The sequence below is a fragment of the Acinonyx jubatus genome, chromosome D3 (assembly GCF_027475565.1).
Source record: "Acinonyx jubatus isolate Ajub_Pintada_27869175 chromosome D3, VMU_Ajub_asm_v1.0, whole genome shotgun sequence".
Classification (NCBI taxonomy): Eukaryota; Metazoa; Chordata; class Mammalia; order Carnivora; family Felidae; genus Acinonyx; species Acinonyx jubatus.
The window spans coordinates 79,147,003-79,218,799 of NC_069392.1; the positions used below are offsets into that span (position 1 = coordinate 79,147,003).

At 41.4% G+C, this 71,797-nt stretch overlaps 1 protein-coding gene across 1 annotated transcript; it reads right to left on the reverse strand.

The window, feature by feature from the left end:
• Positions 1–2,049: 2,049 nt before the first annotated feature.
• Positions 2,050–33,690, reverse strand: VPS4B (vacuolar protein sorting 4 homolog B). Its single transcript, XM_015083249.3, has 11 exons — positions 33,395–33,690; positions 22,103–22,214; positions 20,779–20,935; positions 18,569–18,636; positions 14,677–14,796; positions 11,372–11,528; positions 10,786–10,934; positions 10,212–10,293; positions 7,995–8,214; positions 4,999–5,139; positions 2,050–3,547 (listed from the first exon to the last, which is right to left on the reverse strand). Exons 1-11 carry the CDS (start codon positions 33,419–33,421, stop codon positions 3,446–3,448), a joined length of 1,335 nt encoding a protein of 444 aa, XP_014938735.1. The 5' UTR covers positions 33,422–33,690; the 3' UTR covers positions 2,050–3,445.
• Between the last annotated feature and the right edge of the window lie 38,107 nt (positions 33,691–71,797).

The window sequence follows — 71,797 nt, forward strand, 5'->3', positions numbered from 1 at the left end:
ATTCAAATTCGGAGTTTATATTAATTTGGATGTGCTACATATACGATGTTCCCTGCAAAGGACAATTTTGTTTCTTTGTTTTTAATCCCTAAACTTAGACTCTCCTGTCCAAAGTTGAAAAGAAGTGGTGATAGCAGGCTCCAGTATCTTTTTCCTGATCTCTGGGGGGTAAAGTTTTCAAAAATTCACAATTAAGTATGGTGCCTGCTATGGCGCTTTTTTCTTCTTGGTAGATGCCCTTTCTTAAACTAAGAAGCTCCCTTCTGTTCCTAGTGTGTGACGTTTTTAAAACAAATCATACATGGGTACTGGATTTTATCACATGCTTTTTAGGACTCTACACATGTAACTTCTGTATTTTGTTTTTACAAATGCAATAAATTAGTTTTTCCGTTTAAATTACGGACATGCTGTGTTTTGTGTGGCGTCACGTGAACGGAAACTTGACCTCTGACACCTCTTGCCACAGCAGATTTCAAGCTCCCGGCATGAGCTCCCGGACCTGCCAGGTGGGGAGACATGTGCACTGGTCCTCGTAAGCTGACACGAGCCAGCGCTGGCGTACCTCGGCCTTCAGTCCCTGGTAACCAAGACTGAAATTTATCATTTCACTAGACCAGCAAGAACAAAGTCACTTCAAATTCTCTATTTTATAAAAAGTCTCACAGATAATCCAGGAAGTAGATAAGGACTTGACGCCCTGATTTCTCGAGCCTTCAGCAAGTACCTAATAAGAGAGGTCACACACTGTGCCAGCCGCAGGAGAAAATGTAGTATTGCTTTGAAGAGCTTACAGTGTAAATGATCTAAACAAGATTAACAGAATGTGCTTGCAATTTGGATAAAGATTTTAAGATAGGAGTAGCAATTTATTACTAACGGAATCCAAAGGTAGGATGGGGAGAGTTTAGGAACGCTCCTTCAAGAGATTATACACATCATGAGCTAGGTCTTAACAGAGATAACGGGATTTGGACCAGCAAAGAAGAAAGGACTCTATGTGCGAGGAACAAAATTGACATAAAGAAGGTACAGAGGTAGGAAATGACGTGACATCTAAGAGAGCTCCTAAAGTTGAGATAAATTCGGTGTCCATGCTGGGCATTCACTATCGCTTCATTTGCAACAGCGTCGAGCAACATTTATGGCTACAAGGTTAAGGAGCTGTGTCTCAATTTCTCAACCATGCCAGTAGGTAAATGGGACTTCATATTAATAATCAAATATACATACTCATTGTTTTTCTGCATGTAGATGACAGTGAACTCAAAAGTGACTTTTCTACTGAAACTCTTTTTACTAAGACCCCTGTAATTTTCAGGCTGCGAAAAAGAATGTTCTTTAACATCTAGGGTGTGGCTCATAGAGGTACTCAAGTAGCCTCAGAAACCATCTACCCAAAATTTCATAATGGTCAAGGTTCAGACACAGCCTGAGTAATCTGTCCACAAGGAACTCAGGGGAAATGGCCTATGTGCTACCATTCTAGAATAAGTCTAAAATTACTTGACTCCAGAAATAGGTTTAGAACCAGAAATGTTAAAAATGTAGAAGATGCAATGCAGAAAATGGAGCTATGGCCAGAAGTGATATGGGTACTGAGATATAGTTCTCAAAGCCCATGTGGGAATCAAGTGTGATAAAGTACCCATTTATCATCAACACTATACTTCTATACCATTGGGTCATGTATTTTATCAAATTATTTAAAATAGTTCCTCAAAACAAATTCTAGAATTACAAAAAATTTTCATTTCAACTATTAATTATAATAACATAGTTATGTGAATTCTCCTAATATAATTAATAGCAACACTATATAATTCCAAGGCTGATAAAGAATATAAATTATCTTACAAGGCAGCCACAAAGAATTACGTTACTCTGCCAAATTAATTCCAAACTCCCACATAAAAGTTGCTGAAGAATGGAGTTTTCAGGGATACATTCTTACTTAATAATTTCTAATGATTTCTTTGTACTTAATCCATTCAGATACTATTTTCTTCCATACAGGAGATCCCAAAATAAAGAAGCATACACAGAATATAGCCAATAGTAGGTTATATCAATTTACTTCACATAAGAACAGCTTATTTCAGGCCTATGATTTCCATTTAGTATCAACAAAAACAATCTGTACAGAAAACCCAAAGGCAACCAGAAAGCATTATATGTAAAATGTGCAAATATACTTTAAAATGCGAGTTACTCTATAGCATTTGCAAGGTAGAACTTTACAGTAATTAAGGAACCTATCTCATTCCAGCTAATGTAATAATCCTTTTGCATATATAGCCAATGCAAATGCACAAGGCACAACTTAGTGTTGATGCTAAAGTGTCTAACATACACCCTCAGATTATTTATTTGAAGATATTAAAATAACGTATCATGTTTGTATTTTATTATTTAATGAGACATTAGTTCATTTCTAAAGCTTCACAAGCATTATACTGATAACATATGTGTGGCCAAGACAAACTATTCCCTGAACTTAAAAGGTAAAAGATAAAACCCTTGGTAGCCTATATTAAAAAAAAAAAATTATATATATATGTACACACACACCCACAAGAAACTTGCCACAATTCAAAGGGAGGCCATTCCTTTTAGCAAAGGTTCCCGTTATAGCATTTCATGACAGAGTTATTTAAAAAGTATGTATTTATTTGCCATCTGTTTTGGTCAATCTTGCTACAAAAAGACACTGAAATAGACAATTTTCTTCTTCCAGATAAAGACAATGCCTAATTTAGAAAGTCTTTCTTTTGAGACTGCACAGTGAAAGGTATTATTTAATTAAATATAGAAGCCCATTGTTTTTAAAGAAATTACTGAAATCTACACAAAGAAAAATATCAGCCTATCAAAACTTAATGAGACCCGGCTAGAACACAATTCAAAATCTTTCAAGCCCAATCACAGTGCTCTTTGCTAGTATTGCCCATCCCTGAGAATAAAGATTCTATCATTTAATAAAGTAAATAAATTTTACATTGAAGCAAATGATGCTTAGGAATTTTTTTTTTCAAAATATAAAATAAGCCCTATTACATTCTGGTTAAAAAAAAAAAAAAAGAGAGAGAGAGAGAGAGAGAGAGAGAAAATAAAGAATACATGCTCTTTGTAAAGACCACCCATCCTAAATATTGGTATCTCAATCAATTTTAATCCTCTTCTTAACTGGGCAATTCCTATTTTTTGCCATTCATATATCACCGATCTCCTTATAATCCATTATTTTATCATTTTTGTTAACAGGAGCATTTAACTGGTAATGGAGCAAAGGTACATATAAAATTAAAGGGACTCTGGAGTGAGATCTGTATTTTCCTGTGGTAAAAGAGTTTTACTGGAAATAATCTGAATGCCATTAAGAAAGGCAAAAGTACCTACGAAGGAAAGAACACACATGGTAAACGTCCTCCTTGTTATCTTTGGTTTAGCCTTCTTGGCCAAAATCTTCTGTAAACTTCTTCAATTTCAATAAGTCATGTTCATTGACTGTGGGCTTTGTGTTAGACAGTGACCGTAACATATCCGACTGTCAGGGAAAAAGAAGGGAGGTGTTAGTAATAGGTTTAATCAACTAAAAACCATTGTGTCATCATTATTACTACTGACTTTCCATCTAAGGTTAAATCTAAGTATTTGCAGTGCGCCATAAGTTATTCACAACAAACTCTTATTCTTCTAGAGAAAATCTTTGATCATGTTATTCTTTTGCACAGCAGCTTTCAACTGGTTGCCTTGTTCTGACCACAACTTTCAATGGCTCCCCACTACCCATCAGAAGTACAATCCTGTTAAGCCTGAGACTCTCCAGAATAAGGCCCTCCAGAATATGTCCCTGATCTCTTTCCTAGTCTTACCTGTTTTTCTTTCTTAAACAAGAGAGTTCACCAAGTGCAATTCAAAAGGAACATAATCATTCACTTACAGAAATCATTCACTTACACTTATGTGAAACACAATACCATTTAATTAAAACCAACTATCAGAATTTTTTAGCTATTAGTCAAAATTATGATCAAATGGTAAGAAAATATGCTAATATCAGGGATTCATTAAAAAATTAAGTTCTAGGCTATGTCTCTTATATGAAAAATGATCTAAAGAACAAAATCTTTAAAAAATAATATAGCAAGGACTGCAACAACTGAGTAACTTTTCAGAGAAGCAGTATGGTTAACACATAAATATATCTATAGACATACTTATGTACTTATAGAGGTACATGTACATCTATAGATATAGAGTATATACCATGTAAGTAAGTTTTTTTTCTGGAAGTTACTGTTAATTCTGACACAAAGCTCTTTGCAAATATGTAACTGAAGTAGAAGATTTAAAAAAAACTGAACATTCACCAATAAGAAAACATAAAAACAGTAAATGTAGCTTTTCCATCACAGTAAGCTTCCTATACGTTACAAAATAACAGTCTTACAAATTATTTTAATTCCTCCAATATAAACTACAGAAATTTAATTTTTTATCATAAAAACTTGGTTTCAGGATTTTTTTTTCAAGCACTATAATATTTAAACTTTCTATGAAGCCTGAAGAAGTAAAACAAAAATACCATCACGAATACTATGATACATGCATTAGGGTTTCCAGATATTTTACAAAATCTTAGAATCCCCAGAAAAGAAATTTTCAACAATTCCACTTTTTATTAAGTCTTGACAATAATTTATAGATAAGTCTTTTGGTGATCGTATCCCAGCTGTAAGACCTATAAACTTAGAAGCCTGTTTTTGAAAAATAGCTTTTTCACTTAAAATTAAATTTTCCTTAAAGCCCAAGAAAATATTTTAAAGATAACTATTTGTTACATTTTAAGTTTAATTATCTTTACAACTTTTTAACTGAATAGTTAGTATTACACAAACAATTTCCTAGCTAATTTTACGTAAAATGTTTATCTTTGTCTCACAAATTACAAATTATGTTTTAAGTTTTTTGTTAAAAGCAAACAAAATGTCAAACCATGCAAACAACTGGCTCCAGAAGTTTATCCCCAGGGACGTCCATCCATGTCATTTCAATGGCACCAGGGTCACCTGGAGAACATGGTGTTAGCAGATCATCTACTATTTTGTTAGGATCAGCTCGTGAAGGTCCGCGAACCTGGAATAAATAGTAATCTGAAATATTTACTTGAACAAATTAACAAAATTAAGGTTTAGAGGCCATTATCAGGAAATGTGAAAATGTACCATTCTATACTTTGTTAAAATGTTGACTTCCACAATAAAATTTAGAATATACAACAAAATGTAGCTAGCTGTCTTTGGGTGATGGGATAGGTTTTGCTTAGTTTTAATTTTTTTCTTGATGCTTTCCTATAGTCTGAAATTTCCTACCATAAATTACTTACATGATCACAAGGAGAAAATGAATTAAAATTAAAAAAAAAAAAGTTACCTGTGATTAAGAGTTTTCTTTTCTTCTCTAATACTTATTAAATGCTCTTAGAGACCAAAAAAAAGTAATCCTCAATAATTCTAAGTTTCTCTATTTTCTAAAGCTGAGAAAGTTTCTGTGATATTTAGATTAGTGTGAAATCACCGAATCTTTGTGTTTTTTAACAAACATTTCTTCTTTAAATATAAGCACAAAAATAAATGCTAAGTATAATTTCAGCGCTATTTTGTGATTCATAACTAATTTAAAATAAAATTTTAATAACACCCAGAGAGAGAACCTTTGTGACAGAGTCACACACAAGTATTTTTTAGATGGCAACAAATCTATACCAGTTGGGAGCTGCTTTCATATTTAATATTTATTTGATGATCAGTCTTAAGTATTATCCCAGGATTAGGGTAGGTGCAGAAAAATAAACATTCTAACTTCACTTATTATGTCTATTTTATTGTCTGTCTTTCCCCACAAGCCTTTCAGCTGTGGGGATTTTTGTTTGTAGGAAATGTGGTGCCAAAGAGAGCACAAGGGATTTTTGTTTTGTTTTGAATTTTTTTTTTCTCAATGTTTTTATTTATTTTTGAGACAGAGAGAGACAGAGCATGAGTGAGGAAGGGGCAGAGAGAGAGGGAGACGCAGAATCGGAAGCAGGCTCCAGGCTCTGAGCCATCAGCACAGAGCCCGATGTGGGGCTCGAACTCACAGACTGTGAGATCATGACCTGAGCCGAAGTCGGATACTCAACCGACTGAGCCACCCAGGTGCCCCAGGACTTTTGTTTTTGACTGTGGTGCTTCCTGACTCACCAGTACTTTAGACATTTGACAAAATAAACAGGCAATCTTGTTTTTGATTGAAATAATCATCCTTCAAAATGGGAGTAAAGCATGGAGCCACTGAGAGCTCTACCATAGCTGGTGATGCAGAGAAGACCTGGTGTTAACCCTGATTTGGCTGCTTTGCCTTTGTCCTCCTAGTAAGGACCTGGCTTCCGGGTCGTGTAGCCTGTCCCTGTAGTAATACGGAGAACTGAATGAAAACTTCTGGGTAAGAAAGGACTGGATTCCTAAAAATCTATAGTTTCTAAATGGCAAAGAGAATTTAAAAGAAAATAACAGTGGCTGAGACTAAACTTGACCCTGAGCCTCCTGTATTTCCCTCAGTAATGAAATGGCTGAAGAAGTGGAAAGAGCCGTTTCCTGGGCTGCTCAGGTACCAGGACAGAGATGCTTCACGAGAGCTGCTTCATTCCTCTCGCACAGAGCACTCGAGGCAGTGTTGTCATCTCTACTTTGGAGAAGATACAAATGAGCTTGGAACGGGTAACAAAATGTGCTCAAGGAGATGTGACAAGCAAACTGTGGACTCGGGCTTTAAATTCAGGTTTTAATTCAGGTTCATCCTTTTCTTAAAATCTTATTTTATTGTGGGGTTAACAGACATACGTATGTAACTTACTCATGATATAGTAGTCTTGTCATAGATTGCTGGATTAGGTTTACTAATAGTTTTTCAGGATTCTCACATCCATGTTCATGAGTAACATGGGACACTGTAGCCCTTAGGAACAGGGTTAGTCCATATTACCTACTCCACTGTTACTTACAATGGACGTCCCAAGACCATGGTCGTTTGACAAAACACTATATGCTCAACTCATTCATGCAGACAGAATGGTGTATGGGAAGCAAGGCTTCACATTCCGAAGTACACGTGACCTAGAGAAAAATCATACCTCTGCACCCCTCCAGTTGTACCCCAGCAAACCGGGTCAGGGTCCAAGCCCCAGTTTTATCATGTTAACATCTATGTCTCAGATTAATGATCAACAGGTGGCGAAAGGCACCTCCTGCAGAGTTTTTGTGAGGACCAAGTGCAACAGTAAGATAAAGAATAGAACACAGTGCCAGGCATGGGGATATTTAGTATCAGCCATTATTATTTTTACCTTTTTTTTTTTTTTTTTTAACGAGAGAGAGCGAGCACAGTGGGGGGAGAAAGGGAGAGGAGTGGGGGAAAGGGGAGGGAGAGGAGAAGGGAGAGAGGGAGGGAGAGAGGAGGAGAGAGAAGGCGGGGAGAAGAGAGCGAGAGCGGGAGAGCGAGAGAATGAATCTCAAGCAGGCTCCACACTCAGCGCAGAGCCCATCGCAGGGCTGGATGCCACGACCCCTGGGACCACAGCCTGAGCAGAAGTCAAGATTGAACACTCAACTGACAGAGCCACCCAGGCGGCCGTTTTTGCTAATGAAGTGTAAATGCACCAGGTTCTGCTCAAAGATATTCCTTCTAGTTACATCATAGGTAACTATATACTTAAAAGTTTCTATACTTACATCAAAATAATAAGTACTTAAAAAAATCATTGCACGTAACGTTTTAAAATACTTTAAGGCTGTTAATAAACTTTGTGGGAGAACTTATTTGCAATGAAATGGAAATGTCTATTCTATAAACGCACTTTAGTGTACAGAACTGAAACCTTCCTGAAATTCTCTGAAGACAAATTAATGATGGCCTGACTCTGAAAACCTATGAAAGGGTGGATCAAAGCTCCTTACCTTTTTAAAATGAGTAGCTGACTGTACTTTTCTAACAGGTTGCATGAGCGCATCACGCACAATGATACTTATGTCTGCTCCCGAATAACCATCGGTTTTCTTCCCAAGTTCTCGGAAGTCTGTTTCCGTTAGACTGTTCTGAGTGGTCCCCAAGTGCAATTTAAACATTGCTGCTCGGGCATGGGCCTCAGGCAAAGGAATATAAATTCGTTTCTCAAATCTTGAAAGAAAAATTATACCAAGAATATTACTACATATATTTAATTTCAGTTGAAAATTCAGATTTTTCAAGAAGAAACAAGATACTCAGATGGTCTCATTTATACAAAGCTAAGCTGGTTGATTTCTATGTGTCAGAGTTAAAGATATATATTTTGGTTAAACAGTGGGAAAATATCCAGAACATGTTAACAACTAACAAGTAAAACCAACATAGTGAGAGAACCAGTTTGGAGTGACTTAATCTTTCTCACATGATTTTTGGGTTATTTTGGTCATAGTCTTTGTATGTCTAGAGGTCGCAACCTGGTATGTCTCACAAGATTAGCTCCCCAAAGATTTATATTCTGAACTCCTGATCAAGGGATTATGGTTCATCATATGAAATAAGAGAGGACAAAATAATTCTCCAAATCCAAAACAGTAAAATTACTCAAAATCTTACATAATAAGCATATGTCGACACAAAATGTCCACTTTATCATAATAGGTACATTCAGAATAAATAGTTATACTCTCTCATAAACACTGTTTTATTAAGAATAATTTTGCTTGCCTTCTTAGACAGCATTTGGAGATAGGAAGTAACAAAGGCCAATTTAAGTGGCTGTGAAGATTGTTTTCCCTTTAGGTAACTCTGTGGCAGTAAGAAGTTTAAGTTTCCATTATCTACAGACTGGGGTTTAGAACTAGACAAGTTTGCAAAAGTAACGGGCAGATTTCCTCTCTTGATACTGGACAGTAGCCTAGCATCTTGGCAAAGCATCAAGTGAATGGGGTAAAAGCGGCAGGAACTGATGCTAATTTTTACCATGCAAAATTCAGTGACTGAAATAGGGAACTATGTGTGTGAAAACTAACGAGACTAGGGGCACCCGGGTGGCTCAGTCGGTTAAGCGTCCAACTTCGGCTCAGGTCATGATCTTGTGGTTTGTGAGTTCGAGCCCCGTGTCGGGCTCTGTGCTGACAGCTGAGCCTGGAGCCTGCTTCAGATTCTACGTCTCCTCCTCTCTGTGCCCCTCCAATGCTCATGCTGTCTCTCAGTAAACAGAAAAAAATAAATAAAGTAACAAGACTATATACCTTCCCTGTAGCTCAAGTTTCGTATGCAACTTAAAAATTATAGACAAATTTATTTTAATTACTTCCTTTTTAATATTTGTTTATTTTTGGGAGAGAGACAGAGCATGAGCAGGGGAGGGGCAGAGAGAGAGAGGGAGACACAGAATCCAAAGCAGGCTCCGGGCTCTGAGCTGTCAGCACAGAGCCTGACACAGGGCTCGAGAACCCACACACCACGAGCTCATGACCTGAGCCGAAGTCGGACACTCAACCAACTAAACCACCCAGGTGCCCCATAAATGTAAATTTTTTAATGAAAATATATCTTGGTTATCTATCATACTTTAACCTATGTAACTGTCATTTTGCTAAAATTTTATGTGGAAGTTTTCCATTGAAATATCAAGCTATATTTGTAAATTTTAGAAGCATCAGTGCCCACTAAGCATAGTCTGAATTACAAGTTAAGCATTAGATAATATATGTTCCAATGTGAAAGATTTGTAAGTGGATATCTTGTAACTTTAATATAGCAAACAAACAAATGCCTGCCTCTCTTCCTCCGACACTGGGGGCCAGCAGGATTAGGGCACATCAAAAAAATTCTAGGGGCGCCTGGGTGGCTCAGTCGGTTAAGCGTCCGACTTGGGCTCAGGTCATGATCTCGCGGTTCGTGAGTTTGAGCCCCGCATTTGGCTCTGTGCTGACAGCTCAGAGCCTGGAGCCTGTTTCAGATTCTGTGTCTCCCTCTCTCTCTCTGACTCTCCCCCGTTCATGCTCTGTCTCTCTCTGTCTCAAAAATAAATAAACGTGAAAAAAAATTAAAAAAAAAATTCTGAAAAGTTTTCAGAATGCCTCTTCACTAGACAAAAAGGGAATTGCTACTGACTTGTTACATCTGTAGTTAGCAATAAGATCTTTACTATATTTTCATACCTTCTTCTAATGGCAGAATCCAGAACCCAGGGGATATTTGTAGCTCCCAGAACCAAAATTCCATCATTGTCTACACCAACGCCTGCACCAAAATAAGTAATATTTTAAATAATTTTTCGTTTCAGTGGTCTTTAAACATTGCCTGTACGTTCTGTTAAGAATGTGGGGTTTTAATGTTATAGTGCCCCATCTTGAGAGAGTCTCTTTGAAAAATCAAATATCACATTATTAAACTACAATGCAAATATTCCCAAGAATCAAATCTGCTAGACTGTGGGCAAATACTATTAATATTCTTTTCAAAATATTTCTTGAAAGATTTCATTTGAAGTCTACAAATTCCTTTTGCTGGTACTGTTCCTGGTATGATGTAAGTGAATATGCAAATCTTCCTGTTTCTGCCAGAGTACTGCAAGATGATTACACCATGGAGGACGACCGGAATGGAGCTTGGCATAATCAAACACGCGGTCCGCTAAAACGAAGAAACTCAGCTTGAACTTCACTGTTTCATTATTGTGACGATATTGGTGATACAATAAACAGAAACTATGTGAAAAGCCAGTCCCCCTACCTTGCATTTGAACTAAGAACTCCGTCTTAATTCTACGGGCAGCTTCACTTTCGTTTTCGCTTCTTGAGCCACACAGAGAATCAATTTCATCGATGAAGATAATGGAAGGTTTACTCTCTCTGGCAAGCTGAAATAAGTTCTTAACTAGCCTAAAAATAAGTAAAAGCTTTCAGCTTCTTAAAAGAATAGTAAATGACAAAGGACTTAATGAAAAAAAAAACCAACAACAACACATATACAGTATTATAAGAACTCTACAGATTAAAAGGTCCGACTGTTTCGGTCTAGAAAATAAGAATACTACAACTGGATGATTCACTTTACGATTTACTACACTATGCTATATATAACTATACATATGCTATCTTTTCCCTATGAAATAAATGTCAAACTAGGGACTGATCTGACAGCGAAATGAATACTTATTTCATATTCAGACACTTCTCTGAATGTCTATTCATGATGTAGGAAGACTCTTCCTTTATATACTGATATAGTGACTACCTGGCAAAGAAAAACTAAAAAGCCAAAAAAACCAAAAAACCAAAAAAAAAAAAAAAAACCCAAACAACAACTTACTACTTACTTTTCACTTTCTCCTAGCCACTTAGAGACAAGGTCAGAGGAAGATATTGAAAAAAACGTTGAGTTGTTTGCTTCTGTTGCCACAGCTTTGGCTAAATAGGACTTTCCTGTTCCCGGTGGGCCAAATAACAGAATTCCCCTCCAAGGTGTTCTCTTGCCTAAAATTCGCATGAGAAAAATAACATGAGAACCTAAGACTGTTAATTTCAGTTACTAGAGACATCACCCATACTGAAGAATGCTGTGGAGAAGTTTTCACTCTGCAGCTAACAGAGTAATTTTTTTTTCAAATAAATCAATCTAAGGTAAGTATGTCTTAGAAATATTGTATTTGCTTTTTCTAGAGACCACTTTGTCCCATGGGTTTACATAGATATATAATCCTTCTAACAGGAAGCTCAACTGCTTGCTCACTCGTTCATTCAACCACTATGCACTGAAACCACAACGTACAGACAGAGAACTGTGACTACAAGAGGGTCTTGCAATCTAGTAAAGGCAGACTCATTCAGCTAAAACGTACTACCTGATGGTCTACTGTGTATGTTCCTCAATACCAGAACACTGTAGGACAAACTATATCCATAGGGCAAGGGCAGCTGGAAACATTTTCTTTTAAACATGTGACGCTTGGGGGAATGAAACTAATACAGTTTGGGTGATCCCTCACAAAGTTCTGTTCAGTTCCTGATTCCACAAGGAGGCAAAGGTTACTATTACAGAGAGCCTATTCTTGTTTTCTTGTTCAAGTGGTTGGGTAACGATAAGCGGACTCTACCTGAAATCCTAGTTTTGCCAAAATATAACAAGTGAGCAAATCAACTCTGTATTTCAATTTTCCTAATGAGAAATCATAACACTGCCTAAAATAAAACAGGCTGAGTTACATCTGGCAAAAAAATATTAACTATACACTTAAAAAACTTCTAGGTGCAAACTGGATGGGTACATGGTATCCATAGGAGAATGACACGTGGGGCGCCTCGGGTGGCTCAGTGGGTTAGGCATTGTGGAGACTTGATTTCTGCTCAGGTCATGATCTCACGGTTCATGAGGTCCAGCTCTGTGTGTGGCTCTGTATGTGGAGCCTGCTGAGGACTCTCTCTCCCTCTCTCTCTGACCCTCACCTGCTTGTATGCACTCTGTCTCTCAAAATAAACATACAAACTTAAGAAAATAAAAAAAGAATAAAAATAAAAGAATGACATGCAGATTACTAATGGCAAATCTGAGAATTGTTACATAAGCCTCATCTTTGACTTGAATTCTATCTTCCTATTTTAAATGTCTACAATTGTAAGTCAGTGTTCCCTTAAATGTGGCACATATAATTAGTGGCATATGAAGTGCTTTCTACGCAGCACACAAATACTTTGTATTTAAATAATTTTTAAATATTAGAAAATTATTAATTTTTTTCCATTTATAGCAGGCACAAAGCAATCTTTTAAAATGAAGTTAATACAGGGGCGCCCGGGGTGGCTCAGTCAGTTACGTTGCAGACTTTGGCTCAGGTCATGATCTCACGGTTCATGGGTTCGAGCCCCATGTCAAGCTCTGTGCTGACAGCTCGGGGCCTGGAACCTGCTTCGGATTCTGTGTCTCCCTCTCTCTCTCTGTGACCCTTCCCCATTCATGTTCTGTCTCTCTCTCTCTCAAAGGTGAATAAATGTTAAAAAAATTTTTTTAAATGAAGTTAGTACATAAAAATAAGATGACTTAAAAGTTCAAATACAGACAAAACAATCTACGGTGTTAGAGGAGTCAAGAGAGTGATTACCTTTGCAGAGGAAAGATTTGGCAGAGGGAGACTTCTGGGTTATTGGTATTATTTTTTGATCTGTGTGATGATGATTACATAGATATACTTACTTTCTGATAACTTATGAAGCTGAACACTTACAGGTTCCTGCTGGTCTCTGTATATTTAGGCTATACAAATTTGCTCTATAAATGAGTGATTTAAGGAAAAATTAAAAAAAAATAATAATGGTACACATATATGGAAACAATCATAAAGAAGATACATAAATGACGTGTTTGCAAAACAGTGATGTAAGTAATATAAAATGATCTCAATCATACTTTTGTGCCTTTATAGAATCATGATGTCAACTTTTAATTAAAAAAAATTTTTTTTAATGTTTATTTTTGAGAGAGGGAGACAGAGTGCGAGAGGGGGAGGGGCAGAGAGAGAGGGAGACACAGAATCCGAAGCAGGCTCCAGGCTCCGAGCTGTCAGCACAGAGCCCGCCGCGGGGCTCAAACCCACAAACCGTGAGATCATGACCTGAGCCGAAGTCTTACACTTAACAGACTGAGTCACCCAGGCGCCCCCACGATGTCACTTTGACACTGTTAATTTCCTTTATTTCTAAAGTTAGGTTGTAAGTCATACCTTGCTAGGTGGACCACTGGGGGCCCATGGGTTCTCTGCTCATCACTACTCTATACGACAGTACCTCCTGGAAGTGTTCAGCTTGAGGCCAACATCACAGATCCGCTCTCTACATAAACCAGCTTGTTTCTAAAAGGGAAGCCCCGTTTCACTGTGACACTGTGGGTACAGCCACAGCACAAACACAGGCAGGCTCTCGGTCACACACAGGACGAAATGAAGGAAAGGTGCAGCACAAATCACCTACTGCTGGAGCTGTAACTTCAACGACACCCAGACGGCTGGCTTAGCAATATTCTGTCACAGTGAGAAGCAGCTGTCCCTAGAGATAGGTACTTCATCTGAAAATGGTAAATAATTCCTATTCCTCTTTTCAAGAAATGGAAGAACTCTCATAAAACTAGTGCATGGCCATTGCAAAAACTTCAGATGAAAGTTCAAAGAAGTAAAAATCACCCCTAATCTTATCACCCAGGCATAGCCGTAACATTTTGGTCGGTCTACTTTTATTTCCCAGCACACACATTTATTTAACAAATATAGAGACATACCACACACGTTTATAACGTGGGATTTGACCTTTATCATACACGTGGGCATGCCTTCATGTTAATAATGTAGATCTGTAAATGTGCCCTATATTTTAGCGAGCACACAGCACTCCACTGCATGTCGGTGATCACCCTACTGGTTGACATTTACATTGTGTGGCTATATATCTATATATGTACATATTACAAATATGTGTATGAAATAAATACCTCTGTGTAAAGGTGTATCGCCACCTCATAACAGAACTGATGTAAGCTGTTACCTTATAATACGGTGACAAAAATTCACAACACTCTACTTCAGTCATCAATGACTCTTTAAACAATGACCAAAAAAATATTTAACATTCATCTCACCTGTAAAAAGATGAGGAAATTTAATAGGCAATATCACAGCCTCTTTCAGTGCCTCTTTGGCTCCTTCAAGACCAGCAACGTCGCTCCATTTCACGTTTGGTCGCTCTATAACAATGGCACCTACAAAAACATGATGTCACCTTTAAATTAAGGAAGACTATTCTATCAAATGTAGAATACAACACGAAATAATGACGTTCAAGAAACACGTTATAAAACTGTCTGGAAAAGTTTTATCTATTAAGAACCTTTTAGAACTCGTGTGACAAGGAAGTAGTTATTAGGGCGGAGTCAACAGGAGTCTGGAAGCTGGGGTGGGCGACTAGATCACCTCGGGGAGGTCACTTAGCTTTTCTATTTCCTCTTCCTCACTGTAAAATGAAAATAACACTATCTGCCCAAACTACTTAAGATGGGTTAGTGTAAGGATCAAATGACGTAATGAATACTGGAGTGTCTGGAAAATCGCCAGACATTACAGCAAGTGGCCGTCATGTTTGAAGGCACTAAAGTGTCGTAAGTACTTGTTCAAGGGGGGGCTGATCTACTAGTTCTTTTTTTTTTTTAACAAAAACACCCAGTGATCTAATGCTCTCCTTAACCACAAAAAGGAAAATGTCCTCAAAAGTTTTAACTGATGACAGACAGATGGATGCACAGATAAATAGTAGGGAGAAGGGAAGGGAGGGGATGATGGAAGAGAGAGAAGTGTGCTCTTGTAGATTTGCAATATTTTCCTAAGATTTGCCAAATTTTCTTTTTGGCTTCTAAATAGACCTACTTAAAATTTTTGTACGTTAAAAAAGCTATCTAAATGATTTAGTTTTTCTGTATATTATATTCAAAGGCGACACTAATTGTTGCAGTAAGAATCCACAAAAGATTTCTTCTAATACAGCTTATTGGCAAAAGTTTTTAGTTATTCTTTTATCAAAAGCTTTTCAAAGGCACCTTTGTGGCTCAGTCGGTTAAGTGTCCGACTTCGGCTCAGAGCCTGGAGCCTGCTTCTGATTCTGTGTCTCCCTGTCTCTCTGCCCCTCCCCTGCTTGCATTCATTCTCTCTCTCTCTCTCAAAAATAAACATTAAAAAAAAAATTAACAACAAAAAAGCATTTCCAAAAGCCAGTTCTAAGGTAATATATAACTGTTTTAAGTATAACAAAATATTACCACTTACACAGTCTCCTGATTACCAATAAATTTAGTTTTATGGGTATTTCTTCTTGTTAGGAAAGATCATCTATTACTCAAAGAGTAATTATATTACACAACCTACTTAAATTATGAAAATCTTTAGCTATAGACCTAAATTAAATGAAACTGGGGTGCCTGGCTGGCTCAGTCAGTGGAGCATGTGACTCTTGATCTCAGGGTTTTAAGTTTGAGCCCCACGTTGGGTGCAGAGATAACTTAAAAAAATAAAATCTTGAAAAAAAAAAATTGAAATGAAACCTTAAACACTTTCTACATTCTAAAAGTTTACAGTAAGTATAAAGTAAAGCCAATTCACTTTTTCTTTTCTATGTTCCACTCAGATTAGTAAGGAAACATTTACAACACCCCATAGGATTTTGTGATAGGTAAACAAAAGTAAATTTACTTTAAATTATGTAAATATCATCTGGCCAATTAAAGTTTTTCCTAAGTATGAATTTTCTAAATATGCCATAATTTATCTTTATACTTAATACTTTTCAAAGTTGAAAAGTGACTTTGGAATATTTAGTGATAAAAAATTCAGATAAAAGTAACACTGACAAAAGTAGTAACTAAAAAGGAGGAGAAGGATTATTGGGAATACAAGCCAAATGATGTGTTTTCCAATTATATAAATTCATCCAGTCTTTGACTCTACTCTTTATTATACTAATGTTATTTAACCTCAAAAAAAAAGTCCGTGAGCATCAAAACAGCTAACAGAAAACTCAAATCATAAATTCTTTAATTTTAATAATCAAATATTACATTTAAAATCATAACTTAAAACAGAAGTAAAAGATTTAAAATACTCTTTCAGGGAAAAGAGGCAAGATTCAAGAAAGGCTATTTTACAGTGAAATCCATGAGCAACTCTTAAATGAAAAGACAGAAAAAATGACTTAGATATGAAAGGATAGGATTTCATACTACTCTTCATCCTGAAATTCCAAATAAATGTTCTCATTTATGTGTTTTCAGCATTCGTATTTTTGTACATCTCTGGTCCTTATCATTACTGATTTTTTTTTTAACGTTTGTTTACTTTTGAGAGAGACAGAGACAGAATGCGAGTGGGTTAGGGGCAGAGAGAGAGGGAGACACAGAATGGGAAGCAGGCTCCAGGCTCCGAGCTGTCAGCACAGAGCCCGACACGGGGCTCGAACTCAGGAGCTGTGAGATCATGACCTGAGCTGAAGTTGGACGCTCAACCGACTGAGCCACCCAGGGGCCCCTATCATTACTGATTTTTAAAGAAAAATTCCCTATTAAAAACTGGCTTGTATCTTTTCCAAAACTAAAGATACAATCCAGTTTTTACTTTGTGGGGGAGACAGGGGAAACAACAGCAGGACAGAAAAAAATGCCTTTTGCCTTCCAACAGTAAGGCCACCAGGCACAGACCACGGGGTTGTCCAGCAGAGCTCACTGAGTAGCAAGCGTGTGCTCGCACCGCTCCAGGCAGTGCTGCTGTGGCAGCAGAAACTCGGCCTTTGCTTTTTGATTTTATCCACCACTCAAGCTCTCAGACTTACGTAAAAGTATCCTCACTAACGGTAGCATTTCCAAGGTGTTACCCTTAGAGTGTTCTCCTAGATGTCCCAGTGCGGTTAGTAAGACAGGTAACAGAATAAAAATGAAGAGACCAGTTAGTGCAGTAAGATTAAAAGACTGGCCAAGCAGGGTGCAGTCACCATTCACTCACCAAGGCTGTGCCTATATAATGGAAATCCTTCCCAGCTATGCATCTATTCGGTAAGATCCAAATTAACAAAATACATAAAACTCAATCCAAAAAGTCATCAGCTAACATATCAAATGATGATCGAATCTCAGTATATATAGTCAGCAATTGAATAGATGCCATTTTAGATACACAGAATGACTACCATTTACTGAGGCCCTAAAATTTGTCAGATATAACATTGTCAGGTTTTACACTGTCATAATCTTTTAATTGCCCAGAAAAGAAGGTATTGTTAATTTCCATCTTAGAGCTGGGATCTTCTACTCTGAGAGGCTACGGAACCTGCCCAAGATTAGACAGCTTTTCAGCAGGAGGCCCTGGAGGGGAATCCAGATCTGAATGGAACTAAAAATCCATACCCTCCCCATCACACCGCTATACTACGAGCACAGGAGAACGAACAGGCTTTTTACAGGTGTGGAAGGTAAAAACAGAAAGCTGGAAGAGATTAATGTAAATGGCAACACTGAAACAGAGTAAGAAGCCGATGCGAAAGGTCTGGAAACATGAAATAAACCATCGATGAATACGCTACGGCAACAGCAATAAAAGCCAAGCGTGAGTCCAAACTCCTTCTGTTCCTCTGACAGTTTGAGAATTTTAATACCATTAAATGTTGCAGCATGCTACTAGTATAAATGCTACCTTCTCTAGAAGGGGGCAAATAAGACAAAATGAAAACGAGTAAGTTGACGGACAGGTTTCTAAGGCACATATAAAACCAAACAATATTTGACTACATAGAAAAAACAACCTAGCTGAGATCCTACAGAGCAAATCCTGTGAAAATGGCCTACACAGAGTCAGCATGGGGCCACTGGGAACCAAAGCCAGTTCTTGAACCTCATTTGAATACAGGTGGAAAAAGCAATTCAGATAGACAATTCACTATGAGGTTTTTTTAAAAAAAAATAAGATAGTAAATTTAAAAATGAAATCTAAAGCAACCTTGAAGTTGATTCTGTAGTTTCTTTTTTTCAGGATCATCAGATTCTCCTTCCCCATCACTGTCATTCCTAATAAAAAGAATTTAATATATTCAAATGATCACTCATTGCTATCAAAATAAGGCAAAAATGAAGGAAAAATTAATCTGAAATATTTGTACTTTAAGTGGCAAAATAAGACATTCGTATTAAAAGTTATCCTTATTTTATTACTTTTAATAAGAATATATTAAATAAAATAGTAAGCAGGCATGTTATCTGTCAATATGGAATCATGAACAGGAAAGGGGCAAAAAGACCAGAATGAAGTCAGGAACCAGCTCCAAATTCCCATGACATACCTATGTATGTGCACATTTATAAACGCATGCCCCACACCTCATTCCACAAAAGACTTTAGATGAGTTACAGGAGAGTTGTAAACAACATAAAAACACCAAACCAGGCAAACTATGTATCAGAACAAGAAGCCATAACCAGGAGAGAAAACCCCCGAATATTAATAATTTAAAGTATCAAGGTCTGTAATCCTTAGGTTGGGGGTTCCAAAGAATAGATGAAGCTTTTGATGAAAATGAACTGAGACCAAAAGACAAGTAAATCAACCCAGATATTTCATATCTAAGAATTTATTCTGAAAAAATAATTTAAAGTAAGTTCAAAGAGTTGACGACAAGGATAATCACGCCCACACTGTTCCCAAAGGGGAAAAAATTAGAAATAGAGTATGCTTAATTATAGGGATTAGTATATGATAGAACACATTGTAGTATTTGAAAATGATGTAGAAATAGTTTATTGGAAAGATATTTACGACACGATGTTGAATGAAAAAGTGGTAAAGCAAAAAATATGGCATTACATCATTTTTTACATATCAAATATAAAGGGGGATTAAAAAGCTAGACATCTTTTCCCCCAAATGGGACTGGCTTGGTTATCCTAGGATGGTGGGGTTACAGGTGGGGTGGAGACCGCCAAACGATTCACCTGACGCCCACTCCAGCCTCGTCCCACCGTGCTTTCTTGCACAATGAAGACGGTGCTTTCGCACAACTGCCCTGCCCGGGCTTCCTTGCAGCTGGGGCCCCTCAGGAGACTGAAGCTCCTCCGAGAAGGCGGAGGCAAGCAGCTGAGGTGGCCGCTGCGTGCAAGGAGACCATGCCTGAGAGGAAACACCCTGGCTTTGCGGAGGGAGCTGGGCGGAGGTCCTCCTGCCTGGCACCAGGAGGCCTCGGATCCTTACCAGAACCACCCTGGGGGAGGCGGGCATTTCTCCTAATGCTACGGAATCCAAGCTGGATTCCCTGCCCGCCCTCCCCCAGATCTATAAGGTTAAGACCTGTAATAAATCCGTTTTTGCTTAAATTGGCCAAGATGGGTCCTGCTATTCAATACAGAATTGGTATCCCCCTGCTAGGGAGCCATCTCAGGAGTGGACCCCACAGGGTCCTCAACTCGCAGGGAGGAGAGGACATTTCTCCCAGCAAAGGAGTCTCAGGAAGAGTCAGGGGGTCATTCGAGGTTAACTAAAATTTTTCCAATGGTTTCATTAGTCCGCCAGTAAATGGCCCAACTTTCATGTAAGAAACCCTAAAGTTGATTCCATGTTGAAATGCAGTAATCCGCAAGATCAGGTGGGGTCTGATTTTTGTTATGTCAGTGCTGTAGGTACAGAAGAGAAAATATTCTCAGGTGTCACAGGAACCGCCGATTCCCTGACCATGTCTTGAACAGAGGATATAAAACGCTGAACTTGCGGTTTTCCTCAAACCCTTCCGTGCAGTCTGAAGCAGCCGGTCACCTCTAGTTCTTCCATTCCTTATGTCCTTTGAAATGGCCTTCGGAAGCTGCCCCAAAGCCTTGCCTGCAAGGCACTCCCTTCCCGGCGACCACAGGGATTACCCAAGTAACTTGCGCCACTGCACACCACGAACAGTGAGCGTCACAGTCCCCGTACAGCTGACCAGAACCTCCTGCCTGCAAACCCAACCAGGCCAGACAGCAAGGTCCCACAATCTCATTTTCTTAGACGTAAGAGACTATGTTCTGGTAAGACTTTGCTTACAAAAACTGGCAGTGGGTCAGATTTGGCCTCTGAGTCCTGGGTTGCCAACAGCTGGTTTAAACAAAAGAAATGGATTTCACAAGTTAAATGTAGTTTTCTCTTTTAAGTAGATATAATAAAGTCTAACACTCTAAAATACATACCCTTTCTCCTCCGCTGGATTCGGCTGTCCCTCTTTCACTGGCTTCTGTGGAGTTTTCTCTTTCTTTTTCAGGTACTCCTTTAGTTTTTCTGCTCTATCAAGATACTCTGTACACTTTGCCCTGATACTCTGCTTGGCTTTATCACCCTGGGCTTCATCTATTAAAGGGAAGTGAGAGAGATTTTTCCATTAGTCTTCTACATGGACAGGTTTAAACTCTTAGACACACTTTTGAGACACGGACAATCTAGTTGGGGGGGGGGGGAGGGAGGAAGGGTATCTCTAAGCCTCGTAACCAACCATCACCAACTCTTGTCCACTTCCCTCCAGTAGGGCTGGAAGCCAACAGCGGGTCTGAGGCAGAAAGAAATCTGAGCAAGACACTAGGATATATTAAATTAATGCTAAATAATAAGAAGAAATTATGTAATATTCTGTGGGTTTTCTATTCTTCCTTTAACATTTTGTGCGGACAGCTGAAAGTGGCTGCTCTCGCATAAAACCAATTCTAAGACCAACAAAAGTAATATCAACCGTTTCCATTAATGTCTACGTAAGTTTCATCTCATGGTAGAAGAATGCCGGAAATTCCGTATGTTACAGGTGCTCCCAATACAGTAATTTTACTCCACAAAGGCCTCTGCGGGAGCTATTTCAAAAGCCGACTTGGGCAGTCCATGCAGGGCAAGGACCGGCCCCAATTATCTTAGGATTCATTTTTAGTTTCACTTTTATTTGACAGAAAAACCTCAACATGAAATGAAGAAGCTCAAAAGAAAATCCTAAATTATCCAACCGCTGAAGTTTTCAGTAACAAATAACTTTCAGTTTGCCAGAGAGACACTTTTGTCGTATGCTCAGCCTACGCTGAAGATCCACGGAGGCAGGGTTTTTACCCACTTTCCCCTCACCGTCGCATCCTGGTGCCTAAAACAGTACCTGGTGCGTGGGAAACATGCAGTACGTATTTGGAAAACATACGAACAAAATGGCTCCCAACCTTTTTTTAAAGTACTTAAGAGAGTATTTTCAGAGACGCTTCGAAAATGTGGTTCGTATATAATGTGGGTATATCGCCAGTAAAATAAAAACTATTTACATCGATTATATGGCATTTTAATATTTTTAGGTAGACAAAGTAACAATAACTAGGATAGCTATGCACATTTGTTTGCCGACCACTTAAAAATTATTAACAAGCTACCGGGAATATTTTGCAAATGGATGGTTTAGAATTTTCTGGCATTATATTTCAACTTTTATAAAAGAAACAGAACAATCTTTTCCTTTAACGTTTTAAAACAGAAAACAAACTATGGCCTTACATTTAACTACATGGAGAAAATACTGAACCGCGTGTTGGTAGAGTTGAAGAGCTTCCTCATAGTTCCCAGCTTTGTCTTCCTGGGCTGCTTTGCTAGCAAGATCTATTGCTTTCTGTTTGAAGGGAGGCAAAATCATATCATCAAAATCAAATAAGCAACAACACTGTGATGTAAATGGTCATATTGAACGTGTTTTTTTCCTTCTCTCTTTTTTTTTTTTTAAACTAAAAGCAACCTCAGGGACACCTGGGTGGCTCAGTCGGTTGGCTGAGTGTCTGACTTCGGCTCAGGTCATGATCTCGCCGTTCATGAGTTCGAGCCCCACACGGGGCTCGCTGCTGTCGGTCTGTTAGCGCAGAGCCTGCTTCAGATCCTCTGTCCCCTTCTCTGCCCGTCCCTCCCCCCCGCCCCGTGTTCTCCCCAAAATAAATATTTTTAAATAAATAAGTAAAAGCAATCTTAAAACAAGTCCACCTGTTTTCCCTAAATCTCAATTGCATGTTACTATACATCATAATGATTTACAAAACGTGAACGACATTTGTTAAATGGGTAAATGCTGACTACTACTTTTACCTAGTACCAATCACTAAGATTCTCATTAATTTTCATTCAACATAAGTCAAGCTTAAAGCTAGTAAGGAATAATCAAATAATATGAAAATTCAAGTTAAAAGTATTCAGGGGAATTCTCAGAAATTCAATGCTGTTATAGATAAATATATAACAATAGTAAAATGTAAATGGTGTAAAACCCCCTCAGAAGCAATGGGGCAATGAAATTGCAAGAATCTGAAAATGCCCAAATCTTTTAATCCAGTAAGACAGTAACCAGAGGGGTCTTTTTAAAAAACAAAAACAAAGCTTGGAAACATTAATTTTAAACAGCCAACAGATGCCACACAATGGTATATTATAGGATCATTAAAATAATATTAAAACATTCACAATATGGAAAAATGTCTATAATGGGATTTTTTTAAAAGCACAATACAATTTTTACATATAGCAGGAGTTCAACTATTTGAAACAATAGCAAAAACAAGCAAAACCCAGGAAAAAGATGTAGAGAAATTTAACACAGCTCATTTTTGATAAGACTCAATTTCTTCTTTTTCTGCTTTTTCTCATCTTCTAAAAGTGTCCATAATGAACATGGACTTTTGTGGTATTTAAAAAAAACCCAAAAAACACAAAACCCCTAGAAACAGACCCATACAAATATGTTAACGGACTTTTGACAAATTTGCAAAAGCAAGTTAATGGCGGAAGAAACAGTGCTGGAGCAATCAGACATCTTTAGCAAAAAAAAATAAAGAAATAAAAAAAGACAGAGAGAATCTTGACCTAAACCACAAAAATTAACTCACTACACTGTACACCTGTAACTAATGTTACACTGCATTTAACTAACTAGAAATTAAATAAAACCTTAAAAAAAATCCCGAAGTTCTTAAAAGCAGAGAATTTTCTCTAGCTGGAAGTAGGAGATAGGAGGCAGGAGAGGTCAGAAAGAATAGAAGCCTGATGAAAATCCACCCGACCACACTGGCATCCAAGCAAAAGAACCTGGCTGACAACCACATGAAACTGAAATCTGCCAACAACACACATGTGTTTAGAAGCAGACACATCCCCAGAGACTTCATGAACAACCACCAAACAGACAAAAACGCAGCCCTGCTGACACCTCGGTCAGCCTGGTGAGACTCTGAGCTAGAGCCCCACTGAGCGATGCTCGACCTGGACTTCTAACCCACAGAAACGGAGATAATAAGTTAAGGTTGTTGTAGGTTGAAAAAAAATTAAATCACAATGGATCATGGACTTTAATATAAAATATGAAACCATAAAATCCTTAGAAAAAACTGAAAATCTCCAGCATCTAGGGCTAGGCAAAGTTCTTAGACTATATGTGCCAAAAAACACAATATATAAAATGAAAACAATATGGGACTGGCATAAAGACAGACACATATATCAATGGGACAGAATAGAGAGCCCAGAAATAAACCTATGTATGTACAGTGAATTAACTCACCACAAACGAGTCAAGAATACCCAAAGAGGAAAGGACAGTCTCTTCAATAAATAGTGTTGGGAAAACTGGACAGCAAAATGCAAAAGAACGAAACTGGACCACTACCTTACACCATCCACAAAAATTAACTCAAAAGATCTGAACAGAACACCTGACACCATAAAACTCCTTGAAGGAAATACAGGCAAGTTAAGCTCCAACTCCAGTCTTGGTGATGATTTTTTGGATTTGACACCAAAAGCAAAGGCAACAAAAACAAAGATGAACAAGTGGGACTCCATCAAACTAAAAAGCTTCTGCACAGCAAAGGAAACCATCAACAAAATGAAAAAGCAACCTACCACATGGGAGAAAATATTTACAAATCGTGTCCTGCTAAAGGGTTAATATCCAGTGTGTAGAGAGAAGAACTCATAAAACTCAACGGCAAAAAAACCAAGCAACCCAATTAAAAAATGACTCGAGGCTCTGAACAGATATTTTCCCAAAGACATACAAACGCCCAACAGGTATTTGAAACAGCACTCAAGATCACCAATCATCAGGGAAATGCAAATTGAAACTACAATGAGCTGTGACCTCACATCTGTTAGAATGGCTATGATCAATAAAACAAGAAATAGCAAGTATTGGTGAGGATGTGGACAAAAGGGAACCCTTGTACACTGTTGGTGGGACTGTAACTGGTGCAGCCGCTGTGGAAAACACTATGGAGGTTCCTCAAAAAATTAAAAATAGAACCACCATATGATTCAGCAATTTCACTATTTATCCAGAGAAAACAAAAACATGAACTTTGTCGAAAGATACATGCACCTCAATGTTCAATGCAGCATTATTTAAAATAGCCAACTTACGGAAACAACCTAAGTGTCCACAGACAGACGAATGGATAGAGAATGTGGTTACGTACACAATGGAATATTATTTAGCCATAAAAAGAAGGAAATCTTGACATGTGTGACAACATGAATAGAATTAAGGGCATTACGCTAAATGAAAGAAGTCAAAGAAAGACAAATACCACATGATCTCATTTATGTGTGAAATTGAAAGAGAAAACATCCACAAATAAATCCAAGCTAATAGATACAGAGAACATCCAGGTAGTTACCAGAGGTGGGGAAAGGTGAAACAGGTGAAGGGAGTCCAAAGATCCAAACCTCTAGTTATAAAATAAATGTCATAGGGATGTAATATACAGTACGGTGACTACAGTTAGTAACACTGTGTTGCATATTTGAAAGTTGCTAAGAGAGTGTCTTAAAATTCTCATCACAGGAAAACCATTTTTGTAACAATGAAAGGTGACAGGTGTTAGCTAGACTTACTGTGGTGTCATCTCACACCGCATACAAAAAAAAAAAAATGAATCCTGTTGTACACCTGAAATGAATATATGTCAATTATACCTCAAAAAAAAAAAAAAAAGAAAAGAAAGAAAAGAAAAATGATAAATTGGACCTTATCAAATTATAAAAGTTTTAGTCTGTAAAAAATCCTATTAAAAGGATGAAAAGACAAGCTACAGACTGGGAGAAATATTTGCAAACTACATATTTATAACAGGACTAGTATTTTAGAATAGAAAGAACTCCCAAAACTCAACAATTTAAAAACAATCCAAGTAGAAAATGGGCTGAAGACATAAACAGACATTTCACCAAAGAGGATATACACACGGTAAAGGAGCACACAAAAAGATGTTTAACATCACTAGCCATTAGAGAAATGCAAATTAAAACCACCATGAGATATCTTGAAACATGTATCAGAATGGCTTTAAAAAAAAAAAAAAAAAAGGTGACAATAATACCAAACGCTCCAGAGAACTGGATCACTTACACATTGCGGGTAGGATGTAAAATGGTAGAGTCACTCTGGGAAACGGTTTTGTTTTTGTTTTGTTTTGCTTTTTTTCACAAATCTAAACGTGCAGCTACCATATGAACCAGTGACTGCACTCCTGGGTATTTACCCCAGAGAAATGAAGACTTCTGTTCACACAAAAATTTATACATGAACATTCCGGATGTCCTTCAACCATACAGCATGGTTAAACAAACTGTGCTACACCCATACCAAGGAGTACCGTTCAGTTACAAAAAGAAACTACTTTGATACACACAACATGAATGGATCTTGAGGAAGAACAGATTCCAGAAAGTTACATATCCCAGAAAGTTACGTATCGTACGATTCCATTTATATAACTTTCTGGAAATGACAAAACCAGAGATGGAGAGCATATTAGTATTGTCAGGAAACAGGGATGGTGGGGGGGGGGGTGGCGAGAAAGAGAGGTGATTGTGGTTCTAAAAGGGCAACAGGGGGCTCCTTGGTGGCTCAGTTAGTTAAGCATCTGACTCTTGAGGGCGCCTGGGTGGCTCAGTTGGTTGAGCGTCCGACTTCGGCTCAGGTCATGATCTCACGGTTCGTGAGTTCAAGTCCTGCGTCGGGCTCTGTGCTGACAGCTCAGAGCCTGGATCCTGCTTCAGATTCAGTGTCTCCCTCTCTCTCTGCCCCTAACCCATTCGCATTCTGTCTCTCTCAAAAATAAATAAAAATTAAAAAAAAAAAAAAAGGTCTGTGTAAGCATCTGACTCTTGATTTCAGCCCAGGTGAGGATTTCATGGTGGTGAGACTGTGCTGGGTGGGGAGCCTGCTTAAGATTCTCTCCCTCCCTATTCCTCTGCCCTGCCCCCACATGCTGTTTCTTTCTCTATCTCTCAAAAAATAAAAATACACTAAAAAAATTTATAAAAGGGCCACAGGAGGGGTCCCTGTGGGTAGAACTATTCTGTATCACGACTTTGATGGAGGATCCAGGAACTTACCACAGCTCTACACACACACACACACACACACACACACACACACACACACACACACACACTGTACATGAATACAAGTAAAACTGGAAAATCTGAGTAAGACTGGTGGAATGTATCAATGTCAACATCCGGGTTATACTGTACTATAGTTTTATAAAATGCTACCACTGGGAGCAAATGGGTGAAGGGTCCACAGAACCCCTCTATATGATTTCTCACCATCGCATGTGAACCCATGGTTATAGCAAAATAAAACCTTCATTAAAAAACCATCTTTAATATTTAAACACACACACACACACACACACACACTTGTAAATAACAAGCATGGTTTATTAAAACATTCCACCTGGATGAATCTAAGTAGTAAAACTGTATTCAACAAAAGAGCCAGTAGAAAAAAAGGATCATGGTTATGCTATATTAAAAATCAGCACATAAGAAAAAAACCACTCAAACAATCCCAAACCAACCATACGTGAGAATATTATATTTTGAAGCAGTTGCTAATGGAATGCATAGATGGAATGAAAGCTGTAAATAGGAGGAACAGACCTTCCCTCTGTTGTTGCAGGAGGCAAAAAAAATGGTAGAATTGATAAGATGTTGCACAGTTCAAATAGCTGAATTTGATGCTAAATTTTCAAAAGTCTGGTAAGCTAGGTGGGATATCAAGGGTGAACTCATAGCACTCATACGTGTGGGCAACCGGTGGACTGGGGCACCTTGTCACATAAAAATGCACCTAGAAGACTCCATGGCTAAGCCATGCGGGAGAAATAAGTTCTTTCTTATTCTAGATACAATTTTCTTCTATTATTTTGAATTGCTGTGCCGCTCACCTCTCTAGCTATATGTTCTCCTCATTAGCAGTCAGTCCTATTTTCAGCACCACAGTGATGGTTAAGGAAAACTCTTACAGTTGGTATTTAATTACCTAGCTCCAAATACGGTAACAATGACTTTAAACCAGCCCTTCTTTGATGACGGACAGGCCTGTATTTGCACTGTCCAACTGTGAGCCACTAGCTACAATCGGCTTCTGAGCACCCATGGCTAGTGTGACTGACGAGTTCTAAATTTTGAGTAAAATTTAAATTTAAATAGAGGCGCCTGGGTGGCTCAGTCAGTTAAGTGTCCGACTTCCAGCTCAAGTCATGATCTCACAGTTCTTGAGTTCGAGCCCCTCAACAAGCTCTGTGCTGACAGCTCAGAGCCTGGGGCCTGCTTCAGATTCTGTGTCTCCCTCTCTTTCTCTCTCTGCCCCTACCCTGCTTGTGCTCTGTCTCTCAAAAATAAATAAACATAAAAAAATTAAAATAAATACATAAATTTAAATAGTCACACGTAGCTACTACTGGACGGTGCATGTTAAACCTTTAATCAAAAATGATTTGAGGGTATGTATCTCTTTTTCCCTTGCTGAACACCCCACTTCAACCTTGGTTCTATCAGCATTTTTCATCTGAAATGAAGTGATTGTTTCTGGTGTGGTTTGGGAGTGCCAGTTATTCCTAACCCTGACCACTTCCATCGCACGTGATTCAAAACTACCACCGAGCCTCCCGAGTGGTCAGCCTGCTTCCACACTCAACACCCCGGAGTCCACCTGGCAGCCAACGATGGGCCCTCTTCGGTGGGTTCGCACGGTAGTTAATAAAACCCAGATGCTGGCTCACGGTCGACAGGGCCTTAAATGACCTGTGTGTGCCCTGGCTCCTTCCAGATCTCACCCCAAACCTGTTAGTTCGCCTTTACTCAGGAAGCCTGCGCACGGCTGATCCCTCGGCCTAGAATGTTCTTCCCCAACAGGCGCAGGACAGTCTCTTTTTCACAGTTCAAATGCCAAGTCCTCAGAGAGGCCCTCCCTAATCTACTGCAGAGGCTGCACTCTGCCCCTGCTCTGGTTCTCCCCCCACCCCAGAGCCGGTGCCTGGCACACACTGGGCACTTAATAACATTGCCGAACGAAGGGAAAAAAATCCCCTACTGCTTTCTCAGAATCTTCTTCCTTTTGGTTATTCCACCCCGATCATCTCTAACAACTTTCCTCCACTGGATGTTTTCCTGCCTGTCCATGCTATTTCTCTCCCCTGGGCTCGGGAGACCACCCCCATCTTCCTTCTCTGACATCCACTCTATCAATCACATGCCCATTCTGCTGCTCTCCCCAACGTAACCTTTTTTTTTTTTTAATTGGGGCCTTCCTCAGCATTAAAACATACGTAAAGTCCTACGTCAGACTCATACCTCCAAAACACAAACGAAAACCCGCTGGCTCTCCCCAGTTTCTAGGTTCCTCCCTGGTTAACATCTTACGTATCTCTTCACCTCCGGAGCAAAATCCCAAAGAGAACCCCGAGTGCGTCATGCTTTCTTGACTCCTCCAATGCTTCCTGCTGCCTGCCAGGTCTCGCAATGACCTAACTCTGTCCGCAGCCTTCAACCCTCAAAGCAGACATCTGGACTCGGCCTCCTCCTCCGGCCTCCATGGCACCCTTCTCTCTCAGTTCTACTCTTGACTGTGCGGCGACTCTTTTGCAGGCTCCCTGTTTTCTCTCCTTCTATGCCAAGATTCCACAGCCTTCTTGTTCCTCCTCATGCTATGAACTCTCCAAGATACCCTCAACCTCTGCTACCATCTGTATGCTAATAACTCTCCAGTGCTTGTTTCCAGCTCTCTCCCTCTAGTTCCACACATATGTCTCCAACTGCTCATGGAACATTTCCACTTGGTTGCCTGTACATGCATTTCAAACCCAAAAAGTTCAAGATCACCTGCGCCCAAATATGTGCCTCTTCTTGTAATCCCAGACCCAATTCTTCCCCACTGAGATATCCAACCCAGGAAGAGGGGCGAAAACTCAGCCTCCTCCGCACCCCTCTTTCTAAATGCAGAGCCAAGCCTGACTTCTTCCTCTCCAATCTGTCTTTGATTAATCCTTTCTTCTTTAAGAGGTACTACACTACTTTGGACCTCCCCATCTCCCATCACACAGAACCCTGCCTCCTAACTGGTCTCCCATGTGCCCAGGGTGGCTACCGGTCTGGCTGTCCCCCATGCACGCATGGTAGTTTCCTTCTAAAACAAAACCCTGAGCATATTACCTTCGCAGACTCCTGACTATAGCAGGATGAGGACCAATCATCTCCGTGTTAGCACACACCCTTCCATGGCCTAACTAGGCTTGTCCACTCACCTTATGCACACAGTTCCAGTCATGCCAAACTAATGGGGCAACTGAGACTTCATGCCTTTGTTTATAGTGTACTCCTCACCTGGAATATCCTATCCAGTTATCTCCCCACATAACTCCAGCTTCTCTAAGACTCGGCACAGTCACGGTCCTCCTGCTGCAAAGTGTCCCTGATACCCCCAAGTCGCCTATCCTATGCTTCCTCTAAATTTCCACTGCCTCTGTTACACATTTCCAAAGATCACACAGTATCCCTGTTAGCCACTTAAAAATTTTTTTAACGTTTATTCATTTTTTGAGAGAGAGAGAGAAAGAGTGGGGGAGGAACAGAGAGAGAGGGAGACACAGAATTTGAAGCAGGCTCCAAGCTCTGAGCTGTCACCACAGAGCCTGACACGGGGTTCGGACCCATGAACTGTGAGATCATGACCTGAGCTGATGTCGGGCACTTAACCGACTGAGCCATCAAGGCGCCCCAGCCACTTTATATGTCTTTTCACATCAGAATGTAAGCCCTTGCATTTCAAGGATGATATATTTCTTTTATGATTCCCTAAGACTTAGCAAAATGTATGGCACATTTACGACTGAGTAAACCTGGAGTTCTATGTATACTGCATTACTCGCAATTTCTGCCAACCCTCTCTAAGGTTTATTGCACTTCTAGACTGAGGCATATATTCTTTTTCTTTACCTGGAATGCATCCCATTTTCTGGTCCAAGAAGGCATAACTTCATAGTGAAAAAAGTACAAATGTCTAACACATAAACCTGGATTCGAAACTGTCTTCTATACTAACTGCATGTCTTGGGTTAAATCATAACCTTAATAAACTTTGGATTCTTATACCATGAAACTGAAGTAATATTCGCCTTGAAGAGTTGCTTTGAGGATTAAGATCACACCAAACACCCGGCGGACAGTTAGTGTCGGCACCTTACACATTATCTAAGCTCACATCATCTCCTCTGTGGAACATTTCTCAGTTACTTTTGAAGAGTTAGATAAGCCCTTCCTTTCTGCCCTCCTATACTAACCTTTAATTCTATCATAGCACTATTGTGTTATTTTATAATTTTGAGTTTTAGTTATCTGCATTCCTCCATTAGTTATGAGCTCCTGGTTATGGGGAGTTTTGCCTTGTTTGGTGGGAAAGTTATTTGCTGTTTAAGAATATTCTTCATCCAAATTTTCTAGGTTAGAAGGTTAAAAAGGTTTGAATGAGAAAGTGCACCTATGACCCAACCACCATAAAATTAAACATCTCTCCCCGTTTAAAACTAGCAACGTGCCTTTCATTTGTGTCAACCTCTAGCCGATTCATTAAGGAACATCCAACAACCCAATTCAAATATGACGCAAACTGACCATAAAACCAAAGTGCAATTCTTGCAAAAGAAAAAACAGGGGCGCCTGGGTGGCTCAGTGGGTTGAGCACCCGACTTCGGCTCAGGTCATGATCTTGCAGTTCTCGAGTTGAGTTGGAGCCCAGCATCATCGGGCTTGCTGCTGTCAGCCTGTCAGCGCAGAGCCTGCTTCGGATCCCCTGTCCCCCTCTCTCTTTGCCCCTCCCCCACTCATGCTGGCTCTCAAAAAATAAAAGCCTTAAAAAAAAAAAAAAGGAAAAAGGTACCAGTAAATGGATGAAAATTATGTTGCAGAATGTCCAAATTACATGCAGTTTTGACAAGCGAAAAGCTGATGAAATAAAGAGTTAACTAAAAAACCAACAAATATGAAGACAAGACACTTCAAAAGAAATCACTGTTGATATTAAAGAAACAATACTTTTATCAAAGAAACAATACTTTTTCCAAAAACATTTACCGAAAAGACCCTTTCTGAATGGGCTACAAAAAAAGTCAACGCTAAGTGGAGATTGTTATATCTTAGTCTAATGCAACCCTGTTGGAAAAGATACACACAAAAATCAACACATGACTTATTCTTCATTCTAAGGAATAAGCCATAGTTGCAATTATAACATTCTGAGACATATAAAACATTTATTTTCATAATCTTTTGGGTTGATTTTCAAGGTAAAAATCCCAAGAAAGGGACGCCTGGGTGGCTCAGTTGGTTAAGCGACCCACTTCTGCTCAGGTCATGACCTCGCGGTTGGTAAGTTCCAGACCCACGTCGGGCTCTGTGCTGACAGCTCAGAGCCTGGAGCCTGCTTTGGATTCTGTGTCTCCCTCTCTCTCTGCCCCTCCCCCACGCACATTCTGTCTCTCTCTCTCTCTCTCTTTCTCAAAATAAACGTTAAAAAAAAAATCCCCCAAAGCTCCTTCCTATCCTACCTCTTTCTGTGTGTGAAATTCTGAGTTCTACTTTAATGTATCTACTTTCAGTGGTCTTTCCTGTCAATTACCCAGGTTCGAGCAGGTCCTCCATTATCCTTAGTGCTTGTACTGGACACTCAATGAATGTCTCATCAACGACTGCAAGACGAAGACAAGGGTTCAATATTTTATGCTGATCTTTTGTCCCAAAATGACCCGGTGGACTGGGAGTCCTCGAGGCTAAGTCACATTCTAAATCCCTCTGAAACCTCAGATCCATTCTGGGCATCGGAGGCACTATTTCACAAATTTCTCAATGAATCTCACAGATGTCCAACAATCATGTCTAAAAGTTTAAGGTTCTACGATTTATGTACAAAACACTGTACTCACTGCGGTAAGGGTGGGGAGGTGGAGCCACAAAGCTTAAGAACACACCCTGTTTCTAGATACATTTTGGGAGCCATGGCAGAGTGCACATGAATGCACAGCTCAATGAACTGACGGATTCCTCAAATTCCAAGACTGTCCTCACGTTTCTATTCACCTGACAGCTAAAAGAGAAGGGCTTTGCTACACCAGCTTGAGACGGAGAACTAAGATCACCAGTGCTTTGCAAACATTACGTTCTTTCCTCTCTGTCTTACAGTGACTGGAGCGTCTGTGCCTCCGGTTCAAAGCTCTGCCCAGTTCTGTTCAAAAGAGGAAGAAAACCCACCTCAACAAAAGTGAAGCGTCTCGCACAGCGGGTGGGCTTGGGAGATCCCGGAGCGGGCGGAAAGCGCCCGACCCTCCCACCTGCGGCTGGGCGGGGGCGCCGCCCTCCTCCGTCCGGCACCAGGGGCGCGGCCGCTTCCTCCCTCCTCCCCTGTCTCCAATCCTAACCCCGCGCCGCCCCTCGGCTCCGGCTCTCCAGGGCGCGGGAGAACAGTGATACCTGGAGATTGGACGAGGTGGATGCCATGGCGGAGATCCGAGGCGGCTCCCTGGGGAAGAACTAGGGCAGAGGAAGCCAACAGCGGCAACGTCGAACCGCGCCCGGTGTTGCCTCAAACGTGCGCAGGCTGGTAGCCCTCGGACCCGGAGCGACGCCTCCCCTTCGCGAACTGGTTCCAAAACCGCAAGCCGCTCCGAGCGCCGCCGACCCTTCTCAGAAAACTTCCGCAATTCTGAGCCCCCCCCCCTCCGGGCTCTCGTCCCGCCTCTGGCCTCAGCACTTCCGCTTTCGTCATCAGCACGCGCGCTACCCAGTCTCCAGCCATTCGGGTCTCGCCTCGGCCCCGGGGTCTCGCGATGCCGGGAGGCCGGAAGCGCTCCCGGGCCTTGTGGAAGTCAGGCTGGGCGCAAGCGCACTGCGGCTCTTACGTAGGGGCGGGGATGCGGCCTAGAGCCAAGATCTGTTACGTTTTCTTCTTTTTCCAGATGTTTTACACTTGAGGTGAATTATTGGCTCTGGCTCCTTTCAGTCCACATCATGGAGCGTGCCCTGTAGTTCTGTGGCTTTTGAGTGAAAAAGTCATCCCGTCTCCAAGACCCACCATTTGGGGACTTGGGGCTCGTTTACTGTGTCTCATGCATTCCGTTTTCTCCTCTGTAAGATGGGGTTAATTGTATATAGTACCCACCCCAGGATTGTGAAGAATGCTAGTAGCATGCGCTGGCATAGTGTTGGGTGAACAGTAAGATCTCAGTAAGCCTCAGCGTTTATTACTCAACACTGTACACTTTATTCAATAAGTTGTCATGGCTCCGTGAGGTCCTGAGAATGTTAGTAAAAGACAGGTGTGGTTACTGTCCTCTAGGAGCTCACGGTTTGGTGGGGAAGCAGGCTCCTGAACACAAGTCTTATGAAACTGGCAGATCAGATTATCTTTTACACCATTTATAAGGAAGGTTAATGACGAGAGGTTAAGTGCTTTCTGTGAGATCACATGTCAGGGATTAGTCGCAGACCTATAATAAGACCTTGCCTCAGCCTTTCTATCATTTGCAGTCAAAATCCTCTTTTTCTTCATCCTTATGTAGGTAAGCTTCCCAAAGGAAAGTGAAATAGGTATTTAATCATTCCTCCATTTTATTTCCTACTCACTCCCTAATTCTTCCCGATCATCTGATGTCTCCTAAAGTTCTTCCCTCGCCCTTCTTACTAGGTATTGTCAACTACCCAGTTCTTGAACTCTCACTTGTAGAGAATCCTAATATTCTTTGTCTTTCTCCTTCACTATCTCCCCTTCTTTTAAAAAAAAATTTATTTTTATTGATTTTGAGAGCAAGCGGGGGAAGGGCAGAGAGCGAGTGAGACAGAATCCCAGGCAGGCTCCATGCCATCAGTACAGAGCCTGATGCGGGGCTTGATCCCAAGAACTGTGAGATCATGACCTGAGCTGAAATCAAGAGTCAGATGCTTAACCAACTGAGCCACCCAGGTGTCCCACTGTTTCCCCTTCTTATTCTTTATCTGTAGTATTGTGTCAAGAGTCATGTTCTCTTTAATCAAACTACTCCATCCCTGCTCATCTTAACCCCTTCCTGGACTTTATATAGCAATATAATAGAAATGACTTCCAATCTACATCTCTAGGCCTAATGCTGTCTTCTGTCTTGCATTCATAACCTTCCAGAGATCTCCAGAAATCACAGGACTTTCCCACAAGACAAAATCAACACATTTGAAGTCAAGTTAATGATCATCTACCCCAAACTTCTCAGAATAACATCACGAAAACTCCATCATCCAGGCTCAAAGCTCAAAGTCAGCCCTCTCTCTGCCTTCATCTGCCAGTTCACCTTTCCACCCCTCTGTTCCCTTCCACTTACTGATAAATACTGTAGGGATTGCAGCCCTTACAGTGTCAGCACATCATAGACATTTAATAAATACTAAACCTTTTAACTGAGCTGCTTAAAAGAAATTGCTAGATCCTTAATGACTATTGGATAAACCTGATTTTCCCTGAAGATACAACTAGACTCCAATTTACCTTTCACCTCAATCCCTAAGAGTCTATGGAACACTCACTAAACGTAAGTCGACTAGGCATTAAAAAACTACAGAGATGAATATGATATGGTCTTTGCCATTCAGGAGTTTACAATTTAGTGCAAGACACAGACACATAATAGTGAAAAGAGAATCCACTGATATAAATTACCACCGTGTGCCAGGCTGCTGTGGATATTGGATATGAACCAAACGGTCAAAAATCCCTCTTTTATCACTATCAACAAATCGTGTTAGTATCTCGTACTCTCAATATTCAAAGAGAAGGCTATCGTCTGTAAGGTATTTTCAAAAATCCGTAATTTTAGTCTACTCGTGAGAAAACACAAGAAAAACACAAATTGAGGGCTTTTCTACTTCTAAAAAATGCCTAACCAGGCTCTTCAAAAATGTCAAAGTAATGAAAGATAAGAAAAGACTGAGAAACTGTCACAGATTGCAGGGAACTCAGGAGACACGACAACTAAATGCAATATGGGATTCTGGATTGGATCCTGGAACAACAACAAAAGACATCAGTGGAAAAACTGATAAAAAAACACAAATTAAGTCTGGATTTTAGCTAATAGTACTACACCGAAACAAATTTTATAGGTTTTTTTTTTTATGTTTACTTATTTTCGAGAGAGACAGAGTGCAAGCAGGGCAGGAGCAGAGAGAGGGGGAGACACAGAATCTGAAGCTGGCTTCAGGCTCTGAACTGTCGGCACAGAGCCCAATGTGTGGCTCGAACTCACAAGCGTAAATATCATGACCTGAGTGGAAGTCGGTTGCTTAACCGACTGAGCCACCCAGGCACCCTGAGTTTTGATAAATAAACAAGATAAGATGGCAACAGTAGGGGATATTGGGTAAAGCGTATATGGGCAGGGCACCTGGGTGGCTCAGTCAGTTAAGCGTCTGACTCTTAATTTTGACTCAGGTCATGATCTTGCAGTTCATGGGATCGAGCCCTGCATCGGGCTCTGTGCTGACAGTGTGGGGTCTGCTTGGTATTCTCTCCTTCCCTCTTTCTCTGCCCCTCCCCTGCTCATGCTCTCTCTCAAAATAAATGAATAAACTTAAAAAAAAAGACTATATGGGAATTCTCTAAATATCTTTGCAACTCTTTTGTAATTATTATTTTAAAAGATTTTTTTAAATTCCTGCTCGTTGGGAGTTTGCATTACAGTGGTATAGAAACTTGTTACTTTTTCATGTTGAAAAATGTAAATCTAAAATTGTTACCTGTATCATGGTTTATAAAATACTTCCACTACATTATCTTATTTCTTAATTCTGTGAAGTGGATCTTAAGTGTCCCATTTTTACCAATGAGGAAAACTAAGCCTCAGAGAGATAGATGGTCCCCCAATCCATGCAGCTGCTAAGTGATAAAGCTGGAGTTTGATCCCAGGTCACATGACTCCAGATGGGATGTTAGAAGACAGACAAGGACTCGTAGACACAGGCAGTTTGCACCATGAGGCCACAGAGGAGGGGATGCTTAATTTGGAAGGAGCGGTGAAGAATTTCTCGGGGAAGGTGTCAGTTAAACCAAATCTTAGAATCTTAAACTGATTTGGACAGAATGTAGGCCCTTTCGAGCAGAGGCAAAGCATGAATAAAGGCACAGGAGAATAAACCTCTGGCATGTTTGAGGGAAGGCTAGAATGGGGGAAGCGACAGGCGCTCTGGGGAAGGAGAGACAGGAGGGAAGCTAAAAACGCACCAGGAGGCACTGACAGGTGCTCAAGGGTTTGAATGATAAAGAGTTCGGACTTGGAGAGACTAAGGATTCATTGGCAGGCTCCCCCCCCCCCCCCCGCCCCCGCCCCAGCCCCTTCTCCTGCCCTTCGTCCTCTCCCTCCTCTGTAATTTTCTTCCTTTTGGAAGAAAGTAGAGTATATAGAGTCCTGATTTCGTTCAATATTGGTTTGATGAAAATGCGTGTCACAGTTTGTAGGGTGCACCAGGGGGAGAGAGGAGCCAGCAAGATCGAGTAGGAGGCGACAGCAGTGGTGTTCGGGTTTAGACAACAGGACGGGCAGAGCCCAACAGCCTACGTCCCATTCCTGAAGCCCAGCACCTACTTGGACCGTGATTAACACGTCCTCTTTCCCACAATTGCTTTCTCCATTTCAACCTGGTGAAAATCATACCTATTCTTCAAGGGCTCGTTCCGATGTTAGTTCCTCGAGAAAACTTCAAAACCTCTCCGAACTTTCATAGCACTTTTGACCTTGGATTGTCCTTAGGTCACGCATGCTAAGTCCCTAAAATAGGTCCCGGAGCACTGCGGGTGCACCAAAAATGGCTCGTCTCACTCACACGGCGTCCTTCCTTTCTAGACCGTCAAATCACCGAGGGTAAAGGCTTCATCTTATTCACTTCTGTAACCCTCCCTGTGCCCTGGTTCCCCACAGGTCCATACAGGATAGGTGCTTGACTAGCCAAGGTTCGTTGAACAAAAGGAAGCCTCCTTGCTCACGATCAAGGGTTTTGGAGATTAACGTTCAGTTGAGGGTTAAGCGACATTTGTGGATTCAGGCTCAGCAGGGTCTCTCCAGGTCCGTCCAGGACCAAATCCATCTCATTCCAAGCATCTTCAAGGAAATGCCTACTGGTAAAGTCCTCATAGCCTGCCCTGCACAGCCATTCAAGTCCACCCAGAAGTGTCGTCCCAGCTTGTTGAGTCACCAGCTTCCTCCCTGCAGCATGACTATAAGGAAGGCGAAGCCCTGACAGTGCTGATCTCGCGAAAGAAGTGACAGGGGCCGATCTCGGGCAGGAAACTTGTTCTCCGTATCAGGCAGCATACCTTTCTGAATGTACCCGGGAAGCCTGGAGACCCAGCCCTTCCTCAATAGCTGTGATTCATTTTACTCCTGGGAAGCCACAGAGAGTTTCTGGACTGATGGCCTCAATGTCAGTCAGCCCCTTGAGGGAGGGTGTGTCCATCGAAGCAGCCATTGCTGGTTGTTGATGACCTCAGGGCAGGTGCACCCTAAGGCTTTGGTGCAGAAGGAAAGCTGAGGCACCTGTCCTCAAGATGTTTACAGGCCACCACCACCATCCCCCAGACTGTAAACACTCGGAACACAGATAATGCACTTAGAAATAACGGATTTGAGGGCGCCTGGGTGGCCCGGTCGGTTGAGCGTCCGACTTCGGCTCAGGCCACCATCTCACTGCTCTTGAGGTCGAGCCCGTCCTGGGGCTCTGTGCTGACAGCTCAGAGCCTGGAGCCTGCTTCCGATTCGATTTGGTGTCTGTCCCTCTGCCCCTCCCCCCACCCGCTCTCTCAAATATAAATAAGCATTACAAAAAACTTTTTTTAAAGAAAGAATAAAAAAAAAATAAAGAATTGATTTCCAACTCCTTTCCCCGCTACCGTTCAACCCAAGTCTTTTCCTGAACACGTTCGTCTAAGAATGCCTCCCGTGCTCTCGTGCTAGATTCAGCATTCAAGCAGTTGCGGCTGAAGGCTGAAAAAGGTCAAAACTCCTTTCCCCCCCCCCTTTCAGACAGTATCAGGTGTGAGCTCTATTTTTTCCGTTTTCTCCTCTTTTTAGGCCTTGAGCTCCATCTTTGCCACTGTAATAGGAAAAACAGCATTTTCTAATCTTATACACACTCTCTGATACATTTGCGGATGGAATGACCTTTCACCATAATGCAGGGTAGGGATGGCTAGGATGCAAGTGTGTGTGTGTGTGTGAAACACAAGCGGCCATGACTTGCCGCCTTGATGACCATCGCTGGGAAGAGACTGCCCGTTGGACCAGTCTTTCCACTTTACTATAAGTTCAAAATTCTCCACAATAAGAGGTTTCTTTTTTTTTTTTTTAATTGTATTTCCATGTTTGTGTTGAACTCTGTTCAAATTCTTCATCCAGTTTTCCATTCTGGTGCTCACCTTTTCTTCTTTCTTTTATTGATTTATTAAAGTCCTTTGTATGTTAAGAAAGTTCTTTTGGTCTATGTGTTGCAAATATTTTCCCATTTTGTTCTTTGTTATTACTTCTTTTGGCATGAACACTTACGTTTCAACACAGTTACATTTATCATTCTTTTCCTTTTTCTTTCTTTCTTTTTTTTTTTTTTTTGTTATGCTTAGAGAGATCTTACCCATTGCTAGATTGTTTAAAACAACACTATACCTGTATCTTCCTAAGGGACTTTCAATATTTTGTTGCATTAAGTCTTTGACCTCTCTGGAATTCATTTTGATGTAACAATTAAGGTCAAGATCTAGCTTTGTTGTTTCTTTTTATTTCTTTCAAATGGATAATCAATTGTCCCAATATTATTTCTTTCTAAATTAAAAAACATTTTTTTTTAATTAAATAGGCTTCCTGCCCAGCATGGAGCCCGATGCAGGGCTTGAACTCATAGCCCTGAGATCAAGACCTGAGCTGAGCTAAGAGTCAGAGGCTTAACCGACTGAGCCACGCGGGTGTCCCCCAATATTATTTATTTAGCATCCATTTTTTCTCCACTCATCTGAAAGACTACCTTTCGTGTAGACCAGTTTCTCGCAAGGGTTTGTCTGAAATCTTGATTACGTTTCAACTACTCCTTTTCATCATCTATTCTTATGCCAGGGAAATAGTTTTTATTACTGTAGCTTTGTAATTCACCTCAATATTTTGTGGAACTGCCTGATTCATCCGAGGCAGGAGGGAAAGCTAAGGATTCAGGCTCTGATGTAGGAATGCTTGGTTCAAACCTCGGCTTGAATGGATATCAGATAATTACTTACCATCTCTAGGATGCTGTTTTTGCTTCTATGAAACGAGGATGATAATACTACCTGTCTAACGGGGCTGTGCAAAAATTAGATGAGCCTAGTGTACAGCAGAATTGGGCTTGGAACATGGTTTGCACCCACCAGGTGTGAGCTATCAGTCATTTTCCGGGTAGTTATGATTTTCTTATATTTATTCTTCCATGCCAACTTTGGTATCGCTTTGTCAACTTCCACCTAAAAAGCGTATTTATTCTGAAATTGGATTGGTAGATTAATCGGGGCAGAGGAACATCTTTATGATATGGAATTTTCTCAGATTTCCCAAATATGTCTTAATTCAAGCCTCCTCGTATGCTTCTTAGTAGAGTTTCATTTTTTTTTCTTTATGTAGTTTCTGAACATTTCTTCTAGGCTAATTTCTAGGTAGTTTGTTGTGTCATTGTTGCTATCATAAGTAGTATAATCTCTTCTCTTTATATTTTTTGTAGTTAATTGTGGTTCAAATGTAGGAAACCATGAATATAGGTAGATTAATTTGGCATACGTGTTGTTTCTGATAGAATAACAATATATCTCTTGGGTTTCTAGATGAACAGTGAAAACATCTGCAGACAGTGATACCTTTGTCTCTTTCCTGTGTGATGTCGAAAGCGTCGAGGGCAGTCATCCTAATCTTTCTTCTTCCTGACTTAAAGGAATGCTTGTGGTGTCATAAATGATTATTTTCAACCTTCTTGCATACATTATCATTGCTTAAACACAGCAGCTTAAAGCAACACACTCTTGGCATCTCACAGTTTCTGTGGGTCAGAAGTCCAGGCACGGCCAAGCTGGGTTTTCTGCTCAGAGTCTCACAAGGCTGAAATTAAGGTGCAGGCTGGGCTTCGTGTTCTGGAGATTCAACTAGGGAAGGATGTGCTCCCAAGCTCCCTGAGGTTATTGGCAGCATTTGCTTTCTTTTCTCTGTAGAATTCATGATAGCTGGCTTCATCAAAACCAGGAATACACATGCACGTGTGCACATGCACACACACACACGTGCACACCCACACCCACATCCACCATCTCTGATGCTTCAAGTCTCTGACCTCAGAGAAGATTCAGATTCTCTTCTAATAGGGCTTACCTGATTAGGTCATACCCACCCAGGATAATTTCCCTTTGGATTAACTGCAAGTCAGATAAATAGGGACATTCATTATACCTGTAAAACCCCTTCACTTTGGCCATATTCTACTGGTTTGAAGTCACAGGTTCTGTCTGTACTTAGGAAAGAGGATTATTCAAGGGCATGACTCATTGGGGGGTCTTTGGGGCACTGGGTCTACAACAGTGATACTTTAGAAGACATCCTTATAAAGAGGAGAAATTAATGCTCTGTTCTTAGTATAAGAGAAATATGTAAGATTTCATATTATAAATACTACCAAATAAATAAAGCAACTATATGATTTTTGTTGGTAGTCGATATGCGTATTGCCATCTCTATCTCTATATGTATGTAGATATGATTGCTTTTACTGGACTATAATAATTATTACATTCATTAAGATAACAAAAAGATAATAAAAAAACATGCAGTGACTAAATATAGATGCTTATAAAGAAGATCTTTCTGATAAGTTGCTGCCTTGGAAAATTGTACGGAGCAGAAGCATTTGGTTTAGAAAGAGGAATCGCTTCTCTGTACCTTTGAAATATGCTGACCAATACATATTCTAGCAGTGAAATGACTTGAACCTAGAAGCTCCCATTATCCACTGGGAGTTTCTTCCCCAGAATCTCATTCCTGTTGTCTTTCGAGCAGGCAAAATGTCCCAAGATCTCTACCACTAAACCAACACGGAGATCTGAGGTGAGAGTGTTGGGGTGGAATCATTTTTAGGCCAAGAATCAGCTTCCATTTACTTCCCATGGACTAGTTCCAGAAGAAGGACTTAGGAGAATTTAGGTTCAATCTCGGGACAGCCCCCAGCACCAGAGAGCACAATCTTCCAAACAGTGACAATGCCATCATCAAGCTAATGACTGTCTAGATTAGCAATGAAATTTTGCATTTTGTTATCTAAATGAACACTTTCCCTGGAATTACAGTCTAAATCAGTTGTTCATCGTCCCATTTGATTGCTAAATTAAGTCAGCTCAACAACAAGATTAAGCAGAAATAAAACGAATACACCACGAGAGTAGCAATGACATGTTGTACCAGATAGGGCTTGGACATAAGTCTGCTTAGTAGTCTTCTGAAAATAGTATAAAGCTCCCTTCACTCTTTCACAAGCTCATTAGTATCAACTTCAAGCAAATCTGTCCGGACCTTAAACTTTACTTCCATCTTCATTTTCTTCCTTTTCAGGCTTGCATCTGCAAACATTTTCAAAAAGGTATCATTGTGTCAGAAAAAAAAGTTGGTTGTGGTTTTGTGTAGAACACGTAGAGAAGTCTCATGATTTAATTACTAGCTACACATTTAGTAAATGGCAGGACTGTAAATTTCTAAGGACCAAATGTGGATAGTACTCTGGGGAGAGGAGAGTGTGGGGGTACAGGATTGGACCCCTAAGTAAAAGGTCAGCCTGACCACCTTGAAACTGAAAACGAGCGTGCAACTTTCTTCTTTGCGATTTGTCAGTTTCCCTATTTAGTATTTAAAAACAAATTTGGGGGGCGCCTGGGTGGCTCAGCCGGTTGAGCGTGGACTTCGGCTCACGTCATGATCTTGCAGCTCGTGGGTTCGAGCCCCGGGTCGGGCTCTGCATTGACAGCTCAGAGCCTGGAACCTGCTTTGGATTCTGTGTCTCCTTCTGTCTGCCCCTCCCCTGCTCTCTCTCTCTCTTTCTCTCTCTCTCAAATACAAGTAATAAACATTAAAAAAATTAAAAAAAAACAAATTTGGAAATGATGTATGTCAATGGTGAGATGGTGAGCCAAAAATTGCCAGACCTAAAAAATGTTTTGTTGAAACTGCTGTTTTAATGCACCTTTAGGTCAATGCATTAACTAGATAAGACCTTTAATACTGTGTCCTTCCTACTCTATTCAAAAAATTTTTATAACTTTTTAAAAGTTTATTTATTTTTGAGGTGGGGGGAGGAGCAGAAAGAGAGAGAGAGAGAGAGAGAGAGAGAGAGAGACAGAATCCCAAGCAGATTCCAGACTGTCAGCGCAGAGCCGGATGCAGGGCTCGAACTCACGAACTGCAAGATAATGACCTGAGCCGAAATCAAGGGTCTGACGTTTAACCTACTGAGACACCCAGGTGCCACCCCCCCCCCCCCACTCTCTTTGTAATTGTGTTGGACTTTGGGATCAAGGCATGTTACATGGAATTCTTATTTATGTGTGTAAATAGATATAAACCCAGGGGCTCTAAGAAGACACAATAGAATTGGTGACACGCCTATGCTTGAATCAACAATATTTTTCTTAAAACTTTTTTTTTTTATTAAGGGCACCTGGGTGGCTCAGTTGGTGGGGAGACCGACTTCGGCTCAGGTCATGATCTCACAGTCCGCGAGCTCGAGCCCTGCGTTGGGCTCTGTGCTGACAGCTCAGAACCTGGATGGAGCCTGCTTCGGATTCTGTGTCTCCCTCTCTCTCTCTGCCCCCTCCCTTGCTCACGCTCTGTCTCTCTCTCTCTCTCTCAAAAATAAATAAACATTAAAAAATTAAAAAAACATTTTTTGTATGAGTCATCTTGAAACACAATGTTACATTGGTTTCAGATACACAACATAGTGATTCAACAACTCTATGTCTTCTGCTTTGTTCACCACAGTGTCACTAACCATTCCCCATAATCACATCGATGACTATGTCCCCTATGCCTTGAACCATCAATATTTTTTAATCACTCAACCAACTGGTGCTGATAGAGCTTCAATTAAATATGTAGCCCCCAAGTCCGATATTTAAATTTTTTTAATGTTTTTTAAAATTTATTTATCTCGAGAGAGAGAGAGAGCATGAGCCAAGGAGGGACAGAGAGAGGGAGACACGGAATCCAAAGCAGGCTTCAGGCTCTGAGCTGTCAGCACAGAGCCCGATGCGAGGTTTGAACTCATGAGCTGTGAGATCAGGACCTGAGCCAAAGTCAGACGCTTAACCAACTGAGCCACCCAGGCGCCCCTGGAATCTGATATTTAAATGAATCCACATGAGAAGTCAAACGCGGCCCCTTCTCCTAAGAACTGCTAATATAGTTGGAAAAATAAAGCAGTTGCAAACAGGAAGCAGTCTTCATAGGTCACAATGCATGATAAATACATACAAATATGTGTAAACAAGTAGTGAGAATTGTTGGCTGCAGTGATCGCAGAAAAGGCTGGGCCTGAATAGTTGAGTGGAGAGCAAATTTAGATACAATGAAAGAATTTACATTTATTCATATAAAGACACTCTGGGCTTCCGAGGAGAGTTGTCCTTTCATGTTATTCAAATTATAATTACAAAATGGAAGTCTTGAAAGCTTAAGTGTTTATTCATAATCTTGGCCAAAGTCCACCTTGGAAGAGTAAGGATAGGTTAAAAGCCACAGCCAATTCAATTATTTAATTTCACTGTATTAGAGCTCAAGGTTGCCAAATGATCTCATTACCAAATTATATCCTAAGGTCATGCTGGGAAAATAAAGAGATTCTATGCCAGACAATCTACTCCCAAGGGCAATTCCTGGCCAGTGATATTGTGAAGTTGCAAAATGACTATGTTTTTCATTGGAAAATTCCATCCTCCACCCCTCCGTGCTCTAGGAGAGTTCCTCGACTTACCTAACCTAGTGCAAGGAAGCACTGGGCCAGACAGTTATGTAAAAGACACCCAGGTATACACGAATGACAACTGGTAGCAGCGGTCTGAAAGGTTTTATAAAGAGATAACCTGGGTCTACAAAAATCATAGGAGAAAGCAGCAAATTGCAGCGTTAATGACAGGTGCTTTCCATATGTTGTCATGATCAGGTATTCACAGGTGGTTAAAATACTGCAGTAAGAGATGTCATGCCTGGGGAGGTGACAAATAACGTGTGAAAAGACGGAAATGTTCAGCTTGATTGTTCGTGTTCTCGGGCCTGTTTTTGAAATGGTGGGACTTTTAGAAGCAAAAGGCTCGGTTCTTTCTTAAAAGAGAAAGTATACTACGCCTATCAAGGCAAGGAATACCCCCACAGAAAGTGGTTTATTGTGCCAGTGAGAAATTCCAGAAAAGGGATATTATAAGAGCCTCCAGGGGGCAGATTTAGGTCAGGGGAAATATATACCTTGGAGAGAGATGGAGACATTAACTTATTTAGAAGTCGAGTCTCTTCAAAGACCCCGCAGTGTAAAGTATCATGTAATTGATCCAAGAGGACAATATGTCAATCAACAAATCTAAATTGAGCTATTATGTGAAAGGGATCTAACCCTCCAAGCTCCTTCTAAATTTCTCAAATGAAAAGGGCCAGCATTGTGCATTGATTGTCTAACTAATGGGTATTACAAGACAAATATATTTTTAGACGTGCCAACAGTGATGTTGTAATTTTATAGGGTGGCGGAAAGAGCTCTCTCTGGGTTTGGAGTCTGATGTCCCAGGTGTTAATCCTGACTCTCCCAGTCGACAGCTTGGGGGCCTTTCTTAGCTAAGAGAGGGGCTTTGATGAGACGTATTGTGATTGAATCAGAAGATCCTGCTTCTATACCCAGCTACGCCTCTCCCTTGCTCTTGGATCTTGGATAGGTCCTTAGCTTCTCTTGTTTTTCATTTGCTTGTTTGTGACGAGGTTGAGCTAGATCGTCTCTAAGTAATCTCTTGCTGCTTTCAGCCAGTCCGTCGAAGCACAGCATAATTATATTACTTGCAATTACTGTGGGTGCTTAGACCTGCTTCTTTGTTTTCACGTCAGATTGTTGAGGCGCTGTGGTATACCAGAAAGAGGTTTTGATGTGAGACCCAAGGTCAGGCACTTAGCTGCTCTGAAACTTAATGTTCTTATCTTTAAAACTGGGCTAATCACGCCTACTTTACAGGGTTCCTGCAAAGATGAGAGATAATGAACCACGATGTCTGGCCCGTAGTGGACATTCAGTAAATGACGGTGCTTTTTATTTTTCCCTTTATGAACTAACTACTCACTGCCAAGGTGTAGCATTATTCCCGCGGGAAAATAAGACAAACTGTATCACCATCCACAGTTTTTAGGGCATTGCTGCGGCTGACACGGCATAATGCTATCTTTTGTAACGGTGCTCAGGTAGGAACTGTTAGAAAAACTTACTAATGGACTCCGGTGGGAGTCCATTACTTTGCAAAGGTATTGGATGTTACCTTTGTAATGTCGCTTACCCAGATCTCACGGTCTGGGATTCTGACACTTAATGCCCACGGTTGGGCCAGCTCAGGCAGGCCCCGAGCTGACCTACGGGCTACACTGTGGTCCAGATGAAGCTCCGTCTTGGCTTGGCATCTTCCTCAATGATTCCTTGCGGGCTCCTCTTTCCGCCACCATCCCTGGCACGTGGGGTAGCCACTGCTCCACACTTCTGCATTTTTGCCACATCTGGATCCTGCCGGCCGCTCCCTCCTCTCGTGAAACAAACAGAACAACACACAGATTCGTGTCGACCTTGACCACGTCCCCTCATCTCAGGTGCACCGACAGCGATCGTTACAAGGTGCAAAGTTAGAAACCCTTTGAGGGTTACACAGTCGTGTGTGATTCAGGAATCTACTTCGAATGAATTAATTTAGCTCATTTTTGAGCACCTGTCACTCACTGTTTTGGGACCTGGGACTTCTTGTCAGTGTTCGCACGTGAGCATTGAGACATAGCGTCTCCAGCTTCCACGGTTTCGCCGTCAGCCCCCTTGTATAAGGCACCATCCCTGCTCTCAGAGAGTTCACGGTTGGTTCCTGTATTAAGAGATCAGTAACAGACAGTCCCGAGAGGCAGGCGTGAGTGGGAGAAGAGCTCGCCGTGAGCTGGGCCAGGCCGGCTACTCAGGGAACAAACTCCGGAGCTGGCTCTTGGCGGTGGGAGAGGAGAGGCTGGGCCAGGTGTGGGGGCAGGACGAGGGCTGACCCCTGGTTTGTGCAGATTCTTTCTCCGAGATGCCCCACTGGAGACTCTGATTTCCCAATGGATTCATCAGCTCATCTTTGCTGTGGATATTCTTTTCAGCCTAGGACACGGCAGAAAAGTGGGTGTCCTGTCCCGCATGCCGCGAGCTTGGCTAGACCGCGAGCTTGGCTAGACCGCATGTCTAATCCTGATTTTCTCAACAGCGACAGCCAGCATCGAGGGTTAACGTGACCCTTAAGATGGAACCCATTTTACTGAGAGGGAGCAGTCCCTTGATGAACGTGAGGTGTCACCTCTGCCTCCACGGAAATCTATGTGTGACAGGTGGAATGGGTCATATTTACAGATACAGTTCATGAGTTTTGTGTTATAATTGATTCACAAATTCATTAACATATTTAGGTGACTAAATCCAAATGTAGGGGATCTAAACGTTTCCTGGCTCTTTGTTATTTCTGCAATATTTCTCTGATGGATTGAAAGAATAACTAGAAAATGATTTTAAGGAAATCTTGTCAAACGTCTAAACACAGAAAGCAGAGGATGGTGGGTGGGGTTTCTGGTGGCCCAGCTTCCAATGACCTTTCCTGGTTTAGGGGACCCCCGGTGTGTTAGTCTCCCCGGGCTGCTGTAACAAAGTGCCACGGACTTGTGGCTTCAAGCAGCAGATAGTTACTCTCTTGCCGTTATGGCGGTGAGGAGTCCGCGTCAAAGTGTTGGCAGAGCTAGGATCCCTGTGACGGCTCTAGGGGAGGAGCCTTGCCTGCACGTGGGTCTCCTACATCCTGGTGGTTTCCTGTAACTTGGTGCTCCTTGCTTTGTAGACAAATCCCTCTAACCTCTGCCTCTGATGTCTCCTCGTGCTCTGCTCGTGTCTGAGCCTCTGTGCCCAGATTACCCTTTTCTTACGAGGACACCAGCCATCTTGGATACGAGGCTCACTGAATTCACTACAATCTCTTCTTGACTTGATGACTTCTGCTTCTCAGCATGGAGACTGGGGTAGAGGCTGGAAGGGGCTGCCTCCTTGGTGGATAGAGCATGAACCCACAACCCCAGCTTGGGTGCTCTTGTCCGCGCGTTTGCATCCTGAGCAAGTGCCCCAAAGCTATCGCGACAGTGAACTTGGGCTCCACAACCTGGCAGCGAATGGGTGGCCCTGTGTGTCACAGTGGCCAGCGACAGTGGCACACAGGTGGGTGGGTGGGCTTTCTGGTCTCCTCTAGTTTGTGCTTAATTCCTGAACTTGACTGCGTGGCCTTGCCTTCACTTTTACAATCGTCCTAATATCCTTGCAACAAATTCCCTCTCCTTCGTTTAAATAAGACAAAGTCAGCTTTTCTTGTTTGCAGGCAAGCACTCTGAGTAGCAGCAGTATGAACAAACTGATTTATTACCCAAGTGTTACCAGAAGGTCCCAAGGAGAAGCAGAACCCAGGGACAATTAGCCTCAAAAGCATAACTGCCATTAAGAGCATTAGTTATGACAGGACACAAAATATTGACTCCCTAGTCACCTTTTGTTGTAAATATTTTATACAAATGACAAAGGATATAAAGCTCATTTATAAATAGTTACATCAGGAAATATTGGAATTTTACTCCTCAATGTCTAGGGATCTGAAAGAGGAATACAATTATCCTAAAAGTTGTAATTCAAAAGGATTTAAGAGAACTAAAAGAGAAGTTGAAACATTGCTTCTTAATGCTTTTTGGGCTGTTGGAACAGTTCCATGATATCAGAGCCATCTGCGGATCTTAAAGAAATTCTCCCACTCAGTATTAATACATTAATTTTCTTAGTTCAATCAATCTGTTAATTAACAACCTGCAGTTACTGAAAAAGAATTTGTATTTCAGAGCACGCACTGTTTTTCAGTCCTAAGCGTGATAAGAGGTCCCTCTAGTGGTTACTCGGGGAAACTACAGTTCTCTACCTCTGCAGCTGTGACTGATTCCCAAGTAAGCCATTTCCCTTTGGTGGTGTTCCCTCCTTGGAAATTGTCAGAGGTGGTAGCCTCAAGGCAGGAACAAGAAAAGGCACAGATTAGGAAATGAGCCATGAAGCAAATCATGGCCTACAGCTGTCAGGGTGAAATGTAAAATGCTTCGCTATAGAAAAACGTTGTCCGATAGACGAGTAATTCAAGGCACAAATGTGAGCCCCGTATATACTTTTAAATTCCCTAGTAGCCACATTGAAAATAAAATAAAATGAAACAAAGTTCATTTTAATTATGTGTTTTCATTTAATCTAATATATCCAAAATATCATCACTGCGGCATGTAATCAATAAAAAAAATGAGACTTTTTTTTACACTCTTTTGTTGCACTGGGCCTTTGAAATCTGGGATGTATTTTGCACTCGGAACACACCCTAACTCAGACTAGCCATATTTCAGATGTTCAGTAGCCCCACGGGGCTGGTGGTTATTTAGCCCGGGACTAGAGAAACTCCAAAAGCAAGAATAGGAACCCGAAGGAAGGATACGGTGTTAGCTGTTTCATAATTTACAATTCATAGTTCAGGGCAGCATCTTATGGTTTGTCCAAAATCTGTTTAGAAAAGGACCATCAAACGTTAATAGACTGGCTTGCAGGGGCCTAGAGCCCAGGGGTTCATGTTTTCTGTGTGTCCCTGCCAGGGGTGCCTACATTGTATAGGGCCCTGGAAAGTGGTTTGATGTCATGTTCCCAGAGCTTCCGAACATTTAGATGCTCTGGGCCGATAGTTGCACTTGTGGGAATGGTAGCAGCGGGACGTGAGCGCAGGCGGTTTGGGGGCCCCCCGGCTCCTCTTGGACAGTCGTAATGGCTCTTGGAGTGCCTGTCTCTGGGCTCTCGCTCTCGCTCTCGGGATGGCTGCAACCCTCCGCCGTCAAGCTCCACCCACACCTCACGTCAGGGCCCAGGAACCCGGGCAACCTGGAGCCTGCTGGTCGCATGCTTGGCTTGCTTTCCCTCCCCTTCCTGTGGGGTCCGAGGCTGGGTGGGCTGCTTAAACGTAAGATGCATATATGAAATTACACTAATGAATCAACATATGTAATTTACCTCATTAAAATAAGTCTATAATTAAACTGATGACATTTACTACTGATCATGAAGGTCTTTGTCCTCAAGGGCATTTTTGTTGGGTCTCATTAGAAGAAGCCATGGGTTGTGGCGGAAGAGAGTGGCTTTTCTTTCTTTTTTTTTAAATTACTTACCCTTCAGAACTGCTTTTTTTTTTTAATTTTTTTTAACGTTTTTATTTATTTTTGAGACAGAGAGAGACAGAGCATGAATGGGGGAGGGGCAGAGAGAGAGGGAGACACAGAATCGGAAGCAGGCTCCAGGCTCTGCACCATCAGCCCAGAGCCCGACGCGGGGCTTGAACTCGCGGACCGCGAGATCGTGACCTGAGCTGAAGTCCGACGCTTAACCGACTGAGCCACCCAGGCGCCCCGAGAGTGGCTTTTCTAACAGAGTCTAAGTCTTTCTGCCCCAGAATGGGAATCTACCCTAGAGGCCTAATCAAAGATGCAGAGCAAGAGATCTGCCCGGTGAAGCTGTTCTACGTGGCCTTGTTTTGTTAGGGAAACACCGAAGCAGCTTAAACATTCGACATTTGGTAATTGCTTGACCATGTATCTCCATATGATAGATATTATGCAGCTTTCCAGGTAAGATTTCCATGAATGTTTTCCCTCCTCTTCAGTTTTTGGTTTTGTCAGTGATACCCAAGAGTTTTGAATGGTTTGTTATAGAAAGCATCAGCCCCACCCCCCCTTTCCTTCCACCTTTTCTGTTCCCACTGGCCTCCTCTTTCAGCTTTTCTGAACTGGCCATTTTAGAGTTTATTTCCAGTTCTCCAAAGAGTGTCCATGTATTTCTGCTTCTGGATTTTTCAGCTTTACCTATCATCTTTCGCCTTTCCACTCTGGAAGGTGAGAATTTAGCCCTTTCCCTCCCTGTCTCCACCACAAATGCTCACCTTTCCCATTTCCCAGCCCTTCTTCCTCTCTGAGAGTTTCTGTCCCTCCTCAGCCTGGCTCTGCTCTCATTTTACGCCCTGTGCTGCTCCGTCCTGTCACGTGCCCCATATTAGATGGTAACTATTCACTTGGTTCATGACTCCACTGGCAGTCTTTGAGGATAAGGTCTTTGCCTTTCTACTCTGTGTCTTGGGTGTTGGACACCTCCCAGACAATGTTGGAGGAATACATAAATCAAACATGGCGCACGGCAGTAGTGGATTGCTCCTTCAGGAAGAGTATGAAACGCCAATGGCAATGAAAGCCTCCCCACGAGGAGTTCATTAGGCAAGGGACTTCTGGATCTCTACACCTGTTACTATATCTTAACCAGCACCCCGTCCCTCCTCCTCAGACTTTGCTTCCATATTGGGGTTCCTCTTATTTCCCCCTCTTTATATTGGCCAACTTTGTCTCCAAGTCTGCCTACAATTGGGAGAGCTAAAAGTAAATCACTAAGGTCATTTAAAATGAGCATTCCCACTCAACTATCCCAAGTGGAACTGTGTTTTCTCCTGCAAAAAAGATAAAGAATTAGGACAGTTTTAACTTAGGACAGTTTAAAGATTCAGGATGATGCCCAAAGATGGAGACAGAGCTTTTTTTTTTTTTGCAGAAACGTGTCCCAAGTAGCAACTGGTTGTGTTCTAAGAAAAGTCACCCATTTACTTTCCCTGTAAATTAACCGTACTTGTGTTGGACGCTAGACCATAATTTTGTTGATTAGACCCGATACATTCTTGCCTTCCAGAGGAGCTTGTACATTCCTGCAACGATTTTGTGGGTTGCAAGTTTGTGAGTAGAGAATCTGCCAGATTCCACTGAATACGCAATATGGGATGGGCACCATGCTGGATGCTGGGGATAGATGCAGTCAAAAAGACACAGATCTTACCGTCAGGTTGGTGAGATAATCAGAGTAATAAATAAATACTAAAATAGGTAATCACAGACAGTTATAAGTGCTGTAAATGCTGTGATGAGGACATGGTAAGGAAGGAGGGGCGGGGCATGGAAGGTGTTCCTAGAGAGAAATGATGAAACTCACCTTCCACTGGAGAAGACTGTAGGGATGTGATGTCAATGGTTAAAAGTCAAATTCCAAGTACTTTAATGGATGGAGATAGAACAGGTATAACAAAGAAATAAATGTTTGGAGATACAATGCAAATTATGCATTAGTGTGATGCACTTTCAAAAATCACACATAAAGATATAACTTTTTGGATAACTGAATTTAGTTCTAATACAGAGAAAATAAAATAGCCTGGGTATTTATTTCTTTTAAAATGTTTATTTATTTTGAGAGAGAGTGTGTGTGTGTGAGCTGGGGAGGGGCAGAGAGAGAGGGGGAGAGAGAAAATCCTAAGCAGCCTCCCCACTCAGCAAGGAGTCTGATGCCGGGTTCAAACTCATGACTGTGAGATCAGGACCTGAGCTGAAATCAAGAGTCAAATGCTTTTTCAGATAAAGGGTTAGTATCCAAAACCTATAAAGAACGTCTCAAACTCAACACCCGAAAAGGAAAAAATCTTTTTAAAAGAAGACATCCAGATGGCTAACAGACACATGAAAAAATGCTCAACATCACTCATCATCAGGGAAATGCAAATCAAAACCACAATGAGGTGCCACCTCACATCTGTCAGAATGGCTAAAATTAACAACTCAGGCAACAGCAGATGTTGGCGAGGATGTGGAGGAAGAGGAACGCTTTTGCGCTGCTGGTGGGAACGCAAACTGGTGCAGCCACTCTGGAAAACAGTATGGAGGTTCCTTGGAAAACTAAAAATAGAACTACCCTACGACCCAGCATTTGCACTACTAGGTATTTATCCAATGGATACAAGTGTGCTATTTCGAAGGGACACACACACCCCAATGTTTATAGCAACGCCATCGCCAATAGCCAAAGTATGGAAAGAATCCAAAGGTCCATTGACAGATGAATGTATAAAGAAGATGTGGGATATATATATATATATATATATATAATGGAATACTACTTGGAGATCAAGAAGAATGAAATCTTACCAACCTACCATTGTTCGGTAACAATGTGGATGGAACCAGAGGGTATTATGCTTAGCGAAATTAGCCAGAGAAAGACAAATATCATATGACTTCACTCATAGGAGGACTTTAAGAGACAAAATAGATGAACATAAGGGCAGGGAAGCAAAAAGAATATAAAAACAGGGAGGGGGACAAAACATAAGAGACTTTTGAATATGAAGAACAAACAGAGGGTTACTGGAGAGGTTGTAGGAGGGGGGATGGGTTAAATGGGGAAGGGGCACTAAGGAATCTACTCCTGAAATCATTGTTGTACTGCACTGTATGCTAACTACCTTAGATGTAAATTAAAAAAAAAAAAAAGAGTTGAATGCTTAACTGACACCCAGGAGCCCCTAGTCTCGCTACTTACAAGTCAGTTCAGTTACATTCAGTAATTTTGAGGGGCACACCTGATTTAAGAGAGTGTCACTCCCAGAACAAATGTAGTCACGTTCAATCTTATCTTTCCAGGCACTATTCGCTTCTCCAGTGTAGATGTTAGGATGTGACGGGTGTGCATCCTAGCCCCCTGGGAGAAGGGGTGTCCATGGCCGACCCAGACGCCCTCCCATGCTACACACACACGTGGATTGCCATTTCCCTCCCGTTAGGGCTGCTAACCCTGGGGAGGACCCCTCTGCGCAGCCTGCTGTGTCTCTGGGCCTCTTCCAGGACCTGAAGCTCAGGTCCTGCCTGTCGTTGGATTCTGAAACTTCAGTGGGGTCTTTCCCATGTGCTCTTTCTCCTTCTTCCACCTCCGACCTGACTTGCCAAGGGAGAGGCAGATTGTGTGGCTCCCACCCTGAAAATGACCTTCTTGCTTCTTTTCCACTTTCTGCCTCCTTCTTCCCAAAGGAGAGGGTCTTCTATTTTACTGGAGCAGGAGTGGGGTCTGGGGAACCAGGTCAGCTCTTTCCTTCCTCCTTTGACAGCTTTTCTGCCTTCCTCCTTTCAACGTCGTCGTTGTTTGGTAATTCAGGCCACGCGGGGGCGGTTGGGCAGGCTCTAGAGGTAAATGTGAGATGTGGGTGGAGGGTGGGAGCCACCTGCGATCATAGCTGATGAACACTGTCTCTGTTCACAAGGAAACAGGGGTTCCAACATGACCCCGCCTGGGAGGGTCGTGGGTGGGGTGACGTGGGTCTTGGGGAGGCCAGGGCTAATCCAGACAGAGCAGTGAGCCAGGGAAGAAACAGAGTCAGAGGTCTGTACAAAGAACCAGTGATGGTGGGTATTGGGATTGAGGGGCATTGAGTCAAGTTAAGTGTCCTGCTGGCGGAAGTGGAGGAATTCAGAGTAAACAGACCTTCGCCTATATTTCATTTTGTACCCTGGTTCTAAAGATTTCGTTTCTTACTTTTTTCATTTTTTTCAACTTCAGTGTTGTAGTTGGAAACATGATCGCTTATTTTATTTCTTGGGCATTAAAATGTACTCTCTTTTATCCTTGAGTAAATGCTTAGACATTTGAAAATGCAATAGATTAGAAGCATGTGGCAGCCCTCTCGAGCCCAGTGTGTCGGAGTGGGTCAAGTGGAGTGTCTCCTTAAAATGTGCTGAGTGGGGCGGCGGTGATGTCACTCATTGGCAGTAAACCCAGGGGGGCCACCACTGAGCCCGACAGGAAGTTAGAAAAATGAGTCCCCAGGGAAACATGTTGCTCTGCCTCTTGTTCCTGGAGGTGTAAATAGGTCTCTGGAAATGCATACCTATATGCGTTATTTCTGATCACCACGTAAATATTTATCCCTAAGGGAGAATGAATGTCATGATGGATGGATCAGTGTGATCAGCATTCATTCTTCAAAGGTACAGTTCAGGAGACCCATTCCTGGGGTGGCAAGGATCTAAGATATGATCCTTTTTAAAACCGTCCCCCTAATCACCTCCTTGTCCTTCCTCCACACGTGAGTTCATTGCGTCGAACCAACATTCAGTGAGGACAAGGCTTGCTCCGTGGCCCGAATGAAATGTTCTTTTCAAATGTGTAGCAAAGATACTCATTCCTACCTGCATACGATCCGGTGGGTGGTTCTCTTGCAGGGACGTATTTGGGCGGCCCACTACTAGAACAAATCCCACGAAGCCGTGCCCGGGTCCCGGGCAGAGAACTTGCCCACTCACATCTGCCTCCAAGAGCCAAATGCCTTGTGAAGAAATGAACGAGTTCTCTTAGAAGAAATGTTAGTTCTTCCTAACAGTAGAGGGGGTGGGCTCGATGGAGGTGAGAGGTGGCACATGTTTTCAGTTTGTCCCGCTACTGCTGATGTTAACGTTAACCCCTTGAGTAGGCCTATTGTTTAATGTTGGTTAAAAAAATTTTTTTTTAAGAGCAGTGTTGGTTTCGTAGCAAAATTGAGAGGAAGGTGCAGGGCTTTGCCACATACCTCTTGTCTCCACACACGCACAGCCTCCTCCGTCGTCCACATCCCTCACCAGAGTGGTGCATTTGTTACAATTGGCGAGTCTACATGGACACGGCATAATCACCCAAAGTCCGTAGTCTATCCTAGGGGCCACTCTTGATGTTGAACCTTCTGTGGGTTTGGATAAACTTACAATGACATGCATTGATCTTTATAGCATCATACAGAGTATTTTCACTGCCCTAAATATCCTCCGTGCTTTGTTTATTCATCCCTGCCTTCGCCTACCCTCTGGTTACTGTTGATCTTTTTTTTTTTTTTTTTTTTTTTATTATTATTTAAAAAATTTTTTTTTTTCAACGTTTATTTATTTTTGGGACAGAGAGAGACAGAGCATGAACGGGGGAGGGGCAGAGAGAGAGGGAGACACAGAATCGGAAACAGGCTCCAGGCTCTGAGCCATCAGCCCAGAGCCTGACGCGGGGCTCGAACTCACGGACCGCGAGATCGTGACCTGGCTGAAGTCGGACGCTTAACCGACTGCGCCACCCAGGCGCCCCTTGATCTTTTTATTCTCCTTATAATTTTGCCTTTTCCAGAATGCCGTATGGTTGGAATCATGGTATATGGTCTTTTCAGATTTTTTTCACTCGCTAATACGCTTTAAGTTTCTTCCATGTCTTTTCATGGCTTCATAGCTTTCTTTTTAACACTGGATAGTAGCCCATTGTCAGGATGTATCACAATGTATTTATCCATTCACCTACCAAAGACATCATGGTTGCTTCCAAGTTTGGGCAATTATGAGTAAAGCTGCTATAAATATCCATGTGCAGGTTTTTGTGTGAGCATACATTTTCACCTCCTTTGGATAAATATCAAGGAGTGTGATTGCTGGATTATACGGCAAGAGTACGTCTAGTTTTGTCAGAAATGGTTCTGTAGTTTTCTTGTAATGTCTTTGATTTCGGTATTAGGGTAATGATGGCCTCAGAGAACGAGTTAGAAAGTATTCCTCCTGCTTCTATCTTCTAGAGGAGATAGTAGAAAACTGCTATAATTGTTTCCTTAAATATTTGGTAGCATTCATTAATGAGCCCATTTGCTGCCTTCTGTTTAGGAAGGGTTTTTCATTATTGATTCAATTTCGTTGTTAGATATAAACCTACTCAGATAGTCTGTTTCCTCTTGTGTGAGTTTCGGCAGATTATGTCTTTCAAGGAGTTGGTCTGTTTCATCTAGGTTATCAGATTTATAGGTTAGCGTCTCTTGGCCTCAGTGTACCCTTCTGTAAAACAAGGAGGCTAATTGCTACCTGCTTTCCTCGTGAAGAGGCAGGATGGTGGATTAATAGCATGACCTTCTGACAGCAGAGACACTATATACATAAAGGCTTTATTCTCGTTGGTAGTAACGCTCTCTTTGTGTTTTCTGTTCTTTCAGTGACTTCACATGAGGACCAAAATTTGTTTCTCTCTTGCTTCAAAGAGTCATGAGGCTTAATAGGGCTCATAGGTTCTTTCTTGTCCTTTCTCGAAAGGTGCTATGCAAATGGTAAATTGCAAGTACAAGCAAGCAACAAGGTCAGATTCTAGGCTTCCTTGTCCACTGCCTGGCTGAGTAAATTCAGGCAGTTGTTAATCTCTTTGGCTCTCAGTTTCCTCAACTGTGAAATAAGGAAATTAAGGTTCTATTTGAAAGCAGTGACTGATCTAGTCCATTTCTTTCCCCTTTTTATTTATATTATATTAATTCGATTACTAATGCACATATTTAAAATCATGTTATGCAACAATAGATTCATTTGGAGAGATCACATTTCTCCAGATTCACATTTCTGAAACAATCTGACTCAAATGCTTTTGAATATCTTTGCATCAACGTCGTCTTTACCAGTAGCACCACTTCCTGAATCAGAGCTCTCTACAGCACATCACAGCTTTCATCTGCATTGTCTGAAAGTCGGGCTCTGTGTGATTGCACTTGAAACTGTCCTGGACCCCAAGCCCGACAGTCTTTTTCATCTGTTTTGTAGGTACTGTAGCTGTGACCTCCGCTAGGTAACTGTGTAAGTTATTGCTTATTTTTGAAATTTAATTTTCATTTTTATGCCTATGCATAAGCATATGCATAGTTTAAAAACCTCAGATGGTGTTAGCACGCTCACTCAAGGAAGTCCTTACTCCCCAGAAGCAATTGCTTTCAATTCTTTTGCTTCTGTCATCACATGGCCCTTCTCTTGATACAACTCCCCATCTTCTTCCCTGCATGTGTGTTTTTGTGTCCAAATTTCCCTTGTCGAATAAGGACACCAGTCATACTGGCTTAGGACCCATCTGAAAGACCTTATCTTGACTTGATTACATCTGCAAAGTCCTTATTTCCCAATAAGGTCACATGTAGTTACTGCGACCTCAAGAATATCTCTTTGGGGAGCACAATTCATCTCACAAGACCTACGACTTCCTTTTATGATAGATGAGAATTTTACATCTCTTACAGCTTCACCCCATTTTCCTCCTCGCATCCTCCTGATATACTTATGTCACAATTCCTGGCTCAGTCCACATGACATTTTCATTCTCGTAACACTGTGAATGTTGTTCATCACCAAAGCAAATAGTATATAATATAGTTACATTTCTTTTCTTACAACTCATTTTGTTTTTCTGGGAGTTTATATAAGTTCCCCACCCCACCCCTGCCTTTTTTTTTTGTTTTTGTTTTTGTTTTTGTTTTTTTTAGTGTCTGGCTACTTTCCCACACCTTTCAAGGGTCCTCAAAACGCTTCCGACTAAAATTTTTAATGTGACCAGAAGTATCTAATGATGTATGAATTCCATGGATCATTGTTTGAAATCCTTCTGGCTCTTGCCTCTGTGGTTCTAGCAATTCCTTAGGTCCACTCTCTATATTTTGGGAGCTGTAGCAGGCAATATTTCATTAACTACAAGTACAGCTTGTAAATGTCTAGTATATCCCAGAGGGGACTTGTAAGAATGGAAGCAGCATCTCCTAGAGATAACACAGAGACTGTTGACCATCTTGAGAACAACTGCTCCCTGTGGCGTCCTATGCTGAACACCTGCTGTGGAGGGGCTGTGCGGAGGGAGAAATACTTTAGTTTCTGGTGGGGAGAGGGAACAGAAGAAGGCTGTTGGGCCAGTAGTTATGGGCAGAAGACTGTTTTCATTTGAGCTAGATGTTAAAGGTGGGGAGGTGTTCACCAGTGGAAGGAGGGGAAATGGAATATTCCAGGCGCACTGGTGGAAATGGCAAAGAGCAGGAGAACAAGTGGTTTATTCAGGGAACCATGCGTTCCCCTTGACCAGAATATGGGCTCTGGGTTGATTTAAGTCAAGTCAACTCAATTCATTGACGGATCCATTCAGTGAAGAAATATTCTTGAACGAATTCGATGAGTATGTGTGTGTGTGTGTATACATATGTGTGTAAATAGGTACATGTGTGCATGTATATGTGTATGCACATGTATTAGTGTATGTGTGTGTATGTGACTTGGTATATATACATGAATGTTTAATTGTAATGTATATATTAGTGAATCTATTCTTCCTGAATAAATACACGACTTTTCTGTCTTTTCTCTCCTTGAAGCTGGGGAGGTGTAGGCAGCTTGAAAGGGAGACAGAAGGTGGGGAATCCCAACATACAAACTTACATCCCTTCCCAAGTGAATAGACAGCTGTGTCTCCCACATATTCTCATATATGTTAAAATGTGAGAGTTAAACTGGTTGAGGAATATCCTCATCCTGAATCTGGATCATGTATCATAGAGTTGGTCCCTTGTATCTGAATGACAGAGGTGCCAGAAGTCTAGATGAGTGAGTCCCAAACTTCAGACACGTGAACGGATACAAAAACAAGACAAGGTCATCTCTTCTGGGGGTGGGGCTCAGAGAAATGTCCTTTTAATCTGATTTGGGAAGCACTGGTCACGCTAGCCTCCTGCTCCTCCCGGTCTTCATTTTTGGTGTACATTCTAATTACCGGGGAAGTTGTTAAAAATGGTGATTTGGGAAGCTCTACCTGGAAATCTGGCTCAGTAAGCATAGGGTGGGGCCCAGGCCCCCAGAATCCTCATTTTACAGCCAAACCTGGTGATTCTATTGAATCACAATTTGAGAACACTTCTTCCTATCTAATGATTGCCAACCCTGGCTGCTATTTGGAATTGCTAGCAGCTTTTTGCAAATATATGATGCCTGCCCCTCCTCCTCCGGATCAATTACAGCAGAATTTCTGGGGGCAGAGCTTGAGAACCGTCTTTGCTAAAATGCTCTCAGGTTAATTCCAACTTGTAGTTTGGGCAAGGAGGGTCCGAGCTAGACAATGGACTTCTAGGGTGAAGTTGGCATTCAATTGTGTACATGGGGAAAATTGTGTTCCCTTACAATTTAATGTGTGTGCTTTTTTTTTTTTTTAAGTCTCACAGCAATCTATGAGTTTGGTATAATTATCCCCATTTAAAGGTAAAAAAGCACCTGAGGCTCACAAAAGTTATATAATTAATCTGAGGACATACATCTTAGGAGTATTGGAACCAGCATTGGATCCTGAGGCCACAGACCTCTTCTAATATATTTTGCTATCTCCTTCCACCAAGAGATGCTATGAAAGAATGAAAACGCATTGGATTCAACTTTGAAATGCAAATGAACTGATGATCAAAATGGCTTCATGGAAAATTGCCCCCACTAAAATCTATTTTTAAACATTGTTTTATAACCTAGGTGGTCTCAGGCATGTAATGGGATGAATGATGGACCAACCAGTTGTCCACAGCCTTGGCAATGGATACGGCATTGCTGATTTATCAGGCCAGCTGTTCTTGTAAAGAAGGGTCACATACCAGTGACTCGCACTCACTGCGGCCAGAGACCCCTTCCAGATAAATCAGTCAGTTCCTACCAAGCAGATGCTGCCCAGAACAATTGCATTTGGAGTCTCAATGGGACGTTAATTCATGTACAATAATTGAAAGAAAGTACTTAATCGCTCATGCCCTCATTTGCAGTGTTTCGCACCTGATCGGCCACAACATCTAACAAGGGGTGTGACCCCAGCCGTCATTCTACTTCTTCCTGGCCTGTGACATCACTGGCTGCCAGACTAATGGGGCTTGGCTTTGACTTTGGGCGACTCACGCTTACTCACAGAGAGCTTCCAGTAGCCCGGGGCTGTTGGACCCTGCCATTAACTGCCCCACCCATTGCTCCATTAACTCCTGATTTAAGAGAGGGGCTTTTGGTATAGCGATTCCTTTTTTTTTTAATTAAAAAAAATGTTTATTTATTATTAAGAGACAGGGAGAGACAGAGCAGGAGCAGGGGAGAGGCAGAGAGAGGAGGAGACACAGAATCCGAAGCAGGCTCCAAGCTCCGAGCTGTCAGCACAGAGCCTGACGCGGAGCTCGAACTCACAGACCACGAGATCATGACCAGAGCAGAAGTTGGACGCTCAACTGACTGAGCCACCCAGGTGCCCCTAGTGATCCTTTTTTTTTTTTTTTTAGTTTATTTATTGGGGAGGGGGGAGAGAGAGAGAGAGAGAGAGAGCGCAAACGAGTACAAGCCAGGGAGGGGCAGAGAAAGGAGAGAGAATCCCAAGCAGGCTCCATGCCATCAGCACAGAGAGCCCCAGGGCTTGAACTCACCAACCATGAGTTTCTGACCTGAGCCAAAATCAAGATTGGGTGCTTAACCGACTGAGCCACCCAGGCACCCCTGTATGGTGCTCCTTTTAATTAAGTATAGGAATGTTATGTATGTTTGGCATTCACATAAAGTTTACATTTTTCTCGGTAGACCACAACACAAAAACTTTGCTACTGAAGGCAGACTTTGAGTTTGAAAGAGAGACTAATATTCTAGGTTTTAGATTTTTCACTAGTGCTCTGGAATGATATCCAGAAGGCTACTGAGACGTGTTGCTCCTGTATGATGTCGCAGAAGAAACCCCTCCCCGGCGTATCTGTGCCCAGTGCGACTTTTTCTTCCCTCCTCTGGCGGGGTCTGCAGCGACACCTTCGACGCAAGGGCTGGATGCAAGCCCCTGATGCACGGGCTCTACCCACTCAGTCTTCCAGTGACAGTATCTGGTTCATCTCGTCTGTTTTCTTACCTCTAAAACAGCCCTAGATTCTCTCAAGGAGTGTCAGCAAAGTAGGATTTTCCTTTTTTCTGCAGCTGGTTTGCTACTAGCCTTTATGTTTTACTATGACTTCCCCGAAGGAATTCTTTTTTAAAAAACTGCTTTATTGAGATGTAATTCACATTAGAACTCACTCTTTTAAGGTGTACAAATCAGTTTCCCTTAAGCATATTCACAGAGTTGTGCATCCACCATCACTACCTGATTTCAGACATTTTTATTATCCCTAAAAACACCCGGTACCCGTTAGCGGTCACTCCCAATTCACTCCACCTTCCCCTCTCCTAGTCTCAGGCAACCACTAATCTACTTTCTGCTTCCGTAGATTTTATTCTAGGCTTTTCTTCTGGACCCACTCATACAACATGTGGTCCTTTGTGACTGATCTATTCGCTTTGCGTGATATTTTCATGATGTGTCAATACTTCTTTCTGTTAAAAAAAATTTAATTTAAATGTTTATTTATTTTTGAAACAGAGTGTGAGTGGGGAAGGAAGAGAGAGAGGGCTAGAATATCCCAAGCAGGCACTGTCAGCGCAGAGCCTGATGCGGGGCTCGAACTCACGAACCATGAGATCATGACCCGAGCCGAAGTTGGATGCCTAACCGACTGAGCCACCCAGGTGCCCCAGGACTTCTTTCTTTGAAGGCTGAATAAGATTCCATTGTATGAATGTGCCACGTTCTATTCATCCATTCATTAGTTGGTGCACGTTTGGTTTATTTTTATTTCTGGCTATGATGAATAAAGCTGCTACGGACGTTTACGGTCAAGTGTTTGTGCACATGTTTTCCTTTTGGGGGCGTATGTATCAAAGGGGGAGATATTTGTTTTTCTTCAGCATTCTAGAATTTTCCTTCACACATGAATGTTTTCTAATACTATGAATTGCTATATATTTTGGCTACAGGTGAGATTATGCAAAAGCGCCACACACCAGAGGTGAAAAATCACAGCTTACACAAATGGGACTTTAGGTGTTAACACACATGTTCTAGATCAAAACAAATACCGAGAACCCATGAGTAGTCACAGTGGCTCCCTATTCCTTTCCTTCCATGATGCTTACAGTTCCAGTGATTTATGAATTTATCCACAGCTTTTTTCATAACTGTTAAACATTCTAACTATAGTGTTATAAAAGATGAGACTTAGATTTTGTTTCCCTTATGTTTTTCACCCAATATGTGATCATTTGCATTGTCTCAATAGAGTTCTGAGAAAACTCACTTTCATATGCATAAAGGATTCCTGTAGGTTTATGTTCAAGCTTTACGTAAATTTTCAATTTTTATAACACATCCAGGTATTATAGTCATACTTAGTATATATACATTTTTACCTAGAATATCTTCTTTTTTAAATTTTTAATGTTTCTTCTTCTTTTTTTTTTTTTTTGAGAGACAGAGAGAGACAGAGAGGCACAGAGAGAGGGAGACACAGAAACTGAAACAGGCTCCAGGCTCTGAGCGGTCAGCACAGAGCCCGACGTGGGGCTTGAACTCACGAACTGTGAGATCACGACCTGAGCTGAAGTCAGATGCCCAACCGACAGAGCCACCCAGGTGCCCTTAGAGTATCTTCTTGAAAGCCAAAAGCATCGGTTTCTGTTGTCACTTGTGCTGTGCAGTGTTAATTATAAAAGCTATGTATGTTAATTGCAATGCATTTGGAAATACAAGAAAATGAAACGAATTGCAGAAACATTCCATAAAGAGTAGGTACTTTTGATCTTCCCCAAATTACATTGCTTTGGTTACTTTCATCCTTACCTTTCCTGCCAGGGTCCAGAACTTCCTCTTGACACTTCCGTGGGGGTAAGGAGAACAGGGATGTGGGATAAGGAGGTCAGAGAAGGGAGCTTGGTTTCCCCAGAGCTAGACTTTGGATGGAAATGACTGGCTCCTGATTTGGCCTCACCCTACTCTTGTTTGTTGGAGAAAACAGCTCCTTCAGACCCTGACCATTGGACCACCCTGGTTTCTTCTTGCCTAGGTGGGACCCCTTAATTCTTTGGTCTGGGGTTCTGCTTATTTGAATATTCTATCTCAGGTCCAAACATTTGATTGGAAGTTCCTGATTCATTTGCATTACTGTATAAAGTGAAATCAAGTCACATGTTTTGTTTTGTTTTTTAAGTCAAAGTTCTAGTTTTACAATTCCACTAACTCCAAAATTGCTCAAATCGATTGTTTCTTTTTAACTTCTTTTCGGACTTCTGGAAAAATTACAATAATAGTACAAGGAATTACCTTATATTCTTCACCTAAATTCTCCAAATGTTATTATTTTACCTGATTGCTTTATTATTCCCTCTCTTCCTCCACCACTGAGAATAATTGCATGTTGTCCTTTCACCTCTAAATATTTCACTGGCTGTTTTCTCAAAACAAGGACATTTTCTCCCATATCCATAGTATAAGTATTTTAGTCAGGGGATTACAATTGGTATAATACTGTTATCTAATGCACAGATCTCATCCAAATTTATCCAGTTGTCCCAATGTTTCAGTACTGTCCGATAGAGCGAAAGAACATGGATATTGGGGTTGTTTCCTCTGTTTTCTCTTACAAATAAGGCTGTTATTAATTTTTTTGTGAGGATATATATTTTGATTTCTTTGGGTGGAATTTCTGGATTTCTGCTCCTGAAATCTTTCCTCAGTACGTAAAATCTTCTGTCTTTAAGATTAACTCATTTTATTTAGCAGTCTCCCCTGTTTCTTGTATGCAGAGCCTGTATACTTTTTTCCTTTTAAATTTTTGACTTTTTACTCTTTTTCATTTTTAAATTCTCTCCCATTCTTTGAAAGCTTTTATTATGGAATATTTCAAATGTGTTCAAAAGTAAAGAAAATCCTATCAGGCACCCTTGTTTTTTCCATATAAATATTAGAGGTATATCTAACTGAAGAGGAATTACAAAAATTGTAACCCTGATATCACAATTACACCTGACATAAATTACATCAGCCTTTTAATATCATCAATATCCAGTTAGTATTCAAATCTTCTTGGATTTCTAATCCTTATTGTTATCATTGTTATTATTTTTACGTTTGTGTGAGCATGCTCTAAATAATTGTGATTATTTGGCATTGCATAAATTCCTTTGAATTTACAGATTGCCACTTGTTGTTCTCGAAGTTTATTATTATTATTAATTATTATTTTAACGTTTATTTATTTTTGAGACAGAGAGAGACGGAGCATGGATGGGGGAGGCTCAGAGAGAGAGGGAGACACAGAATCTGAAACAGGCTCCAGGCTCTGAGCTGTCAGCACAGAGCCCGATGCGGGGCTCGAACCCACGGACCGCGAGATCATGACCTGAGCTGAAGTCAGATGCTTAACTGACTGAGCCACCCAGGAACCCCATCTTGAAGTTTAAATGTTGAAGAAAATAGATCATATGTTTGTAGATGTTCCTGTTTTCTGGATTTTGCTCTGGACTCTATGGTGTAAAGTTCTCTTCCTTATATATCCTGAAATTCATAGTTAAATATAGAAGGTTGATCCATATTCAGGTTTGATTTGTTTTGGTTAGACTACTTCAGAAGGGCTGCTGTTAACTTTCATCAAGAAATACACAAGGTCCGACTGTGTCTCTTTTTTGTGACAGTATCAGCCATGGATGATGATGATCAGCCATTGATGATCAGGCACTACCTGTGCTCGTTCATTTGGGGTTATAAAGTGGTGCTCCAATCCTATCACTTCTTTGTCCATTAGCTGGAATACATTTGTTCAAATTTTTTTGTGTGTTTATGCTATTGCTAATGTTTGAGAGAGAGACAGAGTGTAAGTGGGGGAGGAGCAGGGAGAGAGGGAGACACAGAATCTGAAGAGGCTCCAGGCTCTGAGCTGTCAGTACAGAGCCCGACGCGGGGCTCGAACTCATGAGCCGTGAGATCATAACCTGAGCTGAAGCCAGACGCTGAACCAACTAAGGCACCGAGGTGCCTGGCTGGAAAACATTTGTGAAGAGAAAACTCTTTATCAGCTGCTTGGTTATCCAAGATTGCACAGGAAAGGCAAAATAAATGTTGGGTTCTTTCCCTTTTGTATCCATTCTCAAAACAGTAAACTGGTTGGGAGAGTGCATTCTTTAAGACAGTAGAAGAAGGTAATTATAGACTGTGTTTGCTCATTGGCCAAGAATTGACCATACAGCCTCTTTATGACAGTCTCGTCTTTGGTTTTCCTAAAGAACATGCCAATGCAAGTGGAAAATTCGGCCTCTTTTGCCAGGCATTGAGCACAAAGAGCAATGTGGTACTTTTCATCTGCAAAGCATTTCAGGGATAATTATCTCTCTCATCTCCCCAACAGGTAGGTGTTATTAACCTCATTTTAAAGATAAGAAAATAGAGACTTGAAGAAGATGTGAGAGCAACTTGCCCCAAGCTAACAGGGCATCATGAGAGATAATATAATTTATATATGGCTTAATTTAGAATGTCATGCTGGGAAGAGAGATACAGGGAGAGTTCTGACACCATGTACTGTGTAGGGTGCAGAAATTTGAGTGTTGGCTGTGCCGTGGGTATTATCAGAGGAGTATATATCATAACGCCTGATACATGGCAGGTAATGAGCAAATGTTTGTCAGATCACTAAAAACAAATAACTTGCTACTTGTTGCCACTGTGAATATCCTTAGAGTATACAAGGACAGGGAAACTCTCCACTAGATCCAGATTCCTCACTGATTGTACACCCAGCATTTGCAAGACGATGATTGTTTTTCTCTAAGTTGGAATTGTCTAGTCTACACTGACGATTTTCTGTATGAAGGAAAGATAGTATTTGTGTTACACTTTGAACATAGTTCCTGCTGCGAGATCACATGTCATCGTGAGCTGGATCAAGCAAGACATGATATAATCCTTCGGACTCAGTCTTTTCAACACCAGGGCTGGCACTCAGAGTTTTCACCACAGAGATGATGAAGTTAAAATCATCCCAATACTTTGGAGCTGGAGCATCCAAAATTTGTGTTCTCCACCCAGACTAATTGCCCCTCCAGCTCGTAATTGCTTAGATCTCTGGTGAGCTTGCCTCATCAGCACAAACACGGCTGCCAGTGGTAGGAGAGTGCGGTGAAAAGCAAGGCAGCAGAAGGCGTTTTTCAAAAGGAAGAAACCCAGGAGCCTCTTTCTGACTTTAGGCTTGTCTTATTAGTTGCTTAACAACACCCCCTAACCTAAAAGCCATCTGGCGAGTTTAATGATGACCTGGGAGTTCATCTCCTCTTTGAAAAGAAAATAAATATATTAGCATATATTCCATGTACTGTAGATTTTAGTTCAGGAATCAAATGCTACGTGTAAGACTTCCTGGGTGAGAAATCTCTGTTTAATTTACACTTCACATTTCTTCTCTCTCTCTAAAAAGAGATTTCTAAAAAGAAATCTAAATCTAAATTTCTAAAAGGAAATCTCTCGCTCTAAAAAGAGCAAGTGGGGGAGAGGGGCAGAGGGAGAGAGAGAGAGAAAGAGAGAGAGAGAGAGAGAGAGAATCTTAAGTAGGCCCCACACACAGCGTGGAGCCCAATGTTGATCCCACAACGCTGGGATCATGACTAGGGCCGAAATCAAGAGTTAGATGCTCAAGAGACTGAGCCACCCAGGCGTCCCTCTTCTCTATTTTTAATCCTCAGTTTGTGCGTCAATAAAGCTGTTTATTGTGAACTCCCACCAAGAAATACACAAGATTCAACTGTGTCTCTTTTTGTGATGGTATCTACCATTGATGATCATGGCCTACGTGTGCTAGTTCATTCAGGGTTTTTTACGGAACTGCATTAGCTTTTCTTGGCTTTTCTCCTTCTCTAACCTAAAGCTAGCTTTCATGTTATGGCTGCTCAGCTATTCGAAGGCATACTTGTAATCTTCTGGACAGGTAAACAGGAAAGAGGAGGGATTCTTCCGGTCTAACATGGCCTCCTCCTCCTCCAGAGCTACTCAAAGCCTGGCTCAACTTTCCTCAGGCTCCTCCTTCTGTGGCTAATGGTATCTTCCTGTGAAGTCAGGACTGCTAACAGGATGCTAACACCGGTTTGCTCGTCGAATCCGGGAATACAAGAAGCTTGAAGAAAGTAGGTTGAAAACTAACATCAAAGACACATTGTTTTACACAAGGAGAGTGAATATATCATCTTTGTAAGTACTAACAAGTGGTGGGACTGACAATATAATTCAGTTTTGGGGTGTGCAAGAATCATGACTCTATTAGAGAGGGATGTGTGGGAGACAACCATTATGGAGGGAGCCATGAGGCCTGCCAATGGATGGAGCTTTGCGCAGTGGGTGGGAGGGAACTCGATTCTAACCAAGTGAGTCAGGATGGTGGTTTGGCTTTGTGGTGAGTCTTTGGGCTTCATTTTCAAAACTGCTTTTGGAAAGAAAACTGATAATACATGTCAAGAGAATTATCTTTGATTAATTTATTTTCTTCCATTCTTGAGGTATGGGCCCTTAGGACTCCATACTTATTAACCACCCCCCCTTTTTTTTTTCTTTTTTTTTTCTTAAGGAGTGGAGGCGATATGGTCTTTGTACAGGCTTGGGCTCTGGAGTCTGAGTTCTGGGTGTGAGCTTGACTCTATCTCTCACTAGTATTACTTAAATTTCTTTCTTTCTTTCTTTCCTTCCTTCCTTCCTTCCTTCCTTCCTTCCTTCCTTCCTTCCTTTTTAGAGTTTATTTATTTATTCTGAGAGAGAAAGAAAGAGAGAAGGAGAGAGAGAGAGAGAGTGGGAGAGGCAAAGAGAGGAGAGAGAGAATCCCAAGCAGGCTCTGTGATGTCAGCACAGAGCCCGACGCAGGGCTTGAACCCATGAACCCTGAGATCATGACCTGAGAAGAAACCAAGAGTCCGATGTTAACCGACTGAACCACCCAGGCGCCCCAGTAATTACTTAGATTTCTAATATCATTTTTCTTATTTGTAAAATTGGAATCATGATACATAACTGAGTTGAAAGAAATAATATACACAAAATTGCTTTGGGGAAAAGACTGGGTGTGCAATAAAAACTTATAAACTGCAAAGTATTATAGGCTGTCAGGGATAGTCACAATAAATGTCTATTATCTGATATAAAATCTAATATGAAATATTAATTATATACTCCCCTCTTCAAAGTCTTAATCTTCCTCTCTTACTACCAGTAAATTCCACTTTTATTTTCATTTTTCATATTTACTCTTTGGCTGTTACTTTTTGCTATTTATAAAAAACCCGGGCTTAAATGTAGAAAGAGAAAACCTCATATAAATTGGGCATGTATATTTGGGTATACGTGTGCATGTGAGTGTGTGTGTGTATGTGCACATGTGGGATACAGCCAAAGATTCTTAATTCTTCTCAAGCTTTATAGACTATTAAATTTTCTTCCATTAAAAAAAAGAACCTCCTCTTTTTTCTCTATATCTACTATATAGGTAAAACTAATCTCTCTGAGGTTTGTAACCTCGCGACAGCTTTTAGCAAGGAAGAATCATGATGGTTAACATTTATTGGACTTCTATTGGTGGCAGGCACTATTCGAAGCACTTGACCTGTGTTATCTCATTCAGTTCTCATTATAACCCTAGGAAAAGTTGCTAACATCACCCCATTTTACAGATGAGGAGACTGAGGCAACGTGAGTTTAGTACTTTGTCCAAGGCCACGGAGTCAGTATATAGTGGAGCTGGGAACCAGCCAATCCCTTTTCAGAATCAGCGCTAACCATTGGATGGCCTGTGTTGGCGAGGAACCCGACAGAAGCCTGTGATTTTGAAAGGCTGATCTGTGAACAACCAGCCCTGAATCTGAAAAGAATTCAGATTCCAAGGCTTAAGCATATTGAGTCACAATGTCAGGAGATTTGGATCGGGGAATCTGTAATTTGTACTTCCTTTCTTGTCCCCCTCCCCTCACCCCCCCCACTTCCTGCCTCCCCCCCCCAAGATTTTAATGCACAATGGCATCAAAGAACCAGTAACGTAAGTATTTTGATCTAATTAGATAAAAAAAGACAATTTGATTTGTTTACTACAATTTTCAATTCTTTATGTTTCAAAACACTAGAAAAGCAACTCTCTTTCTTGGAATTGGACACCAGTTGCTTTCATGGCGACCATCGTCTGCACCCGCCATTGCTACAAATAACTTACTGCTTTCTACTGCTCGATTTCGGCTCATGTGTTGTTTTACAAATTTAAGAGATGTTTATTTAATGTTATTGTGCAAAGCACCGTGTGAGTTCTGGGAGGGGGAGAAGGAATGTGTAGATAAATAAAGCGGCCCTGCTCTCATGTGGCCTGGGGCCCAGGGAGGGACCAGGCTCAAGTGCACATAATAATGTGGGTGTGAGTGAAGAAGTACGCGTACAGAATGGGGCTCAGTGAAGAAATGCCATGTTTCAAGTGTCCACATTGGGAGGATTTGGAGGCACAGTAAGCGAATCCTGGAGTCGCCCAGGTCTAGGGAGATGACGGCACTGGATAGAACGTTTTACCTTTAAATCCCATCTTCGGAGGCAGAGACCAGAACTAGAATTCTCATATGAAGAGCCTAGCATGCATAGTATAGGTTGATTCATACGTTTCTCCCCCTCCCCCCAAATTCGTGAGTTTCAGCCCCGTGTAGGGCTCTGCCCCGATGGTGTGGAGCCTATTGGGGATTCTCTGTCTCCCTCTTTCTCTGCCCCTCCCCCATCACACGTTCTCCATTTCTCTCAAAATAAGTAAATAAACTTAAAAAACAAAAAAGCATAGTGTATTTGTTAAGAGCACCACCTGGATTTAAATCTGGAATCTGTTTCCACCATTTACTAATGTTGTGACCTGGGGGAAGTTATGCAACAGCCCTGTGCCTCTGTAGTTTTTTCTTTTTCATCAATGAAAATGGAATAAAAACAGAATGTAAAAAAAATGATTGTTACAAGGCATGCAGTAAAGAATCTTGCGTCACCTTTAAAAGTGCGTACGCAGGGGCACCTGGGTGGCTCAGTGGGTTGAGTGCCCGACTTAGGCTCAGGTTGTGATCTTGCGGTTTGCGAGTTCAAGCCCCACATCGGGCTCGCTGCTGTCAGCACGGAGCCTGCATCAGATCCTCTGTCCCTCTGTCTCTCTGCCCCGCCCCTGCTTGCGTTCTCTCAAAAATAAATAAAAAATGTTAAAAAAAAAAAATGTGTGCACGAGGCACTGTGTGGGCTTAAGTTTCACCATTTGGACACAGGGGACTTGGACTTGGTGATGGCCGAGTTTCCTTCTGAAGTGTCAGCTTCTCCCAGACAGGATTTAGTTGCATCGTGTAGGAAGGCGGAGAGCAAAGCCCGCAACTGAGTCAGCACAGCCGCTGATGCTGTGGAGGAGGAGAGGGAGGAGGCAGGAGGAGGGAGAAAGAGGGTCAGGCCAGTTTCCACTTGCAATTCCCTCCCGGGGCCTGGGGCAGGGATCCTCCTGGAGGTGTTCCTGGGCCCCAGGGCCTTGGGCTCCTGTTCTCCTTGGTCTGGCTCATCTAGGGAGGGGTTGGGGCTGGTTGCTTGGCTCAGCTGTGACACCAGCTTCTGCTGGGCCGGTGAGAGGTCCTGGACCTCATCAAAGGAAAGTCTGAAATTTCTACTTCTTAAGAAACACAATTTTGGTTTTGAGTTGCATAGCCTTTATCGGACAGCCCGGGTAATCGTTGGCCAGGGCTAGAGATTTATTATGCAAAGGCCCAGTGGTGGCAGAGAGCTTTTTTTGAAAACAAATTGTCAAGAAACATAACTTGCTAATCACAAGAAATAATATATGATGATTTTAGAAAGTTTGGCAGACACAGGGAAGTATGGAAAGAAAATAAAAGTCACTTGCAATTTCATCAGCCAGAAGTCATTACTGTTAGATTATTATTAAAAAAAAATTTTTTTTTTTAATTTTAGAGAGAGAGAGAG

Bases quoted from the DNA above. Each gene is read 5' to 3' on its own strand.
- VPS4B (XM_015083249.3), bottom strand. From the start codon at position 33,421: ATGGCATCCACCTCGTCCAATCTCCAG. The intron at 18,637-20,778 runs GTATGTATTTTA...TCTTTTTATTAG, and splicing joins AATCCAGCGGAGGAGAAAGG to GAATGACAGTGATGGGGAAG. The intron at 10,935-11,371 runs GTAAGTAGTAAG...ACTTATTTTTAG, and splicing joins TGGCTAGGAGAAAGTGAAAA to GCTAGTTAAGAACTTATTTC.